This window comes from Betta splendens, chromosome 14 (assembly GCF_900634795.4).
Source record: "Betta splendens chromosome 14, fBetSpl5.4, whole genome shotgun sequence".
In the NCBI taxonomy this organism is placed as follows: domain Eukaryota; kingdom Metazoa; phylum Chordata; class Actinopteri; order Anabantiformes; family Osphronemidae; genus Betta; species Betta splendens.
The window spans coordinates 13376136-13448224 of NC_040894.2; the positions used below are offsets into that span (position 1 = coordinate 13376136).

Sequence of the window (72089 nt, forward strand, 5' to 3'; positions counted from 1 at the left end):
GTGGGCAATTGCTAAACTGTAAAATAATCTAATTAATTAGCTCCAGACCAGCCAGAAATATAAAAATGACTAATGAAGCTAATAAATTGAATTGGCGCTTTAATTTTGAAAGGATATAGAAGAAGCGCATGGGGGTACTTGCTAAAAAGTAAAATAGATAACCAGGGCTCTGGGCATAGGCGAACTAGGCGGTCACCTAGGGTGACACCTGCTTGGGGGGGCGTCGCTCCATGTTTTCAGAAAAAAACATGTAAGCGCGCCCGGAGCAGAGGAAAACGGTGCAAAATCACGATCTTGCTTAGAGCACCAAAACACGTTCGTGAGCCGGCGAGGGGCACAGTCGCAATTGCGAGCCGTGCGGGGGGCGTAATCTGGAGTAGAGGGCGCAAAATCATGATGTTGCCTAGAGCACAAACTTGGCTAGTCAATTACTTATTAAAGCAATTGAAAGCAGAAATATTGCGTTTTTTTAGCTGAAGATGTACATTGGTGCTTCTATTTTGAAAGGTCATGGGGGAAGCATGCTCGTAACAGTAAAATACTCTTATTAACTAGCCATAATAAATGAGTTGAATGCAGAAATATTGCTATTTTAGCTAAATATTTGGATTGGTGCTTTTACTTTGAAAGGATATGGGGAAGCATGTGCAGGTAATTGCTAAACTGTAACATAGTCTCATTACCTAGTCAACATTATGCATTCAAAAGCAAAAATATTGCATGCTAGTGTTAAAGCTAAAAATTTGGATTTGTGCTTTTATTGTGAAAGAATTCACAGGAAGCGTGTGGTTAATTATTAAACAATCAAAAAAAATATGTTCATGGAGTGAAAACTATGGCTGTAGTGACGAGTTAAAAAAGTTCTGGCTTAAAAAATGAGCCCTCGCATTATATCTGTGACATCACGCACTCTAGCTCACACAATACGCACTAATGGAAAAGCTGAAAATTTACCAAAAACCACCCAATATTTAAACTGCTATAGATCAACAACTATTAAAGATATTAGAAAGCTGAACAGAGGATTGATAGTTGATTAGCTGAAGACTGTTTTAAAGTTTGGATGGTGTCTGTAGCTTAAAGTATGCCGAAGTAATTAAAACTGAAAGACAAAACTGAGGAGGATTTGAAAATGGTTTTCCCTTTATTTCAATGGAGAAATTTTGATGAAAAATGAACTTGAAAACTAGAAAAAGTAATTTCACGAGAAATTACTTGGGAGAGCGGTTCTGTTGCCGAAAAGATGCCAAACACTGGTTAAGCAGTTGACGTCAAAAAGATGAGTAGACAAAACAATAAAAACGACAAATTGTTGACAAAGTTAAGTTAAAGGCTAAAATTTGTTATTCAAAAGCAAAAATACCCCATTAAAGCAAAAGATTTAGATTATGCCCTTTCAGAATAAAAGCACCATAATAAGTGTGTGTATGGCTATTTATTGAACTGTAAAATAGTCTTAAATGATTGTTACTTATTCAGTTAGAACCAGAATATTGCAAAAATCTTGCCATTTAAAGTAATATATTGGTGCTTTTATTTTGAAAGGACTTAGAGGAAATGTTTGGGGGGATTACGTAGCTGTCAATTAGACTTTAAATTGTCATAATTAGCCATTCAAAGGCAAAAATGGTGCAGTTAAAGAGCTAATAAATTGCATTGGGGTTTTTATTTTGAAAGGAACTAGGGGAAGCATATGTGGGTAATTACTAAAGTGTAAATTAAACTTTAAATAGTCATAATTACAATTACAATTACATAATTACATAATTGACAAATTTTTCACCTTCTGCGTTTTTTTTCCCAGACGTCGCAGAAATAATCATTAGAGTCTATGGGGGAAATTCAGGATCTCTCTGCACTTTGAGGTCAATAGCGACTAAAGTATAGGTCTGAGGGTATGGCCAGACACATCATTAGAAAGAAGACAAATATGACTACAATTTAGTGAAAAAATACATTGATGGCACTTACACAAATACACTGATACACTCAGCATTCCATGCTTTTATAATATAGCTGAAAGTTGCAGAGCTGAATGTAGCTGAATGTGAACAAAAGCAGTTTGATTTCAATAAAAACTATAAAATGTTTCACACATTAATAAAGAGCTGAATTTTGTTGAAAGACCTGTTCCAGTAAGATTTCGAACTAGGAGTTCTGCATTAGAGTCATGCTCTTTTGCCACTTAGCAAAACTAGCTGCTTAAATCACTGCTCAGAGGAGCTGTATACATCCTACTCGAAAAACTGAAACTTTCTAAAAGTTCTTCATCTATGATATAGATTACTAATATAGTGATACATTAAGCATATAACTCAATTTGTCTGGGAAATACAAATATTTACATTATGATGTGATTATTAGTTAGATTTATTATTAGAAGTATTGTAATAAACTTGACTAAGTCTCCAATTACTCCAACTGCAAATTATTTGCACATTATTTATTAAGTTAGCATTTATCAGGGGAGAAGAGATTCTACTACATACTGCTACGTAATTGTTCTTGCAAATGCAGGCAAAAATCCTTGCTTGTTGCACTGTGCATCCCTGTTTTTAGATTCACCACTAAATGTATGCTCTAAAAGTTATTACATCAGATGGCAAACATCACACGCAACGTGGTTAACTTTATCTTTAGCCACAGATATGGGCATTATTGCAAATCTGTTGTTCCTCACAACTACTTCAATTCAGCAAAATGGGCCCAAATGGGCCTAGCCAAAGTTACGACATTAACCCGTAAATCTGTTTTTGCCACAGATGATCAAATCAATCAATGATCAAAAATGGCATTATGATGCAACACAAAACAAAATTCAGACAATTACAGACAGATATTTGAATTCAAGACAGCTGGAAGTTGGTAAAAGAAGAGTCATTAGAATAAGCACTAAACAAGAAGATTGTGTATTTTTAAACAAAACATTACAATTTATAGGGAAACACGCAGGTATTTCAGTTGCAACATAAGTGGTCTGATGGTACATTTGAAAATATGAGACAGTGTTAGTCTACTTGTTTTTTTTTTCTGCCTGGGGAGGTACTCCAGCATAGTAGGTGGCAGTAATGCACCAGGTACGTTGGATGTCATCCGCCAAATATACAGGAAGAAGAACGTTTGGCAAGCTGGACGTAGGCTCCACCTTGAACGTTCGTCTACGTAGCTAGGAATTCTGTAAATAAGTTAATTTAAAAATCCACAATTGTATTATTCACGTATGCGGGATAAGATGTTAATAACGCTCTGCTACGTCTACATGTGGGTGCGCTTTCACAAGTGCTACTCAACCCTGATTCGTAATAGTTTGTCCAAACTGAAAAAATGTGGCTTAACATTTTGCATTAGCTCTAATTCGGCCACGGCGTCTCCGACTGATCGTCACACACAACCGCATCACGGCCGACTTCCATCTGAAGAGACCATCTTTCTTCAACTGGGAGACAAAGCCGTCTGTGTCACGAAGCCTCAGGTTGGATACTAAGGCTTGTATTTAGACATTGTAGCGTAAACCAAATGCAGTCTTGCATGTCTTAGCTAGCAACGTAGCTCCAGAGCTGTGAAAGCACGAAGTGTAAATGTCCGCGGTCAAGTGAGCTGCCGTTCGTTTGTAGTAAGAATAGTAATGAACAATTGAAATAATATTGGAGATAGATTTACTGTGTATGTCTGGAAAAATTTACGGATGGAATGTATTATAAAAACGCATTTGACCTCTATTCCACAACATAGTTTTCAATTAAAGGACATCCTCAAATTAGTAAATCACCGTTCCTTCACCGTTTTTCTTAGTACATCATAGTCTACTACCACAGCAAATATTTTACATTTGACAAAAGTGGTGTACGTATTGCATTGTCGTACTATCATACTGTTAATTTCGCAATACGTTTCTAATATAATATAACATTGCATGAATTGGGTATTTAAACTACAGGGTACCTGGGGAGCTAGGTACGAAGTGTCTTACTCAAGGGCTCAACATAATAGTAACAGCATATCAAAGAGCCTTGAGTCACAATATATCAAATGTTCACTGGCACCATGTTTTGTCATTCACATATTGTACATGATCTTTACATAATTTGTATAATATCTGAATCTATCTAGAAAAATGTGAAAGTAAAATGTAATTTATCTGCATTAACACAATCAAAATGAGACTGAAAGTTCTAGGTGGACAATACTGTAAAGATGCATTGGGCACTGTCACAACAGTGAAACTACTACTAGAAACTTAGCTTACAATTTTCCATTCAGGACCTTACATTGCTGGTAATTTATAAATGTTTCATTGGGGTTGAAGTTGGCTGAAAGGATTAACTTCATAATTACATTAACATTTTAATAATAAAAAAAATATTTTCATTTTAAGAACACAGCCCTGATAGCGTTGTAGAGCTCCAGAAAATGTATTAGATATAATTGTTAAAATTATCCTTGACTTTGTTGCACAAAACCATTTTTTGAGTAGTTTCATAATCGATACATGGTCTTTTAAAAAATACTATGAACACACTTTCATCCCAAATATCGACAACAGGCTTAACTTAGCTACACCTCCTTATCATGAAATGGCAATCATGCAACAGAATACACTGAGATGAGTTTAGTGGACAAGATAAAGTTGGGATGTTTCACTTACCCTGTAGTGATGTGTCGTTCGTGAACGATTCGTTCAATATGAACTAATCTTTTATATGATTCGGGAGGAACGAATCCTCTCAGTGAACGACTCATTCAGTTCCATGCAGTACCTTCTCCCACCACATGGCAGCAGCTGCTTAAGCTCAGTCAGCAGGACAGGAAATAGAAATGATTTGTTCAGGACTCACTCAACTGAGCGTCTTTACTCAATGAGTCATTCTTATGTCACGTGACAGCCTAGCCGGGCAGGCTCTGTAGCGAGCAGCAGGCGCTCCAGTTCGTTCCTGATTCGTTCCTACGGATCCTTATGGAACATGCGCTTTTTTGTCCCATGACAGCTGTGGCTCAGCTACAGTGCTGTGTGGACTGATAAACAAGTAAAGAAATGAATGATGTCTGATTTCTGACATTTATTTATCTGTCACCTGACAGCCGACATACATTATTAATTCATGGAACCATAATTAATTAGTGGTCTTTGATTCTTGTAGATGTGTGTAGTTTTATTGTGTATATAATGTAAAGTGTGTTTGTACAGTAAATCAGTACTTTCAAACATTATATCAACATGTTGATTTTGCTGTCCTGTATACTCTGCCACAATAATAATAATAATAATAATAATAATAATAATAATAATAATAATAATAATAATAATGTCATGTTTTGGACAAGATGAATGCACCAGGTAAATATTTTAGTATATATTTTTAATTTTAGTATTTTAATATATTGTTACTTTTTGCTATAAAAGTCTCACTAAATGTCAAAATAGGTTTTACTTTCAATTGTTCACTACCAGCCGACATGTAAAAGGCAGCCCAGGCTGCATGGTTTAGTTCATCGTTATCATTCATCGTTCACAGCTCAGCTCTGTGGCGAGCACCAAGTACTACAGCTCTTTTGGGTTTTTTTCATATGGATCATTCGTTCACTTGTCACGTGACTGCCGGCTCTGTAGCGGCAAATGTTCCAGTTTGTTCCTTATTCATTCATTCGGATCTTTACTGATCATTTGTTCTTTCGTTCTTTTACAATGTGTGACCGCTATCAAGCTGACTGTTGCGCTGTTAAACAACAATAGCAGGGACATAAGTCACATTAATGTGGTGTGTTTTTGCTAGGTTTTCTTTCACATGGTTTAAATTGCTTGGGGAATTTTGGGATTAAAAATTGTCCGCTGAATCAAACCATGTTGTCTTCAGTATATAGTGTTTGAAAACCGTGATTATTATTAAAACGCCCACAGCGTCACCTGCTGTAAATGATAGGATCGAATGCCTCGAAATGATTCGTTCACTTTACTGATCGAGAATTAACAGTTGGAGTCCCAGCATTTTTCTTTCCCCGCAGGATTTCCACACTTTAGCCAATTTTGCTAAATGAGCCGTGAACCAACAAATCGCACATAAAGCAAGCAAATATTTAGATAAATAAATATTCACATGATAAATTCACATCTATCATATGTTATGATGATTTATAGTAAAAATTAAATAAATTTCTGGCCAAAATAAGAATTATAAAGAAATCCAGGAAAAGTGAGTGGTCCTCTCATTATTATTATAAGTCAGGTATAATAATAGTTTTCGTTATTGGTTATCCCAGATTGTTATCCCAGATTGTTACATATAACCCCTATCGCCTGCTACCCCCACGCGGGGGGGTTCACGCTGAGTCACTTCAACAAAACCTGTGTTTTCTGTCACAGGCTGTGTTGTGGTGATCCAAACCGCCTCTCATGGAGATATGAAAACACACAGTAACAACATTTCTTACTGTACTGTACAATCTTACTGTTGTTTCAGGATCAGACAGGCGCAGTTGCCTGCTTTGGCCAGAGGCAGTGCAACGAAAACGCTGGATGTATTGCGCTCTGGCGGATTTTCCGAGGTGCTGCTTGCAGACAAATGTTCAGACATTGCTTTAGATTAACCCCATCTCGTTTCATGAAAATCAAGGGCATTTGCGAGATTCAAATAAAAGCTGTTCTTCAACCCTTTAGAGTTTTTTGGGCCCTGTGAATCCAAAAAGTCACAACTCTAGCCTGCTTCAACCTAAAGACGCCTGGGAGGGCTCAAATAAAAGCTTACAGGCCCTACAATGGTATATTAGCGATCACTGTAACCTAAAAGCTTATATGTAACAATCTGGGACAATAATTCATAGGTAGGAAAGAGCAGGCTTCCTGTAAAGTGTTTCTTTAAATGTTGTTTACACCCGCTGGAAATTCTTTTTGCCTAAATATGAATGAAAGTAAACCAAAACTATTCTTATTCCTGACTTAACGTTTATCGGAAATTTGAAATTGAATAAAAGAGGACCATTCACTTTTCCTGGATTTCTTTAAAAGTCTACTTTTGGTCAGAATTTTTTTTTATTTTACGTCATAACATGATAGATGTGAATTTATCATATGATTTATTGGTTATATTTATGTATCTAAATATTTGCTTGTTTTATGTGATTTATTGGTTTAGTTGTGGGAGGTATTTACACTTGTAAAGTGCACAGAGATAATTGTTGTTAATGGCGCTACAGAAGTATAATTGACTTGAATATGCCTCTGGTGACTAGGAGATCAGAAAGTATTGTTTTCTTTTGTGTGTCTATTCAACCCTCTGGTTTTGTTTGTTTTTACTACCCTTTCTGCTTGTTCATGGCCAAAAATGGTCCCAAGGTGATTTATGAGTCATACAGGGCAGTCATACAACATATGCAACAAATTAACATAAAAACATTTTTTTTTATGTATTGTTATTTTTTTGCAGGGAAGGCAAAACACAAAAATCTCCCTCTCAGCTTGTTTGTTAAATGTCTCTGGAGAACTTCCTTATGCACTTGCTTTCTCAATAAGTTGACACTACCGGAGCCGTTTTGTGGTGAATGCAATCCCTGGATTATGTGCAATAGATCAAGAAACCCATACGGATAACGCTGCTGTCTGATTGTTCAAACGGGTTATGCTGGAGAAGGTTTGCTGCTTGCTGCTCAAATCTCGGACTGGATTACAGTGGTAGGCTCCCCGACAGACGCTGACTGATACCGAATATTTTCTTGCTCGTTTGTTTTTAAGCTGAAGTATTATTGCCATGTAGCACTTCGCACCCCTGGTTTGTCCACAAGTTGTGCCTGGTGCCTGCGGTAGCGGACATTTTTCTGTTTTCTCTCCCTGCTCTCTCTGCTTTCTCTGATCTCTCCAAGCTTTCCACCTGCTTCGTCCACCCTGCTCACTCACTTGATAGCTGTTTCCTTTGGCTTGCTTGCTTTTTTCTGTACCCAAGCTCCCACTTGCTCCTCATCCTCTCAGCTGTATTTACAGCGCGGTGACGTCACGTGGCAAAGTTGCCGCACTGTTGCATGCGCTGCAGACAGAGCTGCAAATACCATCCAAATGCCATATAGTACAGTTTTAAGAGTCTTAGTACCGCAGTACCAAATGAATACCGGTATACCATTTAACCCTAGTTTGCACAATGGAGAGCTATTTATCAGTTGTTTCAAGAGTCTTCTGCTATGGCTGCACAGTTCACCCCCTCTCCTCAAATTGCTGCAGGGCTATGGGTCTGTACTGTATCTTAGCAACAATGGCATTAGCAGTTGTTGAACGTGGGGTTCAAGGCCGCCTTGCAATTGTTGGGATCACCAGCATGTGGCCCAGCTTTTCCAGGGACACCAAACGAGACACTACTTTAGACAGTGAAAATTCTGTTTATTTAAAACCATGTTGATTATTTCTCTGTACTAAATATACAGTATACTATAAAGGAAATAATGAGAAAAAAATCCAGAAAATCACATTTTTTAGTTTTAAAGATTTTATTTGCAAATTATGGTGGAAAATAAGTATTTGGTCAATACCAAAGGTGTATCTCAGTTTGTTATATATACCCATTGTTGGAAATCACAGAGACATCTTAAGGCACTTAACAAGATAAGGTTTGAGACCTTACACAACTAAACCCAACAAATCCCACATACAGCAAGCATTTAATTACAATTTGACAGCTACAATGGAGAGGAGAGAGGGATACACAGAGAAAGGCACAGCTACAACAACAAGCAACAACAGAGCACAGGCAGGTTGGTTGGATCCACAGCCGCCTATCACAGACACAGCTCTCAGTCCGTTGATACCTGGTACCTTCTCCTGCATCCTTTCAGCTACAGAAACCATTTCAATATCAAAATATTCAGTGTTTTAAGGAGAAGTGTGCTATTATTTTTCTCATTCATATGTTTCATATTTTTCAAGTTAAGCTTTTTTCAACTTTTTTTTTCCCCATTGAAATGAATGGAAAAAGCGTTTCAAATTCTCTTCAGCTTTGGCTACTTTCAGCTTTAACTACTTCAACACACTTTAAGCTACAGACACCATTTTAACTAAAAAACAATCTTCAACTATTCAACTATTAATGTATTGTTCAGCTTTTTAATATCTTTAACAAATTAGAGTTATAGAGGTTTAAGTATAGGGTGGTTTTTGAGGAATTTTCATCTTTTCCATTAGTGTGTGTCTGATTGAGTGGGTAATGTCACAGCTAGAGTGTGAAGAGGCGCTTTCTTACCCCAGAACGTTTCTCTTTAACTTGTCACTACAGCCACAGTTTTCACTCTATCAACGTATTTTCTTCACTCGTTTGTAGTCATACTTGTCTTCTTTCCAATGATGTGCCTGGCTAAGCCATCAAAACTATACTTTTAGTCTGTATCTGCCTGAAAGCGAACACAGTTCCAAAAATCCTCCCATTCACTCCAATGGAAAATATTCTGACTTCTGGGTAAAATCACAGAGGGACAGGCATTTTTAAATCGCGACTGTGGCCACAATTTTCACTCAAGAATAAAACTCACACCAGTTGCTAATTGAAGCCTTGGGATTCATAAAGTGAAGTTATTTTTGTGATTCCCTTTATGGTTTGGGTGTTATGCTGGGGTGGAAATCAGTCTCACTCTTTGTGCTGATTGGTGGAGCTTTCTGCCTGTGCAGCACCATCTATATGCAGCAGATAAAGGATTGAGCTCGGTAGCACTTTGATTTACAAGTCAAACTCCTAATGCTCAGTGTCCACAGCAGCTCTATGCATATAACTGATAGGTTCATTGCACTATTGAACTACTACTATTAAACTACCTGGTCTTTCATATAGTTAAGGGGGTGTTTTTAACAGGAACTGGTGTTAATAGGAGTGACCATTGCAATGATTAATAAACAATTATTGCATAAGACTCTTCATGTTGACAGAAGAGACTAATCTTTATATTTAATTAATATTTTAAAGTATGTCAATACTATCAAAATTGTATTTAAATTGTTTTTTTTACACATTCGCTTCAGCTTTGTCCTTTTGCTCATACAGTAGAAAAATAATTCATGCATGATTTTGTGTTAAAATCACATAGGTTTGCATTTTCTACATTGTAGCAACAATATATTTGTCTTGTTCACTGCAGGACTTAAAATTAGCAGCTAAACAGACAAGAGAGAGAGACGAAATCAAGCCCCATTTATTTTTCACACACCCAACACATCACTGCTCGCTGAGGGTCACTCCCACACACACTCTCCTCACTCATGGTGTGCCACACAATAAAGAACAAAAACAAAAAGAACATATTACAACCATAAATGAACAAGATGATAAATTCATTTCACCAAAGTTATAAAATATTTTGAAACCTGACCCCTAACTAGTCTTTTAACAAAGTTCAGAAGAAGGATTTGCAAGACTGTAGTCATGTGTGAAACTTATTATATTTTTTATTGAAGCAATCCAATTACTTTTTAGCATGTTTTAAGCTTTCGAATGGATAGTTACTGACACTGTTTTAACTTTACCAGTTGGGCGCACACATCCTCCAAATCTTTTCAGAATTAACGCATAAGTCAAAATTATTAGCTTTCGTAGAAAATCGTTCAACTGCTTCAGCTTTTCTTCATCCACCATTCAGCTACTTCCTCTGCAGCTACCGTCAGCTGTTTTAAATGTTTCGACAACTATTTTTCAATTTTCTCCTCTCCCACTAGAGGAGTCAGTTAGTCCATTTTATTATCCAGTGACCTTATGTTGCTCATAATCAGCGAAGGGAGATGCGGCTTGAATCTTCTGACCTTCTTTCTTTGGTCTTTGCTCCCTCCACAAACGTTTTTGCCTCATCTGCACCCCTTCGTTTTCCTCCTCATTTTCTTTGGGGAAGCTTGACGTTTCTGGCAGAGATAAGTATTTTACGGCTGAGATCAGCTTGTCACGAGTGTACTGAGGGTCACTCCCGCTTGGTGTCGTGTCCGCTCTTGTGCACCACCTTTTATGGATGAGGGAAAGTATAAATCCAAGCGAAAAAAATGACAAAAATCTCTCTCAAACAACATGATCAGAGAGGGTGCACCTTTAATAATATTAAAGACTAATTAAAGAAAATCACAGAAGGTAAAAGGTAAGAAAAAATACAGAAAGCACAAGACGGTAAGACTGAGCGATCGAAGTGTGCTGCAGCAAGCCTTGCGCCTGCGCACTTAGCTTTGTTTATGTGTTCCCTTTTGTTTTTTTGAGTAGTGTATATTTTGTACTGTATTAATCTAATGTCTTCTCTAATGCCTCTGATTGAATGTCATTCTGTGCTTATTAAACCACTCTAACGTCTGTCACTAACTATTTAGCATTGTTTTTTTTCTGTGATATTTTACCAGACCTGTGACGACCTCAGCAAATGGACCGTGCTGTTGGGAACCTCTCTGGTCAACAGTCCAGAAAAAGACAATATATCATTCATCATTGAAGCTACAGGACATAGAGTGGGATACCACACTCCTCACATATCGGCCAAGAAAGTAAGCTGCCAGATTACTTAAGCAGTATTATTCTTTCATCAGTAGTGTCCTCCAAGCATAAGTGTTTAACATTTATTAGTTGTTATACACCATTCTGGTTGTATACTGTTTCAGTCTCGCAAGAAAATCTGTCCTGTTAACTTTAGTTGCTACAGTAGGCTGTACTGCAACTACTTAAAATGCAATACTGCTAGACTAAGCAAAACTGAGGTGCTTAGTTACAGCTGTTATAGTTGAAGATCCAACTGGAAAAATGAATAGTGGTGTGAGAACACATTTTAAAAAGTCACATAAGGTAAATAAATTATTATAGTTTGTAGAATATTATTATTATTATTATTATTATTATTATTATTATTATTATTATTATTATTATTATTATTATTATTATTATTATTATTAATATTTCCTTGTGTCTAGTATAACCCACAACAGCCCAGATCAGTTTCTACTTAGGAAAAGGATACATTTGTGCTATATGAACCAAACAAAATGAACCATGTGTATGGAGTCAAATTAGGGTCAGAATAGATTTGTTTATTTAATAGATTGTGCGTGCATAAAACGATCTATTGCATGCGTCCGTAACCAGATCTGTACGTGCATAATCAAATCTGTACGTGCGTAACCATAACTGTGCGTGCAAAACCATAGCTGTGCGTGCGTAACCAGGTGCGTACGTGATGAAATCTGTGCGTGCGTAAACCAATCTGCGTGCGTGAACCAATCTGTCCATGTGTAAACCGAACTGCGCATGCGTAACCAGATTTGTACCTGTAGATTTAGTGGGGCTGCTTACACAATTTGGGGCTTTATGTAATTAAAGTAATCAGTCACAGCTTGTTGCAGTGTAATACTTGTGGAGATTTCAGGATCTGCTGTAAGGACTGCAACAACTTCCTTGTTCATTAGCCAATCAGAGCGTGGAGGCAAATTAAGGTGACGTTATTTACTTGTAAATTTATCCATTTGTGCTTAATTTTAACATCCCAATTTATAAGTGGAAGCATGGTATAGCCCCACTAAATCTACAGGTACAAATCTGGTTTATTCAGACCTCATCTGAAGGGTCTATGTTTGTTTGCGTAGAAGGAAAATTGTGTCACCTAAACATTGATTTGTGCTATGTGCAGGTGCTGAAGTGGTCTGACTACTGTCTTCCTTTGGCCTGTAGTCCTGACCATCCATTTAGGGCATTGGCTCAGGCAAGTTTAGATAATTTCAGTCGTTTGGGGGTGGCTTTTATTGAAGATCGACTTCAGCTAGACAATGGACTTTTGCCTTCAAAGATAGTCCGTATGTTTTTTTCATTTACATTTCATATTAATCTTCCTTTTAAATTTAGTTTTAATGTTGCAACCTGAAAATCTTAAAGAAATGGCTTGGTTGATGCTCATTTATTTTTGTTTAAAAATATTGATTTAATAATATTTAAATTTTATCTCTGGATTTATTGAGTTTTGAGCTTTGGTTTGGTGTAAAATATTTGATTTCAAATTTAGCAGAAGCTATTCTCTTGCACATACATTACATACATGCGATTTAAGCATGTGAACAAAGACATCACAGTTGTTGCTTGGTCAATGTATTTGAAGTTCAATCAAAAAACAATTCACTTTTGTATGGCACAAAATCAAATTAATAAACACAAAGTTAATTTGTTCATATTTCCATTAAAAAATCAGACCTGAAACAAATCCAACAGACAATCTGTCCAGTACATAAAGAACCTGGATATTACTTTTTAGCCTTGGGAGTTGAATTGACTGATTTTAATTTTTTATGTGCAGGTATGTGAAGTATTTGCTCATAATGAACCGTTGTGTTTCTCATTTTTCTGAATTTCCATAGCCATTGTCCTTCAAGAATCCACTCTCAGTGAGCTTATGGGACAGCAGTGTCCTCAGAGCTCAAACACTGTCAAGTCTCTCTGCTCCAGTCATACTGACAAGTTTGGCTCTGACTTGTTCACTGATATCCAGCACCCACAGTGCAGTAAAACTCTACTTACCTTGGAACAAGTAGCAGAGCTTGGCAGCACAGAGCATCCAGAATGTCCTAAGGATTCAGAGGACCATTTCTTGGAAACCTATCCTCACATGGAGGGCCATGGGCATCACCTACATCTGTCCAGCTGCCATGAATGTTTAGAGATGGAGAACAGCACCATTACATCAGTCAAACACGCCTCTGCAGAAAACATTCCAGACCTTCCTAATGAGAACTCTGTACGACTGAATAGTGGTGATAAGACTTTGGATGAACATGAGGGTTTTTCAGGTGGTGGTTTAAATTTTGATGGCAAACCACCAAATGTTTTGGTGTACACAGGTGGTTCCCAGGAACGTTTTAACACAATTTTTCAGGTTTTGTCAGAGTGCATAAATATGGAAAACAATATAATATATTCCCTTCAGCCACAGGAGGCCCTTAATGATCCATGGTTGGAAAACACCAGGCTTCTGGTACTGGCAGAGGAGGACACTCTGACCCCTCAGCTTCAGACTCGTTTTCTCACCTTCCTGAGTATGGGTGGCAGGGTCCTGGGACTAGCGTCCAAACTGTGTCCTGCAGGCCTTGGTTTAAAAGACAAGGGGAGTCAAAGTGGACAGGTCAGAAGGTTGAGCTTTACCAGGGAAGACAGCACAGAGGTGGAATTTAGTGTATTGGCCAGTGGCAAAGTTTATGTCAGGGACACTCAAGGAGGAGGACAAGTAGAGCTCTGGGGGGAACTCAGAGAGGATCTCTCTGACGAGAGGGGCATGGCTATTGTTCGTGTAACTCACGGAAAGGATGGTGGGGAGGCTGTTCTTTGTCAGGTAATGACATATAATTTTCATTGTTGTAATTTTTTAAGTTATGCAGACGCGCTATAGCTCACAGTCGGTGGTTAAATGTCTAATTAGTTTAAATTACTACTATGCAAGAAAATATTTAACATTATTCTTTTTGCAGGTCCATTTAGAAATTGCCCCACACAAATTGACCTTTGATGATTTTGATGAATTGAAGGCCAGCAATTCGCTGCGTATTGAAGTTTTGACGGAGATTCTCGTCTCCCTCGGCCTCAGTTGTGAATTTGGCCAGACTCCAGACTCCAGCCCAGTTCACTTACTAGCCATCTCTGAGGTTAGTTCCACAATGCTTACTTACCATCCATAACGTGTGTGGGGTGTGTGTGGACACTATGCTGGGCACTTGGTTATGGCGTTCCATGTATGCCCTGTCTACTAGCATCCTGCTGTTATGTCAACTTCTCTGGTATATCTCTTGAGTCGGGTAGCCAGGGCTGAGTCTTTGCTTCACAGTTTTCAAGGCCTCCGGTATGGTCATGTTGCTTTTCCATGGGGGATACTGCACCTTATGACTTGTTAATCTTATAGCCAAGTACCTTAAGGATCACAGTTGCTGTGCTGTATATCAGCTGATTGGTCTGTGATGGTCATAGTTGGTAATGTTTGTAGTGCTTTATTTGCGTCTTCTAGCAGACTTTCAGAAGGTGCTTCACTTATTCTTGGTAACCACTTTTGGGCAAATGCATATCTTAGCCATGATCTTCATTCTTGCTCAGTTGTTATTATTGGGGCTTGGAACCCAATATCTCCATTAACAGAAAGCCAGACCTCAAGCTGCAGGGATTAACCAGCTTTACCGATTTAAATCACGATTGGCTTTTAACTTTAACAGAATGGCTTTTCAATATGCTGTGTAATAAAGTTCAGTAAATCAGCTGGATAAAGGGTTAGGAGGACAGACTTACTGTATAACTGCTATATTTCTTAAAAGAAAAAGAAACCTCTAATATTCTTGTCTTTATCGCCTCCTGTTTTCCACACAGAAAGCCAAGGCTAACCTTCTGAAGTGTCTGAGAACACATGCAGATCAAAAAGGTCTCATCTTATTGTCAAAGTCCTCCTTAAAGATCATGTCCTGCGCTGAACTTCAAGATGGTCCTTGGCTGACTGATGGGCAGCTTGCCCTGGTCACAGACTCTTCAGAGGCACAGAGCTGCCAGTTTAGTATGGAGACCTACAGGAAAAACCTGAAGACCAAATTCCTGGGACATACCCTGCTGTATGCTGACATTGTCACATCCACCATGGACCTGTTACAAGGGTAACGCATTCCTTTGACTTTCATGAATGTATGCTGGCAGCCATATAGAAATACAAAGTAGTGGTTTTTGCTTACATATTAACAAATGAAAATCATTGATTTTAAATTGTGGTTAAATTTGTATTGTGAATTGTACAAGGCATATTAAAAAAAATTGAAATTTCTCTCTCACCAAAGTATGAGTGCCAAAAGACAGACCTATAAAACAGCACAAAATGTAAAAACCATAAAACTGTGTAAAATATAAAAAACATAACCATTTATAGTATATATTACAAAATGGCACATCCTACTTTAAAGAAACTTCAAAGATTACAATAAGCAATGACCAGTAGCACCAATAAATAAAAATAATAGGATTATGGCGAGATAGTGGTTCCATTACCTTTTCTCTTTTGGCAGCAGCCTGTAAAGGGAATGTTAAAGGAGATTGATTATGCAAAATCAAGTTTTTAGACATTCTGGAACATTCATATGATTCTATGTTTCACATTTAGAGCATGGTAGAAGTGCCTTGCCTCCTTTTTTACATTTTGCTATTTTTTTCAATCAGGTCAAAGAAAGTCCTGGGACTTGCACCCTTTGAAACATAATATAGGATCACACCTCTCAGCAAAATCTGAAGCCTCACCACCACGATAAAACTGAACCAAAACTTGACCAACCACCTCATAGTTGTATACATAAAAAAAACTCCCTTCTCACCCTCCGCGGGTGGTCTCATCCACTTTCCAAGCCCGGGTCCTCTACCAGAGGCCAGGAAGCTTGAGGGTTCTGCGCAGTATCCTTGCTGTTCCTAGGACTGCACTTTTCTGGACTGAGATGTCGGATGTTATTCCAGGGATCTGTTGTAGCCATTCCTCCAATTTGGGGGTCACTGCCCCCAGTGCTCCAATCACCACAGGCACCACTGTGGCCTTCACCTTCCAAGCCTTCTCCAGTTCTTCTCTGAGCCCTTGGTATTTCTCTAGTTTCTCATGTTCCTTTTTCCTGATGTTGCCATCGCTTGGTATTGCTACATCCACCACTACGGCTTTCCTCTGTTCTTTGTCCACCACCACAATGTCTGGTTGGTTCGCCATTACCATTCTGTCTGTCTGTATCTGGAAGTCCCACAGGATCTTGGCTCGCTCGTTCTCTACCACCTTGGGAGGTGTTTCCCACTTTGACCTTGGGGTTTCCAGTCCATACTCTGCGCAGATGTTCCTGTATACTATGCCAGCCACTTGGTTATGACGTTCCATGTATGCTTTCCCTGCCAGCATCTTACACCCTGCAGTTATGTGCTGGACCGTCTCAGGGGCCTCTTTGCACAGTCTACACCTTGGGTCTTGTCTGGTGTGGTAGATCTGGGCCTCTATGGCTCTGGTGCTCAGGGCCTGCTCCTGTGCGGCCAGGATGAGTGCCTCTGTGCTGTCCTTCAGCCCAGCCCTTTCAAGCCATTGGTAGGATTTGTTGAGATCAGCCACTTCAGTTATGTTCCGGTGGTACATCCCGTGTAAGGGCTTGTCCTCCCATGATGGTCCCTCTTCCAGCATCTCATCCTTTGTTCTCCACTGCCTGAGACATTCACTCAGCACGTCATCTGTCGGGGCCTTATCCTTGATGTACTTATGGATCTTGGATGTTTCATCCCGGATAGTGGCTCTCACGCTCACTAGTCCTCTGCCTCCTTCCTTGCGGCTAGCGTACAGTCTCAGGGTGCTGGATTTGGGGTGGAACCCTCCATGCATGGTGAGGAGCTTTCGTGTCTTAACATCTGTGGTCTGTATCTCTTCCTTTGGCCACCTTATTATTCCCGCAGGGTATCTGATCACTGGCAGGGCGTAGCTGTTTATTGCCTGGGAATTGTTCTTGCCATTGAGCTGGCTTCTTAGGACTTGCCTTACTCGTTGGAGGTATTTGGCTGTTGCCGCATTCCTTGTTGCCTGTTCAAGGTTGCCGTTTGCCTGTGGTATTCCAAGGTACTTGTAACTGTCCTCAATGTCTGCTATTGTTCCTTCTGGGAGTGAGACCCCTTCTGTGTGGATTACCTTGCCTCTCTTTGTCTCCATCCTCCCACATTTCTCGAGCCCGAATGACATCCCGATGTCCGAGCTGTAGATCCTGGTGGTGTGGATCAGTGAGTCGATGTCTCGCTCACTCTTGGCGTACAGCTTGATGTCATCCATGTAGAGGAGGTGACTTATGGTGGCCCCGTTCCGGAGTCGGTATCCATAGCCAGTCTTGTTTATTATTTGGCTGAGGGGGTTCAGACCTATGCAGAACAGCAGTGGGGACAGTGCATCTCCTTGGTATATGCCACATTTGATGGATACTTGGGCAAGTGGCTTCCCATTGGCTTCAAGGGTGGTTCTCCACAACCTCCTCGAGTTTGCAATGAAGGCCCTTAGAGTTCTGTTGATGTTGTACAGCTCCAAGCATTCAGTGATCCATGTGTGTGGCATTGAGTCATAGGCTTTCTTGTAGTCGATCCAGGCTGTGCACAGGTTGGTGTGTCGCATTCTGCAGTCTTGGGCGACTGTTCTGTCTACCAGGAGTTGGTGTTTGGCTCCTCCGGTATCCTTACTAATGCCCTTCTGTGCTTCGCTCATGTATTGACCCATGTGCCCACTTATCTTAGCTGCGATGATGCCTGACATGAGCTTCCATGTTGTGGAGAGACAGGTTATTGGCCGGTAGTTGGATGGGACTGCACCCTTTGAGGGATCCTTCATTATCAGGATCGTTCGCCCTTCGGTTAGCCATTCAGGGTGGGTCCCATCACTTAGCAGCTGGTTCATTTGTGCTGCCAGGCGCTCGTGGATTGCAGTGAGCTTCTTTAGCCAGTAGGCGTGGATCATGTCAGGGCCAGGTGCTGTCCAGTTTTTCATGCCTGAGACTCTTTGTTGGATGTCTGCCACTGTGATAGTCACTGGGTTCTGTTCAGGGAGGTTACTGTGGTCTTCCCTCAGATCCATCAGCCACTGTGCATTGCTGTTGTGTGACGCCTCCCTTTCCCATATACCTTTCCAGTACTGTTCAGTTTCCAGCCTTGGTAGGTCTGCTCCGCTGTTATTACCCTGCCATTGAGAGTACACTTTTGCAGGTTGTGTTGCGAACAGCCGGTTTATTCGTCTGGCTTCGTTATCATGTATATCTTTATATACGTATATATATATATATATATATATATATATATATATATACACACACACTCTATTCTCACCCTCTGCGGGTGGTCTCATCCACTTTCCAAGCTCGGGTCCTCTACCAGAGGCCAGGGAGCTTGAGGGTTCTGCGCAGTATCCTTGCTGTTCCTAGGACTGCACTTTTCTGGACTAAGATTTCGGATGTTTTTCCAGGGATCTGTCGTAGCCACTCCTCCAGTTTGGGGGTCACAGCCCCTAGTGCTCCGATCACCACAGGCACCACTGTGGCCTTCACCTTCCAAGCCTTCTCCAGTTCTTCTCTGAGCCCTTGGTATTTCTCTAGTTTCTCATGTTCCTTTTTCCTGATGTTGCCATCGCTTGGTATTGCCACATCCACCACTACGGCTTTCCTCTGCTCTTTATCCCCCACCACAATGTCTGGTTGGTTCGCCATTACCATTCTGTCTGTCTGTATCTGGAAGTCCCACAGGATCTTGGCTCGCTCGTTCTCTACCACCTTGGGAGGTGTTTCCCACTTTGACCTTGGGGTTTCCAGTCCATACTCCGCGCAGATGTTCCTGTATACTATGCCAGCCACTTGGTTATGGCGTTCCATGTATGCTTTGCCTGCCAGCATCTTACACCCTGCAGTTATGTGCTGGACCGTCTCTGGGGCCTCTTTGCACAGTCTACACCTTGGGTCTTGTCTGGTGTGGTAGATCTGGGCCTCTATGGCTCTGGTGCTCAGGGCCTGCTCCTGTGCAGCCAGGATGAGTGCCTCTGTGCTGTCCTTCAGCCCAGCCCTTTCAAGCCATTGGTAGGATTTGTTGAGATCAGCCACTTCAGTTATGTTCCGGTGGTACATCCCGTGCAAGGGCTTGTCCTCCCATGATGGTCCCTCTTCCAGCATCTCATCCTCTGTTCTCCACTGCCTGAGACATTCACTCAGCACGTCATCTGTCGGGGCCTTATCCTTGATGTACTTATGGATCTTGGATGTTTCATCCTGGATAGTGGCTCTCACGCTCACTAGTCCTCGGCCTCCTTCCTTGCGGCTAGCGTACAGTCTCAGGGTGCTGGATTTGGGGTGGAACCCTCCATGCATGGTGAGGAGCTTTCGTGTCTTAACATCTGTGGTCTGTATCTCTTCCTTTGGCCACCTTATTATTCCCGCAGGGTATCTGATCACTATATATATATATATATATATATATATATATATATATATATATATATATATATATATATATATATATATATATATATATATACACACGTATAGATATAGAGCAACTGGTGTTAAAACTGTGTTTAAGCACGTAAAACTATATCCACCGTAGCGAGTACTGCTGTAAGTGGTGACATCGCCCGATTCAAAACAGTCTCATGACTCATGCAGTTTTAAGCAGAAACAAACATGTTACTGCAATAACAAATCACTGTAAATCTGCAGAGTTCTCGCGTTATGTCATAGAGTTCAACAGCTACGATTGACTGCTGTAAGGCGTATTCCTATGATTATTACGGTTGTTTATGTAAAATCTAAAACACGTGGTATCACTATGACCACTGCAAAATGTGTATTAGAAAGTTATGGCAGTTTAAAACCAAAATGAGCGGCCATAGTCACAGATGGACTGAGCTGCCATGTGCGCTCAAATATTAAAAGAAGTATTGTGTCAGATGTTATAGCGGACATGAGCACTTGTTATTTAAAACTGAAGAGGATGAAAACAGTTTTGCTGCTGTGACGCAGGTCTCAAACTAGACACAGTGACACTAGACACGCTCTATCCTTGCAGTGATCAGAAAATAGTTGTTAGACATCAACTATGTTTTTCAGATAGTTCAAATTTTTTTTTAAATCTATGACGTCTATGAAGTTATGGCAGTTTAAAACCTAAATAAGGGACCGTAGTTGCAGATTGACTGCACTGTCCATCTTTACTAGGCCATGTGCGCTCAAATTTTATTACTATTAAATATTAACATTATTATTATTTTCAAATTATATATTACACTTTAATTTTGTTGTACAACATACAATGAAAATAAAGAAATATAAAACATGTGAAGTACAAGTATATATATGTATACGATATTCGAGCGGACACGATGCAGTGGGTGTGTACACACGCCTGCTGTTGGATGCATAAAGATGCATAAAAAAGCTGAGGAAAAAGAAAACAATGTTTTGCTACTGTCGCGCAGGTCTGTCTTAAACTAGAGTGATTATAACTTTGCAGTGAACAGAAAATAACTAACACATCAACTATGTTTTTCAGGGGGGAAAAAAATCTGTTGCTTAAGTACTCTTTCTCCTAATTGGATTCACCTGTGTATGGAGGTCAGGGGACACTGAGCTTACCAAGCCAATTTAAGTTCCAATAATACAATATACACTTTTAAAGGTTTTGGAATCAAATTTATGCACCTGCCTAATTTTATTTAAACAATTATTGCACACTTTCTGTAAATCCTATAAACTTCATTTCACTTCTCAAATTTCATAGTGTGTCTCCTATATGACATATTTAACAGATTTCTTTATTGCAACAACTAACGATGTCTTTAGGGAGCAATGCATCGGTGGCGTAGTAGTAACGCACAGTGAAAACGGTGGTCATTTTGAACTGTTACAACTGTGGCATATAAGCCTATGCTAGACAGATTTGTCAACAAAGATCCACTTGCAACTCAAGGGAAAAATTTCTAAAAATAGAAAATAAAGAATATATAATAAAAATAAAATAAATAAATAAAAATATCACACTAGTTGGTCAGTCCTTTTAGGACAAGTTTCATATACTGTAGGTTTTAACATGGATTATCATTTCTGTCTCTTTTTAGGATTATACTACACATACCAAAGGAAGTGGGATTAATAGCCATAGCAGCTAGGCAAACCCAGGGAAAAGGTCAGTTTTCTAAACAGCACTCACAAATGCCTCATATTTTTGTTGCATTTCCATTTCTGTTCTAATATACCGTACAGTATTCATACTGCTGGTATTTACATACTGTATATTAGTTTTTTTTTACATTTTATTATTATACATTTGTGTGAACTATTAGATTCTTTTAAGAATGATGCTTCCTGCATAGGCTTCATTTTTAGGCAGACAGCCATTCAAGTGGCCTAATTTCCTAGTAGTAGTAATAGTAGTAGTATTTAGAACAAAACAATGAACCATCAGAATCAGGAAAGCTTTGTTGCCAGGTCCTGTAGAGCGCACATTACAGGGCCTTTGTCTAGGTGTTGGCAGGTGGTGCATCACAACATCCATACAAATACACATACAAACATGACATAGTAGTACGCGTGATGGATGGATTAATTTAAAATGTTGATATGTACATACTATGTACAGTGAGATGAAGTGAGTGTGCATGTGGTCTGAGGTGGTGTGACCTGTAAGGTGGCAGTGACTGTCCTTGAGTTTCAGTTCAATAGACTGACGGCAGTGGTGAAGAAGCTGTTCTGGTGGCATGAGGTCCTAGTCCTGATGGACCGTAACCTCTTGCCAGAGGGATGGGGCTGAAAGTGTTCATGTCCTATGTTAGAGGAGTTGGCTACAATCCTGGCTGCCCGTTTACTGGTACAGGAGATGTACCCGGAGATAGAACAGGGATGGAACTATAGTGCTGAAGGCAGAGCTGAAGTCTACAAACAGGATCCTGGAGAGTCCAGATGCTGGAGGATGAAGTGGAGGGCCATGTTTACAGCATCGTCTACAGATTTGTTGGCTCTGTAGACAAACTGCAGGGGGTCCAGGAGGGGTCTGTGATGTCATTGAGGTAGGAGAGGACAAGGCGCTCAGAGTTTAAGGTCACTGGTCTGTAGTCATTGAGTCCTGTGATTCTCGTCTTTTTGGGGACAGGGATGAGGACTGAGGATTTGAAGCAGGCTGGCACATGACATGTTTCCTTTGAGGTGTTGAAAGGTTTAGGAACACTGGAGAAAGCTGGTTGGCGCAGTGCTTCAGGGTGGAGGGGAAGACAGAGTCCGGGCCTGCAGCTTTGCGGGGGCTTTGCGGGAGTTTGTTCACATCACCCTCTTTGATGGAGAGAGGTGTGAGGGAGGTGGGGGACACTGAGGTGTGAAGCTGTGTGGGTGGATCAGGTGGGGCCATGGGGGGAGGGTTTTTGCTGGACAATAGCTGTGGGGGGGTGTTGTGATGTTAGGACTGTCTACTGCTTGGTAAAAGCGGCAATTATTGAGGTCGTTGGCCAGAAGCAGATTACTCAGAGTGAGGGGGCAGAGTCGTTGCAGTCATGGCAAACCTGAAAACATCCCAGTTTGTGCCGTCCCGACACTTCTGAAGTTCCCCCACAACTTCAATGATCCACTTCTTCCAGGTCCTCACAACCGGCTTGCACTGGCTTAATTTGTATTTGCCTGTAAGTTGGAATCAGATGCACCATAATTTGTTTAGACAGGCCCAATGCAGTGCGGGGGATGGCACGATAAGAACCGCTGATGGTGGTAAAGCAGTGGTCCAGTACTTTTCCCTATCTGGTTGGACATTTAATGAACTGTTTAGATGACAGATGATGTTGGCTTTATTAAAGTCTCCCAGAACGATAACCAAGGCGACTGTGTTTATTCGTTCTACCCTCAGAATCTCCTCATCCAGCTCTTGCTGGGCAGCGCGCATCTTGCCCTGTGGTGGGATGTAAACGGGGAAGAATGAGGAGAACTAACTGGGAGAGTAAAAGGGCTTACAGTTGATGGTGTTGATGTAGAAACACATTCTGCCTCCTTTTGCTTTGCCGGAAATCTCAGTGCGTTTGTCCGCATGGTGCAGTTGAAATCGTTGTAGCGCAGAATCCGGTATAAGGTCACAAAGCCACGTCTCTGTAAAACACAGGTTGTGGAGAATTCTCTGTTTTTGTTAAGCACCAGGGTTTTGTTGCAAAGTGAGCGCACATGGGAGAGGAGTGAGTTCATCTCTGGAGAAAGAGCATCCAGAACTGTGGCAGGAGACTAAATTAAAACATAAAATAAGACAAAGTAGAGTGCACCAAAACACTGAGGCAGCTGTCCATGGCGCCATCTTGTTAGACCCATGGTTTAGCAAGGCATAATACTGACTAAGGCATTACACTTCAGATTACTGATCTTTTATCTTAATAGACAGGCTGTATTTGTGCTGTGCACACCAAACACAGCAGTTTAATTTCTATCAAACAAATAGAATCCAATGCTGTCTAATATTTGTAAAAGCCATTGCTCTGGTTGTGGCTGCTAATAATAAACACACCCCATCCTCCATTTTTCCACTGCCCTGCTAAATTTTCAAATATTCCTGTCCTAGCTACTACTGATTATCTTGATGAGGTGTGTTCAGTCAATCAGTAGCTAGAAAAAACAATCTCATGATTGGTGGGCAACAAGCAACTCATTAAGTGCACAATAACACAGTCTAAACATACATTTGGTGTTCCTGTACAAGGACCTGCAATAAACATCACTCATACATTACCTGCTTGTTACTTTTGCAGGTCGGGGCAGGAACACCTGGCTTAGTCCTCCAGGTTGTGCAATGTTCACATTAAAGGTCCAAGTGGAGTTGACCTCAAGGCTCGGAAGGAGGATTTCCTTTCTTCAACATCTGGCTGCTCTGGCAGTAGTGGAGGCTGTGTGTTCCCTTCCTGGATACGAGGTGTCAGCATGTGGACTTACTAGTAAAATATGTGTTCATTATTTCCTATAAAACTAAAAGCAAGTGTATTAAATTTCAGTACATTCCTTATTAATGTAAAGCTGCCTAAAATTTCTTTAGGACATAGATTTGAGAGTTAAGTGGCCCAATGACATCTATTACAGCAACTTGATGAAGCTTGGTGGAGTATTGGTTACCTCAACTGTAATAGGGTCAACCTTTCATCTGCTTATAGGTAAAAATGTCCTCTTTATTACAGCATTTGAAACTAGAAAAACTGGAAAGAATTATACCCTGTTGAACTGCATCAGTGCTTCTATGATATTGAAAAAATGATAAAGGTGTAACTAATGAGGAGATGGATGTTCCTATGACCAGTCACTGAGTAGTAATAGTATTAATACAATACATGCGTACACTAATGTCTTTTTTGTTGCTCAAAATAACATTACATTTTGTGCTCTACAGGCTGTGGAGTAAACGTTACAAATAGCAATCCAACAATATGCATCAATGACCTGATTCAGCATTACAACATACAGCATAACTGCAGTCTGCAGCAGCTTAGCTGTGCCCAGCTTATTGCCCGGACAGTGAGCTGGCTGGAGGACTTCATCAGCAGATTTCAACAAGAAGGCCCAGATGCCATTCTTCCCACCTACTACAAGAGGTGGCTTCACAGGTCAGCACTACAGAGATTTACCTTTAGATTGATAAATGTAAGGAATTTAGTTAATGTAAGAAATAATTTCTATTAAAACGTATTTGTTCATTTTGAAAGTTTACAGCAGTAAATTTTATACCTTTGAAATTCCATGCTCTTGAATTACGTAGGTCTAAGCTTAGACCTAAACATTTATTTTAGTGACATGTGTGGCAGTGGCTCTAGAGGTTCTGTTTATTAGTGGTTTTATTCCTGGCTCCCCCAAATCATGTGCCAAAGTGTTCTTGGGCAAAACACTAAACTCCAAGTTGCCCACAGTGTGAGCATGAGCTGCATAGCATAACACTGCCGCTAGTGTGTGAATATGCGTGTGCTTCTGAGTGTGTAATGGTAACCTCCGAGGAAATAATCATTATTGTTGTTGTTGTTGTTAATATTATTGTTGTTGTTATTATTATTGTTATTGTTATTATTATTATTATTATTATAAACCACAGAAAACCAGAGAGTGTGTGTGAATGGGTGATGGAGGTGCAGTAATAAAGAGTACTCATAAGGTGATTCTCTTTGTTTTGGCCTCAGTGGGACACGGGTGCACCTCTGGAGTGAGGATGGACTGGAGGCTGAAGTGGTGGGCTTAGATCACAATGGCTTCCTCCAAGTGTACAGCAAGGAGCACGGTGTGGTCTCAGTTGAGCCTGATGGAAATTCCTTTGACATGTTGAAAAACCTGGTCATTACCAAGCATCATTAGGACCAAATTGAATTCAGTACAAAATCATCAAAAAATTAAAGGTCTGTTATTTAGTGGGTCAAAAAACATGACTTTACATGACATTGTATGTTTTCTAAATAATAATAATTATATATAAAATGTGTAATTAATAAAGTCCTATTCTATCCGATAACCAAATATTGTAAAAGGCTAATAGTGGGTTTGCTTCTACTTCTGTTAGCCTGTAATAACCTTGAATTGATTGATGTATTCGGTAGATGTCCAGTACATTGATAACTGGATTTACAGGCAGCTAACTCAGTGTATAACCTGATTTTGACAGATTAATTAATTCCTTCTCAGTCTACTGTGTTATCTTTAATTACTTTGTATGCATTGTCAGATTAAAATTATGCCAATGTGTGTGTCATAAACAGTTGACGTTATTGCATTCTTCAAAGTAGTTTAAATTTATTATTACTTACTGTTACTATTACTAATATTGAGTACATATTCATGAAATAAAGTGGTCTAATCAAAATATTGTTTTTGCCACAAGAAGGCAGAGGACAATCTTTTTAAACCATACTGTATACTATTCTCTACATATCCTATTGACCAAACTCAAAACGTCTATTCAGTAACCTTTAAGAGTAAAGATCTCTGTAAGCTACTGTTAGTGCCTAGTCCACATTGATAATGTAACTTGCATTATAAAAAAAAGGTTCTGGCAGCTCATTCAGAAGAATTGTCCAGTGGGAAATAAGATGCATTCAAAGCCGAAAAGTTAGGATCAACAGACAATTCAATTTTATTTACATTCCATTACATACATACGCTAAATTACAACATAGTTATCTCACTGCAATTTACAAGGTATGGTTTAAGTCCTTGTACAAGTAAACCCAACAAATATCAGGTAGAGCAAGTCTTTAATTGTAATGGTTGCAATTATATTTGACAGCAAATGTGGAGAGGAAAAACTCTTTCATGAGGAAGAAACCTACAGCAGAACCAGACTTATTGTGGCCATCTGCCTCAACCAGTTGGGGTGAGGGGACCAGGGACTGGACACAGGCAGGATGTCGGATCTACAACTTCCCATCAGAGACACAAAGCTCTGAGTCTGATGATACCTGTAGGGGAGGACAGAGGGAGAAGCACAAATCTAAAGAGTCTTTAGATTTTGTGTTAGAGCATTATTTAGTTTTTTGGGAATGTTTATTCATACGTTTATAATTTAAGATTACTTTTATTTCAAAGACTATTGTGGGATTTTCTTTCGTTATTGAAATTATGAGCTTGTCAGCAGCACCGGTAAGTCTGAACAGAGGAGAGAGTGAAGCACAACTGAAGAGAAAGGGACAGTAGTTGTTAAAGATGGAACAATGATCAGAGGTTATTGGATAGAAGGAAACAGAGGAGTTCAGCAGTCTGTGTCTATTGCAGCTTGACTAGGAGACAGTTCCTGTGACTAAAAATCATTGCCAGTGACCTGAACCATCTCTAACTATAAGCTCTATCAAAAAGGAAGGTTTTAATCCTGATCGTAAAGGTTTAGAGTGTCAGCTTCTCCAACCTGAACAGGGAGATGGTACCACAGGAGAGGAGCTTGGTACAGTAACTAAAGGCCTCTGCATTCCATTCTACATTTAAAGACTGTAGGAACCACAAGTAGCCTAGCGCTCTGAAAATGAAGCGTTCTTTTGGGAGCATAAGGAACTTTGAGGTTTATGTGACGTCTATTTCAGATCACTTATCAAGTCATTTAAAAACAGGGATTTATACAAAAGAAATCTGATATTTAATAAACCCCCCTCTTATTGTTACTTTGTTTTGTAAGAGAAATCATTTTGATGTTTATTGAGTTCTGGTAAGTCACTCCTCTTTGTTTGTGATTTGCAGGTGGTCGTGGGAGCAGGCATAGTCTGTATGCAATAAATAAGACTACAACGGGGTGACAGCTGTAGAGAACATGCAGAGAGGCGTGTAAGATCGTGACTCTCCTGGGCTCCACTCCAATGTGTCACAGTAAAGGGAGGCTAAGCAAGATGGCCATGTTACTAAAGAGCAGAGAGGCTCTGTCCAAAGTGGGATGGACGCTGTCTCTTCTAATTAGCCCAGGTTTCCCCCCAAAACTGTTTCAATTAGCCACAATTAGGCACTGTTCAAGTTTAACTGGTTTCTAGTTTAACTGTTAACCGGCTTCCGAATGCCGCACTGGTTGCTCTTAGTTACGGCAGATGTTTAAAGCAGGGAAAAGCGGGTTAGCTGTCTTTGTCAATGTTTTGTCATCTGTACATGATCTAAACCAGGGATGTCAAACGTACGGCCCGCAGATGGGTTTAATCCGACCCGTGAGATGGCTTTGTAAAGCATTAAAATGAGCTGCAATTTTTCCAATAAAATAAACTGCTGTTCCAATTATGTCCACTGGGTGACGCAGTAGCAATTGTGTTAAGCAAGCAAGCCAGCTGTTTATACCGAGACAGAGCAAGTAGGTAAGGCAACTCTGGACAGTCTGGATGAGACACTTTTTTGTGCCCGCAATACTTACTACGGCTTCTAACGGTAGCTAACGGTATGTGCCTTGGCACCCTCTTTGCCCCAATATGTCTCAAAGAAAAGTGAATGCGGTGTTCCAAGAAAATGGTCATTGTCCTATTTATTCACAGCATGTTGCTGTGCTGAAAGAATATTCGTCGCCACTATGTGAGTCTTCATGCCGACAAATAATGTATGACAACTTTCAACTGTTGGTCTGTGTTTACTCTCAGCCAAGACATCAGTGACACTGCAGTGAGCTAGCTACCTCATTGGTAATGAGATCACAATGATGAAGGCAGCGGAGATTGTGTGCCAACGGAACATGCCACGGGTCTACGGCACATTCCCCGGCATCTATGGCACATGCCACGGGTCTACAGCATATGCCATGGCATCTATGGCACATCTCGCTGTATCTATGGCACATGCCACAGCATCTACTGTACCCGATCATTCATTCCATTTATAACAACAGACATTGTTGTTAAAGCCATAAAGACTTTTATTGTGATAGACTGTTAAGCTTCCGGTAGAGGAACGCATTGTGTTGGGGTATTATGTAAGTATGTAGCTGTGCAATAAACATGATTGGCTTGAGTATGGTTTACTCGGTGTGTGTTCAACAATTAGTGTTAAAACGGCACAACAGAACACCCTCTACCGGCATGCATAATAATAATAATAATAATAATAAATAATAATAATAATAATAATAACTAGATAAAGCATTTCCATAGAAAAATACACATTGAATGCTGCCATGCTGAATGTATACCTGGAGAATTGTTGAAAGTAGCTGAAACACTTAAGACAGCTGAAAATAGCTGAAGAATGTAAAGCAGAAATTAATATATTTGAAGAGAATGAGTTGTTTAATCAGAGCTGAATGTTTACAGAAGAAGCTAAAGCAGTTGAATTTCAAATTGAGGAAAGTTAAAAATGATTTCTGAAATTGAAATGAAAGAACTGCTGAAAATACAGGAAGACACATACGTGTAATAAAACAAAAAATAACAACAAAAACAAAATGTAACAAAAACAGCTAAATCTTATGAATAAATAGTTTTAAGTTCAAGAGATAAACGAATAGCTTAAAGTTATGGAAACATTTAATACCCCCAAAAGTTGGAGCTTTGGAGGAAACGTGTGCAGTTAATTGCTAAACAGTAAAAGAGTCTTAACTCAGGGCCATCCCAGGTCAAGTTAGCGCCTTAGGCAACATCATGATTTTACGCCCCCTCTACTCGTGATTACGCCCCCTCCCCCTGGCATGTGATTACGCGCCCCCTGGCTCACGATCACGACTATGCGCCTCACCAGCTCACAAACGTGTTTCGGTGCTCTAGATCGTAATTTTGCATGTTTTTTTTCTGAAGGCTTGGAGTGGCAACCCCCCCAAGTAGGTGGCGCCCTAGACGACCGCCTAGTTTGCCTGTGCCCAGAGCCGGCCTTGATGGATGTGTGCTTAATAGCTAAACTGTAAAATAGTCTCATTAACTAGTCACAATTACCCATTCAAAAGCAAAAATAGTGCTATTAAAGGTAAAAATTTAGACTGGGGCTTTTATTTTGAAATGATTTAGTGGAAGTGTGTGATTAATTACTTAACAATCAAACAGTGTAATGAAATAATCAGTAATATGCATGGAACTGCTGCACTGAGCAACAGGAGTGTGACCTGTCAGTCAAAGCTGCAACTGCGCCATTGTCACAGAGACAAAAGGCGGGGAAATCAGGCTTATTCTACGTTATGAAAACAGGGTTGCACCCCTGCCATGGCTTTAATGAGCAACTGGAAGTAAATAAAGCTGAAAGAAGGTGAAGGGGATTTGAAAATCTGTTTCCATTCATTTCAATGGGGTTTTTATTACGCTGTAAAATATTTGAATTAACTATTTGTAATTAATCAGTTGAAACATTACTGAAACTACCTGATGAGCTGAATGTATAGCTGATGAGATCTGCAAAGATAAAGTTGCAGCGCTGAATGGGCACAAATAAAACAAAAGCAGCTTGACTGTGTTTGCTTTGCACATGACTACAGTGTTGTAAATCCTTTTTCTGAAGGTAGGTGAAAGACTGGTTCTAGTTAGGTTTCAAACTAGAATCTCCTGCATGAGGGCTTAACCAGGCGGCTCATTATTAGAAAGAAGACAAGTATGACTACATTTAAGTGAAAGAAATATGTTCATAGAGTGAAAAATTGTGGCTGTAATGGTAAGTTAAAGAGAAAAGTTATTTCTTAAAAAAACGTGTGCTCAAACTCCAGCTGTGACATTAAGCACTGAAGCTCATGTAATACACACTAATGGAAAAACTGAGAATTCAGCAAAAACCACCTTGTATTTAAACTGCTATAACTCAAAGTGTTAAAGATATTAAAAAGCTAAACAAGAGATTAATAGTTGAATAGTCGAAGATTATTTTGTAGTTTAAATAGTGTCTGTAGCTTAAAGTGTGTGAAAGTAGTTAAAGCTCAAAGAAGACAAAGCTGAAGAGGATTTGAAAATTTGTTTCCATTCATTTCAATGGGAAAAAATAGTGAAAAAAAAGCTTAATAACTTTAAAAATATGAAACATATGAATGAGAAAAGTAATATCCCGCGTCGTCTTAAAAAGCTGCACGTTTTGATATTTGAATGGTTTCTGTAGCTTAAAGTATGCGGGACTAGTTCGATGCAGACGGAAGAACTATAATAAGGATTAGAAAAACAACTAGAAAAAGTAATTTCTCGAGAAATTACGTGGGAGAGCTGTTCTGTTGTTCTTCTGTTTATGTGTTTAGCTCAAAATGCTGATAAGCTACTCACGTCAAAACGTTGACTACGACAAAACGATGCAAAGGTTAAAAAGATGAACAAGATTGCAAAGTTTACAAATGCTGAAAAGTTGCCTAACAATGAAAAGTTCACCATTAAAAGGTTGACCAACATTGAAAAGTTGACCAACATTAAAAAGTTGACTATGATTACAATGTTTATCAAGAATAAAAAGTTGATCCATGTTGATGTTATAAAGTTGACCACTATTGAAAAGTTGATCAACATTGAAAAGTTTACCAGAGAGCCGTTTCAAGAAGGAGGTTTAACAAACTGTGAGTTTAAACTGAACTCTGAGTTAATTTACACTGAGTTTGCAAACCTGGAGTTTTTGGTTCCAGAACAGCTGATTGTTGGTTTAAGCAATTCAATTCAATTTTATTTATATATAGTTGCAAGTGTCGTGACTTCAACTATTCTTCTTATGGCCTGAAAAGCTCCAAAACGATGATTTAGTGTTTCTGCATTGGTTTCTAACAAAACATCTTATAATAGCCATGTTCTGATGCCAAGGTAGTGTAAGACAACTCAATACACCCTAAAAGCAGAGTTGAAAATGCAGTGTTTTAAACTAGTCTTCTTATGGCCTCAAAAGCTCCAACACGATGTTTTAGTATTTCTGCATTGGTTTCTAACATTACAGTTTATAATGGTCGTGCCGTGGTTTAAACTAGTGTTCTTTTAGCCTGAAAAGCTCCAAAACGATGTTTTAGTGGTTCTGCAATGGTTTCTAACATTACAGCTTATAATAGTCATGTTCTGATGCCAAGCTACCGTAAGACAGGTCAATACACCCTAAAAGCACACTTGCAAGTGCCGTGGTTGAAACTAGTGTTCTTATAGCCTGAAAAGCTCCAAAACGTTGTTTTAGTGTTGCTGAATTGATTTGTAAGTTTACAGCTTATGGAAGTCATGATCTGATGCCAAGCTACTGTAATACAGCTCAATACACCCTAAAAGCAGAGTTGAAAGTGCAGTGTTTTAAACTAGTCTTCTTATGGCCTCAAAAGTTCCAACACGATGTTTTAGTGTTTCTGCATTGGTGTCTAACAAAACATCTTATAATGGTCGTGCCGTGATTTGAACTAGTGTTCTTTTAGCCTGAAAAGCTCCAAAACAATGTTTTAGTGGTTCAGCAATGGTTTCTAACATTACAGCTTATAATAGTCATGTTCTGATGCCAAGCTACTGTAAGACAGCTCAATGCACCTTTAAAGCACAGTTGCAAGGGTCGTGGTTGAAACTAGTGTTCTTATAGCCTGAAAAGCTCCAAAACGTTGTTTTGGTGTTGGTGAATTGATTTCTAAGTTTAGAGCTTTTGAAAATCATGTTCTCATGCCAAGCTACTGTAAGACAGCTCAACACACTTTTAAAGCACAGTTGCAAGGGCCGTGACTTCAACTATTCTTCTTATGGCCTGAAAAGCTCCAAAACGATGATTTAGTGTTTCTGCATCGGTTTCTAACAAAACATCTTATAATAGCCATGTTCTGATGCCAAGGTGGTGTAAGACAACTCAATACACCCTAAAAGCAGAGTTTAAAGTGCAGTGTTTTAAACTAGTCTTCTTATGGCCTTAAAAGCTCCAACACAATGTTTTAGTGTTTCTGCATTGGTTTCTAACATTACAGCTTATAATGGTCGTGCCGTGATTTAAACTAGTGTTGTTTTAGCCTGAAAAGCTCCAAAACAATGTTTTAGTGGTTCTGCAATGGTTTCTAACATTACAGCTTATAATAGTCATGTTCTGATGCCAAGCTACTGTAAGACAGCTCAATACACCTTTGAAGCACAGTTGCAAGGACCGTGGTTTAAACTAGTCTTCTTATGGCTTGAAATAGTTTAAAACAATGTTTTAGTGTTGCTGCATTGGTTTCTAACACTATAGCTTATGAAAGTCATGTTCTGATGCCAAGCCACTGTAAGGCAGGTCAATACACCCTAAAAGCACACTTGCAAGTGCCGTGGTTGAAACCAGTGTTCTTATAGCCTGAAAAGCACCAAAACGTTGTTTTAGTGTTGCTGAATTGATTTCTAAGTTTACAGCTTATGAAAGTCATGTTCTGATGCCAAGCTACTGTAACACAGCTCAATACACCTTTAAAGCACAGTTGCAAGGGCCGTGGATTAAACTAGTGTTCTTATGGCTTGAAAAGGTTTAAAACAATGTTTTAGTGTTGCTGCATTGGTTTCTCACAATACAGCTTATAATGGTCATGCCATGGTTTAACCTAGTCTTCTTATGGCCTGAAAAGCTCCGAAACGATGTTTTAGTGTTTCTGCATTGGTTTCTAACAAAATCTTATAATAGCCATGTTCTGATGCCAAGGTAGTGTAAGACAACTCAATACACCCTAAAAGCAGAGTTGAAAATGCAGTGTTTTAAACTAGTCTTCTTATGGCCTCAAAAGCTCCAACACGATGTTTTAGTATTTCTGCATTGGTTTCTAACATTACAGTTTATAATGGTCGTGCCGTGGTTTAAACTAGTGTTCTTTTAGCCTGAAAAGCTCCAAAACGATGTTTTAGTGGTTCTGCAATGGTTTCTAACATTACAGCTTATAATAGTCATGTTCTGATGCCAAGCTACTGTAAGACAGGTAAATACACCCTAAAAGCACACTTGCAAGTGCCGTGGTTGAAACTAGTGTTCTTATAGCCTGAAAAGCTCCAAAACGTTGTTTTAGTGTTGCCGAATTGATTTGTCAGTTTACAGCTTATGGAAGTCATGATCTGATGCCAAGCTACTGTAATACAGCTCAATACACCCTAAAAGCATAGTTGCAAGTGTCGTGGTTAAAACCAGTGTTCTTATAGCCTGAAAAGCACCAAAACGTTGTTTTAGTGTTGCTGAATTGATTTCTAAGTTTACAGCTTATGAAAGTCATGTTTCGATGCCAAGCCACTGTAAGGCAGGTCAATACACCTTTAAAGCACAGTTGCAAGGGTCGTGGTTGAAACTAGTGTTCTTATAGCCTGAAAAGCTCCAAAACGTTGTTTTAGTGTTGCTGAATTGATTTCTAACACTATAGCTTATGAAAGTCATGTTCTGATGCCAAGCCACTGTAAGGCAGGTCAATACACCCTAAAAGCACACTTGCAAGTGCCGTGGTTGAAACCAGTGTTCTTATAGCCTGAAAAGCCCCAAAACGTTGTTTTAGTGTTGCTGAATTGACTTCTAAGTTTACAGCTTATGAAAGTCATGTTTCGATGCCAAGCCACTGTAAGGCAGGTCAATACACCCTAAAAGCACACTTGCAAGTGCCGTGGTTGAAACCAGTGTTCTTATAGCCTGAAAAGCTCCAAAACGTTGTTTTAGTGTTGCTGAATTGATTTCTAAGTTTACAGCTTATGAAAGTCATGTTCTGATGCCAAGCTACTGTAATACAGCTCAATACACCCTAAAAGCATAGTTGCAAGTGTCGCGATTTCAACTATTCTTCTTGTGGCCTGAAAGCCCAAAAACGTTGTTTTGGTGTTGCTGAATTGATTTCTAAGTTTAGAGCTTATGAAAGTCATGTTCTGATGCCAAGCTACTGTAACACAGCTCAATACACCTTTAAAGCACAGTTGCAAGGGCCGTGGATTAAACTAGTGTTCTTATTGCTTGAAAAAGTTTAAAACAATGTTTTAGTGTTGCTGCATTGGTTTCTAACACTATAGCTTATGAAAGTCATGTTCTGATGCCAAGCTACTGTAAGACAGCTCAATACAGCCTAAAAGCACACTTGCAAGTGCCGTGGTTGAAACTATTGTTCTTATAGCCTGAAAAGCTCCAAAACGTTGTTTTGGTGTTGGTGAATTGATTTCTAAGTTTAGAGCTTTTGAAAATCATGTTCTCATGCCAAGCTACTGTAAGACAGCTCAACACACTTTTAAAGCACAGTTGCAAGGGCCGTGGATCAAACTAGTCCTCTTATGGCTTGAAAAAGTTTAAAACAATGTTTTAGTGTTGCTGCATTGGTTTCTAACACTATAGCTTATGAAAGTCATGTTCTGATGCCAAGCTACTGTAAGACAGCTCAATACACCCTAAAAGCACACTTGCAAGTGCCATGGTTGAAACTATTGTTCTTATAGCCTGAAAAGCTCCAAAACGTTGTTTTAGTGTTGCTAAATTGATTTCTAAGTTTAGAGCTTTTGAAAGTCATGTTCTGATGCCAAGCTACTGTAATACAGCTCAATACACCCTAAAAGCATAGTTGCAAGTGTCGCGATTTCAACTATTCTTCTTATGGCCTGAAAGCCCAAAAACGTTGTTTTGGTGTTGCTGAATTGATTTCTAAGTTTAGAGCCTATGAAAGTCATGTTCTGATGCCAAGCTACTGTAACACAGCTCAATACACCTTTAAAGCACAGTTGCAAGGGCCGTGGATTAAACTAGTGTTCTTATTGCTTGAAAAAGTTTAAAACAATGTTTTAGTGTTGCTGCATTGGTTTCTAACACTGTAGCCTATGAAAGTCATGTTCTGATGCCAAGCCACTGTAAGACAGGTCAATACACCCTAAAAGCACACTTGCAAGTGCCGTGGTTGAAACTAGTGTTCTTATAGCCTGAAAAGCTCCAAAACGTTGTTTTAGTGTTACTGAATTAATTTCTAAGTTTAGAGCTTTTGAAAGTCATGTTCTCATGCCAAGCTACTGTAAGACAGCTCAACACACTTTTAAAGCACAGTTGCAAGGGCCGTGACTTCAACTATTCTTCTTATGGCCTGAAAAGCTCCAAAACGATGATTTAGTGTTTCTGCATTGGTTTCTAACAAAACATCTTATAATAGCCGTGTTCTGATGCCAAGGTGGTGTAAGACAACTCAATACACCCTAAAAGCAGAGTTTAAAGTGCAGTGTTTTAAACTAGTCTTCTTATGGCCTTAAAAGCTCCAACACAATGTTTTAGTGTTTCTGCATTGGTTTCTAACATTACAGCTTATAATGGTCGTGCCGTGATTTAAACTAGTGTTGTTTTAGCCTGAAAAGCTCCAAAACAATGTTTTAGTGGTTCTGCAATGGTTTCTAACATTACAGCTTATAATAGTCATGTTCTGATGCCAAGCTACTGTAAGACAGCTCAATACACCTTTGAAGCACAGTTGCAAGGACCGTGGTTTAAACTAGTCTTCTTATGGCTTGAAATAGTTTAAAACAATGTTTTAGTGTTGCTGCATTGGTTTCTAACACTATAGCTTATGAAAGTCATGCTCTGATGCCAAGCTACTGTAATACAGCTCAATACACCCTAAAAGCATAGTTGCAAGTGTCGTGACTTTAACTATTCTTCTTATGGCCTGAAAAGCTCCAAAACGATGATTTAGTGTTTCTGCATTGGTTTCTATTAAAATATCTTATAATAGCCATGTTCTGATGCCAAGGTGGTGTAAGACAACTCAATACACCCTAAAAGCAGAGTTGAAAGTGCAGTGTTTTAACCTAGTCTTCTTATGGCCTTAAAAGCTCCAACACAATGTTTTAGTGTTTCTGCATTGGTTTCTAACATTACAGCTTATAATGGTCGTGCCGTGATTTAAACTAGTGTTCTTTTAGCCTGAAAAGCTCCAAAACAATGTTTTAGTGGTTCAGCAATGGTTTCTAACATTACAGCTTATAATAATTATGTTCTGATGCCAAGCTACTGTAAGACAGCTCAATACACCTTTAAAGCACAGTTGCAAGGGCCGTGGTTGAAACTAGTGTTCTTATAGCCTGAAAAGCTCCAAAACGTTGTCTTAGTGTTGCTGAATTGATTTCTAAGTTTACAGCTTATGAAAGTCATGTTCTGATGCCAAGCTACTGTAACACAGCTCAATACACCTTTAAAGCAGAGTTGCAAGGGCCGTGGATTAAACTAGTGTTCTTATTGCTTGAAAAAGTTTAAAACAAGGTTTTAGTGTTGCTGCATTGGTTTCTAACACCATAGCTTATGAAAGTCATGTTTCCATGCCAAGCCACTGTTAGACAGGTCAATACACCCTAAAAGCACACTTGCGAGTGCCGTGGTTGAAACTAGTGTTCTTATAGCCTGAAAAGCTCCAAAACGTTGTTTTAGTGTTGCTCAATTGATTTCTAAGTTCACAGCTTATGAAAGTCATGTTCTGATGCCAAGCTACTGTTATATAGCTCAATACACCCTAAAAGCATAGTTGCAAGTGTCGTGACTTCAACTATTCTTCTTATGGTCTGAAAAGCTCCAAAACGATGATTTAGTGTTTCTGCATTGGTTTCTAACAAAACATCTTATAATAGCCACGTTCTAATGCCAAGGTGGTGTAAGACAACTCAATACACCCTAAAAGCACAGTTGCAAATGCTGTGGTTTAAACTTTTGTTCTTATGGCCTGAAAAGGTCCAAAACAATGTTTTAGTGTTTCTGCATTGGTTTCTAACATTACAGCTTATAATGGTCATGCCGTAGTTTAACCTAGTCTTCTCATGGCGTGAAAATTTTCAAAACAATGTTTTAGTGTTTCTGCATTGGTTTCTTACATTACAGGTTATATTGGTCATGTTCTGATGCCAAGCTACTGTAAGACAGCTCATTACACCCTAAAAGTGCAGTTGCAAATGCCGTGGTTTAAACTAGTCTTCTCAAGACCTGAAAAGCTCCAAAACAAGTTTTTAGTGATTCTGCATTGGTTTCTAACATTACAGCTTATAATAGTCATGTTCTGATGCCAAGCTACTGTAAGACAGCTCAATACACCCTAAAAGTACAGTTGCAAATGTTGTGGTTAAAACACAGCTACAAAACGATGTTTTTGTGTTTCTGCATTGGTTTCTTACATTACGGCTTATAATGGTCATGTTCTGATGCCAAGCTACTGTAAGACAGCTCAATACACCCTAAAAGCACAGTTGCAAATGCTGTGGTTTAAACTTTTGTTCTTATGGCCTGAAAAGGTCCAAAACAATCTTTTAGTGTTTCTGCATTGGTTTCTAACATTACAGCTTATAATGGTCATGCCGTAGTTTAACCTAGTCTTCTTATGGCGTGAAAATTTTCAAAACAATGTTTTAGTGTTTCTGCATTGGTTTCTTACATTACAGGTTATATTGGTCATGTTCTGATGCCAAGCTACTGTAAGACAGCTCATTACACCCTAAAAGCGCAGTTGCAAATGCCGTGGTTAAAACCTTTGTTCTTATGGCCTAAAGAGGTCCAAAACAATGTTTTAGTGTTTCTGCATTCGTTTCCAACATTACAGCTTATTATGGTCATGCCGTGGTTTATCCTAGTCTTCTGATGGCCTGAAAAGCTCCAAAACAATGTTTTAGTGGTTCTGCATTGGTTTCTGACCAGTTTATTAGCTCCATGTTCAAAAATGTTATTCCAGAATAGCAGATCAGGGTGCTCAGAAAAAGACAAGACAAGGACACTGCAAGCAAAAGCAGGGTGGGAGCAGAGAGAAAACACGTCTGCACTCCTCAAGAGGCGGAAGTAGAAATGGCTCGTGCCGTGGTTTAAACTAGTCTTTTTATGGCCTGAAAAGCTCCAAAATGATGTTTTAGTGATTCTGCATTGGTTTCTAACATTACAGTCTATAATAGTTATGCAATGGTTTAAACTAGTGTTCTAATGACCTAAAAAGCTCCAAAACGGTGTTTTAGTGGTTCTGCATTGATTTCTAACATTACAGCTTTTAATGGTCGTCCCGTGGTTTAAACTAGTGTTCTTATGGCCTAAAAAGCTACAAATTGATGTTTTTGTGTTTCTGCATTGGTGTCTTACATTACGGCTTATATTGGTCATGTTCTGATGCCAAGCTACTGTAAGACAGCTCAATACACCCTAAAAGCACAGTTGCAAGTGCTGTGGTTTAAACTTTTGTTCTTATGGCCTGAAAAGCTCCAAAACAATGTTTTAGTGTTTCTGCATTGGTTTCTTACATTAGAGGTTATAATTGTCGTTCCGTGGTTGAAAATAGTGTCCTTATGGCCTAAAAAGCTCCAAAACGATGTTTTAGTGTTTCTGCATTGGTTTCTAACATTGCAGCTTATAAAAGTCATGTTCTGAAACCAAGCTACTGTAAGACAGCACAATACACCCTAAAAGCAAAATTGCAAGTGCTGTGGTTTAAACTTTTGTTCTTATGGCCTGAAAAGGTCCAAAACAATGTTTTAGTGTTTCTGCATTGGTTTCTAACATTACAGCTTATAATAGTCATGTTCTGATGCCAAGCTACTGTAAGACAGCTCAATACACCCTAAAAGCACAGTTGCAAATACTGTGGTTTAAACTTTTGTTCTTATGGCCTGAAAAGGTCCAAAACAATGTTTTAGTGTTTCTGCATTGGTTTCTTACATTACGGCTTATAATGGTCATGTTCTGATGCCAAGCTACTGTAAGACAGCTCAGTACACCCTAAAAGCACAGTTGCAAGTGCTGTGGTTTAATCTAGTCTTCTTATGGCCTGAAAAGCTCCAAAACGATGTTTTAGTGGTTTTGCATTGGTTTCTAACATTACAGCTTATAATAGTCATGTTCTGATGCCAAGCTACTGTAAGACAGTGCAATACACCCTAAAAGCACAGTTGCAAATGCTGTGGTTGAAACCTTTGTTCTTATGGCCTGAAGAGGTGCAAACATTGTGTTAGTGTTTCTGCATTGGTTTCTAACATTACAGCTTATAAAAGTCATGTTCTGAAACCAAGCTACTGTAAGGGAGCACAATACACCCTAAAAGCACAGTTGCAAGTGCTGTGGTTTAAACTTTTGTTCTTATGGCCTGAAAAGGTCCAAAACAATGTTTTCGTGTTTCTGCATTGGTTTCCAACATTACAGCTTATTATGGTCATGCCGTGGTTTAACCTAGTATTCTGATGGCTTGAAAAGCTCCAAAACAATGTTTTAGTGGTTCTGCATTGGTTTCTAACATTACAGCTTTTAATGGTCGTCCCGTGGTTTAAACTAGTGTTCTTATGGCCTAAAAAGCTACAAATTGATGTTTTTGTGTTTCTGCATTGGTGTCTTACATTACGGCTTATATTGGTCATGTTCTGATGCCAAGCTACTGTAAGACAGCTCAATACACCCTAAAAGCACAGTTGCAAATGCTGTGGTTTAAACCTTTGTTCCTATGGCCTGAAAAGGTCCAAAACAATGTTTTAGTGTTTCTGCATTGGTTTCTTACATTAGAGGTTATAATTGTCATCCGTGGTTTAAACTAGTGTCCTTATGGCCTAAAAAGCTCCTAAACGATGTTTTGGTGTTTCTGCATTGGTTTCTAACATTACATCTTATAATAGTCATGTTCTGATGCCAAGCTACTGTAAGACAGCTCAATACACCCTAAAAGCACAGTTGCAAATGCTGTGGTTTAAACTTTTGTTCTTATGGCCTGAAAAGGTCCAGAACAATGTTTTAGTGTTTCTGCATTAGTTTCTTACATTACGGCTTATAATGGTCATGTTCTGATGCCAAGCTACTGTAAGAAAGCTCAATACACCCTAAAAGCACAGTTGCAAGTGCTGTGGCTTAAACTAGTCTTCTTATGGCCTGAAAAGCTCCAAAACGATGTTTTAGTGGTTTTGCATTGGTTTCTAACATTACAGCTTATAATAGTCATGTTCTGATGCCAAGCTAATGTAAGACAGCTCAATACACCCTAAAAGCACATGTCGTGTATTCTCTTTTCTTCAATCACGGCAGAGATTTCACACAAACTCAACTTTTAGTTTAAAGTTTCAAGTTTAAATCAATAGCATACAGGTTTATTATATTACAAATTAAAACAAAAAAACAATGTTTTAGTGGTTTTGCATTGGTTTCTAACATTACAGCTTATAATAGTCATGTTCTGATGCCAAGCTACTGTAAGACAGTGCAATACACCCTAAAAGCACAGTTGCAAATGCTGTGGTTGAAACCTTTGTTCTTATGGCCTGAAGAGGTGCAAACATTGTGTTAGTGTTTCTGCATTGGTTTCCAACATTACAGCTTATTATGGTCATGCCGTGGTTTAACCAAGTATTCTGATGGCCTGAAAAGCTCTAAAACAATGTTTTAGTGGTTCTGCATTGGTTTCTAACATTACAGCTTTTAATGGTCGTCCCGTGGTTTAAACTAGTGTTCTTATGGCCTAAAAAGCTACAAATTGATGTTTTTGTGTTTCTGCATTGGTGTCTTACATCTTAATTAAAATTAATCAGATAATGATTACAAAAGAGTAATAGCAAGAGAGGCAGAGACCGAATTCACCTGCTTGTTCCTCTGCAGAGAGAACTGAGAGGTCGGAAAAGGTCCACTGTGTGCTTCCAGCGGACCCTCTGCGAAGCGCTCTGAAAACCCCAGCCCGTGAAGGCCTGCTCATAACCACCACCTAAAGTCTTTCCACATGTCCAAATAAGGACGTGTAGATGTTTTCCTCGGCTACTCAGAAAGTCCTGGCGCTCGGCCGTGTTATCTGTCCAGCTCCCGGATGCATCTGGCCCACCATCAACCTCCCAGTTCCTTTCCCAGGTCGGCGTGACATTTTGAATATTTCCATAGGAACAGCTCAACAGATTCTGCGAACACAGATTCTGCGAACCCAGTTAAAGCAAACTCTTTAACCCCAGTCACTGAGGACACACATAAACCCCTCTACTCTCTGTATTTCTCCCATAAGCAAGGATCAACTTTACTGCTAAAAGTAAATGATATGATATGACAATGATACATAAATATACTACAAATCCCTCCTCATGGGCATTTTAATGCCCATCAATCTTGAAAGCGAGTGGCCAAGAAAGCTCCTATTTGACTCATCATACTGCATTATATTAAATAGACTTCAACAATAAGATGACAACGCAAAGTTAAAGATTCACAAAATCTGTAGTAAATAGAACACCTAAGCTCTTCTTTCAGCTCCAACAGGTGATCCTCCCATGCTGCCTGTAAACAAGTACATTCAGTAACAAACCTCACATTTTCATTCTACATAAGTGTCCTCTTTATCACAACAGATTCTTCACAGACTCCACACCAACCACAATCAATCATGAAGGTCTGTGATCCCACGTCATCCAGCATCTGCAATTCAGCTCATGCACGGGCAAATTCAAACATCAGTGTATATCAACGATGCAGCTAAGGGCGGCGCTCCGCCCACACCCTATAGCCGTGTTGGTCAGCGCAGCCCCACAATATTAGGTGGGTGAGGATTCTTGGTGTAGCTGGAATTGGAATATTGGGCTCTCCATCAGCTCCTTCGACTCCTCCTTCGTCTGTCACGGTTGTACTGGAAGCCGTGGCACTGCACCCTCTGCGTTGACCTCGGCACCTCATCTGATGCCCTGCCTTTCCGCCAGCGACCCAGTTGGCCCAGCTAGCTTTCCCGTAGACCACAGAGTCCCTCATTTCTGGACCGTTCAGGGCCCCAGCACACTTCTGCTGCACCATCCTCTGTCCCCCTCAGACTGGTGCTCCAGCTGTGACCTGAGAGCTGATAGCTAAGAGGCAGAAAGATCTGCACTATAGTGCAGCATAACCATCCTACAGAGCTAGGGTTAGGGTTAAGCTGAATAGAACATATAGTTTGCTTTTTGTTCCAGGTCGTCGCTGTAGAAATCAAAAGATCAGAGAATATAAAAACCCACAGTTGAAGCAGGTCATAAGACACACCCTCCTCTGATACTGAAGTAACCTGTGGATGGAGGTTAAGAGTAGGAGAGAAGTTGGTTAGGAAAGAGGTTAGGAAAGAAAATTGGTTTAAGAGAGATGTTTATGCTGACACAGTTTCTCCACTGCTGCTCTGTGTAACGAGAAGGGTTGAAGTTGTTAATGTGAGCTTCCTGTGTACAACAACACACTGAGATGCAGAATGAAAATGGTTAAACCCTCATTATATAAAATCAACAACAATAAAACATCATCGACACGTGTCATGGTCAGTCTGTAGAGCATACACAGGATCAGTCAGTCATGTCATGAGCTCAGGGTTTTTGTCGTGCACGTGAGCTAAGAGAGAAACCTCTTGCTCTATGAGAACTATAATTTAGAAAGGCTAGCCTGTGACCTTGCTCTGCTAAATGAGTCAGCAGTGTCACTCAGGGCCCATCAGTGATCCGGAGTTTGATCTTCTTTGTCCTCTTCTTTCCTGCAATGGAACAACACAGCTTTCCTGCGTATATTAATCATCTGTTTCACATAGAAACTTGGTTGATGCATTAAACACTATTTTGTCACGCAAAGCTTCATGCAATGTTAGTTTATGCGTTCGGCATATTTTTACAAGCTACACACTGAAATGCAATGTTCACAGTACTTTTTCATCCCTCTATTGTCATTGTCACATTTACACTTTCCTTTTCATTCACTCCTTGACTTCCCTTAAACTCCTTTCCTCCCTCACATACCCTGCTCCTGTCACTTTTCACTCCACATTGAGTCCCGCTGTGAGATCATACTCCTCTGTAGCGTAAGCTATTTACAGTATATACCAAATCAAATTTTGTGCCAACTGGACCACAACCTTTGCCCCATGGATCAAGTTCACCAAAATAAAACACAACAGATGCCACACACACAAGTTCCCCAGTTACTAAGGACCGACATAAAGCAATAATCAAAACAATTTTTTACAATACATTTCCCCCCTCAATAGACAGATAACTGTCCATTGAATTTGAAGCCGATTAAATCACTAAATTAAGATGGATGGATAAAAGAACACCAGCAAAACCCTTAAAAGTAATTTCCTACACCTATTTATCCTACGTATTTATCCTTACCAGGGATCATCATCAATCCCTGAATAAAACTGAGTGAAATTAAGGACGATGTCAATAGAAGGAACAAGAATGTTTAGACCTTAATAACTACAACATAAACACGAACTAATGTCATTATGAACACAGAATCATTGTGTTGTAGGAAACCCTGTTGAATTCAAGAAGCACTGCAGATGCATGCATTAAGTGACTTTATGACAAAATTAACGTAAAGACTAAATAAGCTGAATCCTCACAAACTATCAGAAATGACACATGGACATAACACAACCTAGTTAACTGTTGGAAACGCAAAGCTATACCCTAGAAATACAAACAACCCCACAATTATTGCTACATCTAATTATAATTCCCCTGTGACTGTCAGAGTTTGTAGTGATAACAAAACAGCTGTGGACGATAACTGAAGTATTGTAACCTATTAATGAAAGTCCATATAAACCCACATACAGTCAAACCTCTTGGAGGATAAAGCACCGTCACTGTTGCTACTCAGTCTCTTCCCCAGACCTCCTCCTTCCATGCCGTAAAGAACACCACAGCCCTGTCACACTTGTTTAAGGCCTGCAGACTGATGACATCTATGTTAACTGTTTAGCAAAAGAATGGAAAGAAAAAATGAACTGAGGCCTGGTTTACACATTTGCTAAATGTGTCTTCTGCTCTGTTGGAATATATTAATGATAGTGATGATAAGATCTAAGTGGAACCTCATCAAAACATGTCAAGGTGATCATTAAAACTGCAGCCCCGCTTAAACAGTAGACAGACTGTGCAAATCCTACATGTAGTGTAGTGAACTGTTGCTGCTTGCAGCACCACAATCCATAGCATCACAATACAGTACTATAGAAGGCTAAGCATTGTTGCAACAGTTACACCTTGCGCGTTCTGAATGGTTTGGTTTTTCTATCTATTGGAGAACTGGCACAGTAGCCGTAAAAGGCACACCTGGATTTAGTCACCTTAAAGTTTGATGTTTTCTGTAACAGAGCATGAGAGCATGATGCGTTATACCAGCTTACATACTGTAGGGATCAAACTGCTGTTTACTGTATGAGGGAAACATTTACACTCTCCTCAAATTCCCTTTTTAGCTGATTGACCTTCTCAGATACTTCACTCACTTTATGGTATGTGAGAGGCACTTCCTACAGTGTTGAGGCTTGTCTAGTGAAACTTTCTCACCTCAATAATGTGAATGAGTCTTTACCAATATCATGAGACAACTGTCTACAGTTAGTGTTGGTTGGAGAGATGAAATGAGGCATGTCTCAAAGTCTGGTGCACCCAGTCTCTTCATCCACATACTTCACATTCACATTGTTTTTAACACCACCAACCACTGAGCATCAGATGGAGCATTTGTCAGCAGAGTGATTGAATTGGGAACTTTATCTTGAAATATTCTCTATACCTCTATACCTTTGTCTTTCCCTTGCCTAGTAAAATTGGCATATTTTTAATTTTTTAATCTTTTGGCAGGTTTAAGGACTAAGTCATTCTCCCCAGCCGACTTGTTTATTTTGTTTTCAAATTTTAGATATTTGTCTGAGTCTCAAAGTACTAAAGTGTGCAGCAAGATGAAGTCACAGATTCAGAGGCCTCTGGCTTTTTGGCTTTTGATGGAGCCCATCAACAAAGTTCATGAATCCTGCAGGTGTCTGGTCCTCTCTAGTACCCAGCTGAGTGGCCTCCACATTGATTAGCGGACCCCTTTGGTCTAGGCACTCCTCGTGCGCCTCGTAGCCAAGCAAAGCAATGGCTTCTTACGTGACCAGTCTTCCCCCAGCAGTAGCATCTCACGCTTCCTCTGTGGCTGCCTCCTGTTCCTCTGCCTTTGTCTGCAGGGAACCCTCCTCTCCTCACAGGAGGTCGTCTTGTCCACCCTCCTGGTAGAATGTACATCACCTGAGGTGTGGCTATGCCTGGTGGTGTAGGTGGGGTCTGAGGCACGCTGGCTGGTTGAGCAGAGACCATCCTCGTCTCTCTTTTCTCCCCCTCTTTTCGCTGCTGCTGGCGTGTTGCTTCTTTTACTGCCTCCTTTGCCTGCTTCTGACGCCACTCAACAGCATGAATCACATGCTCAGTTATTTGGTCTAGTGACAAGTTGCACAGTCCCACAGTGTCAGTCAGATCATTCTGTTCCGGTCTTGAAGGCCAGGGCAGATTTTGACACTTTGCCCCTTTGACCAGCAGAGGAAGTCCATTAGACACCTCATTTACTCGTCCGTCACCCACACACACTGATTCCTCATCTGACTCAGCCCACAGTGATCTAGCTGCTCTGTCACGCAGATCACTTTCACTGCAGGAATTTCCAATTGAAATTTTCTCTGTTTTTAAATAAATGTCGGGCAGTTCTAACAACTCATCCCTTTTCACTGCCCTGTCTGTCCCTTCTAGATCAGCTACTAGGTGAACTGGCTTCTTTGTCCGTAATGGTTTTGTTTCTTCTGCATCCATCTGGGACGCATCTGAAAGAGACTTAGTTATAGAGATCTGATTAAATTGATTATCACCACATTAAGTCGTCTTTTTGCCCATCATTTTTGCACAGTTAATAAACAATTGCAACACTGCATTTTCTCTTTCCCGTTTAAGGCCTCACTTTACAGATTTATCTTTTATCTTATAGGTTTTTATAAAACCCTGCATCTCTGCACACTGCCTCAGATCAAATGTCCCCTCTGAAGGCCAGGGCGACGTAGATTCATGTGTCCGCTTGCTCCATTTGTTGAGCATTTATGAATTTCCTTCATCAACACCTCGACTGGAGACATGTTCCCATCCACAGATCTCATTATTGAATATGTACCTTTACTGAAAATATGATTTCAACCCCTAATTACACCTAATTATACTTGTAACTGAACTCAATCAGTGTTTATAACTGAAGTAAGTTCCCTGTCTTTACAATCCATAGTGAAAAGCAACATAAATATTAAACAGTTAAATTGTAATTAGATGCTCTTCCTTTCTGGGTATCTTGGTTTTACCTCTGTTTTAAGCAACTGGCCCGATAATCATTCCTAGTGACTGTTGAGCTGATAAGTTTTGATTTGTTCTGAATAAACGAGTAAGTCTGATGCAAAGATAAACCAAACCACTGCAGAAACACCCACTTCAGAGCAACTGCTAAAGAAAAATTATAAGCGTCTTATTGGAGCTGATCCTGTGCTTTGTTTATGTTACTGGGTTTATACAAAATCAGCGTAAATGAAACCCTTCATTTTAACGTGATAGTGATGTCCCACTATCACGAAAAAATAGAAGCTAAATCCCTGAAATACACACTGACAGAAAGTATAACCAACACGCTGCAGACCACTACTAGTACACTAGCATGTAACAGTAATAATAGTAACAAGACTAAGACACTTAGTCGGCAGACTGCAGTAAAGCCTATGTTTCTCCAATGCACACTCACACACACACCCACACCCGAGCCTACTGCTAGGACTAGTACGACACACACACACACGCTTGAGCTTAATGCTCTGAGCAGTAAAACACACACACACACACACACACACACACGCGCACACACACACACGCACACACGCACACACGCACACACGCACACACACACACACACACACACACACACACACACACACACACACACACACACACACACACACACTCTCTCGGGAGCGTAAACAACAGAAGAGGCCCACAGCTGACGCCTCCACACCCAATTTAGAGCACCTCAACCCCCCCCTTTTTTATTATTTTAATAAACAAAGCAGCCGCGGTCTTCACACACTGTGACCAGCTTGATCACTCCCAACCACAGTGCGGACGCGTCGTCACAAAAAATGCACTAAAATACTCAGATTACGTCAAAATGATTATAAAAGTACAAAGAAAAGTAAAAACGACATAGGACAATAAAATATGTTAAAGTATTAAACTACTACAAAATTAAAACTTTTCGTCGCCACCTGGCACCAAGCCAACGGCTCCCCCCAACTATCTGAAAACACACACGTATGAGGAGCAGGGATCTGTCTCTAGTCTCACACACACACACTCACTCCCCCGCCCTCCTGCTCTCTTTTCCGCTCTCCCTCACACACACACACTCCCTCTGCACCAGAGTAGTAGAGGAGCCGCTGTCAACCCAGCCTTCTCAAATTTAAATCAGCAACAAGCAACTATTACGCCGTTTAACTTCACATACGTATATACGCAAATACACACTTGATTAAACTTCATACACTATTGCCAGCACACTTCATCTTCATATGCATATCACAGAAAGCGCTTTTACCGGTTTCCCTATGTATAATTAATCTCTCAGGCCTCACACACTTGGAATCTACACTTGGATTGATCAGTCCCAAGCTTAATGTAGGTCTCCTCATCCACACATAAACCTACAGTGCCTAAAACCAAAATTTGATTGAATGTGTAGCACAAGGTCACACTCTATTTCCTAATGCACTGAGGCCGCACCGTAATCACGCTTGTTACGCACCCCCCCCCTGTAAATTTGGTGTACGCTTTTGAAATGGCATAATATAGCTCCTACCCTATGAAAGGGTAAATAGAGAGTGTCCAGTCCAGTGAAAAAATGTGCATATATTTTGCCACTTCAGCGTTGTTGGGCCAAAGCCATCGGCATCAGTTATGGTACTTACACAGCCTTTATATATACTTTAACCAAATACAGACTTCAAAGCCCTTAATATTAGAGTGTCCAATCCGCGTCTGCCTTAAGTCAACATTTAAGTCAACGTCTAGAGGACAATAGGTCGTGTAATTTTTTCCCTACAATAAAAGCAAAGCACAGCACACAAATAAAGCAGTTGGTTAGTTATATTTATATACAGTAAATTATACAAGCAAATTCTCCACTGCCTCCCTCTGCTAATTCCCACACAGATAGTTTCCTAGAAACAGCCGAATCAGAATTTAGAAATTTCTAATATAACCAACATCTGCCCACACTGCCCCAAACACAGAGAATCGTCATGTAAGAGCTTAAGCGCATCTCACCTGTGGCCACCAGTGACGAGTCGTCTCGGGCTGAGTGCAGTCGGGCACCTGTCGGCTCCAGACCCGGCTATTTCCTGCCTGCTTGGAGTGACGCGAATTTCTGTCGTGTATTCTCTTTTCTTCAATCACGGCAGAGATTTCACACAAACTCAACTTTGAAGTTTAAATCAATAGCATACAGGTTTATTATATGACAAATTAAAACAATCAGATAATGATTACAAAAGAGTAATAGCAAGAGAGGCAGAGACCAAATTCACCTGCTGTTTCTCTGCAGAGAGAACTGAGAGGTCGGAAAAGGTCCGCTGTGTGCTTCCAGCGGACCCTCTGCGAAGCGCTCTGAAAACCCCAGCCTGTGAAGGCCTGCTTATAACCACCACTTAAAGTCTTTCCACATGTCCAAATAAGGACGTGTAGATGTTTTCCTCGGCTACTCGGAAAGTCCTGGCGCTGGGCCGTGTTATCTGTCCAACTCCCGGATGCATCTGGCCCACCATCAACCTCCCAGTTCCTTTCCCAGGTCGTCGTGACATTTTGAATATTTCCATAGGAACAGCTCAACAAATTCTGCGAACACAGATTCTGCGAACCCAGTTTGAGCAAACTCTTTACGCCCAGTCACTGAGGACACACATGAACCCCTCTACTCTCTATTTATTCTATTTCTCCCATAAGCAAGGATCAACTTTACTGCTAGAAGTAAATGTAAATGATATGATATGACAATGATACATAAATATACTACACACAGTTTACAGCTTATGAAAGTCATGTTCTGATGCCAAGCCACTGTAAGGCAGGTCAATACACCCTAAAAGCACAGTTGCAAATGCTGTGGTTTAAACTTTTGTTCTTATGGCCTGAAAAGGTCCAAAACAATGTTTTAGTGTTTCTGCATTGGTTTCTAACATTACAGCTTATAATGGTCATGCCGTGGTTTAAACAAGTCTTCTTATGCCCTGCAAAGCTCCAAAACGTTGTTTTAGTTTTTCTGCATTGGTTTCTAACATTACAACTTATATTAGTCATGTTCTGATGCCAAGCTACTGTAAGACAGCTCAATACACCCTAAAAGCACAGTTGCAAATGCTGTGGTTAAAACCTTTGTTCTTATGGCCTAAAAACGTCCAAAACAAAGTTTTAGTGTTTCTGCTTTGGTTTCCAACAGTACAGCCTATTAACCTAGTCTTCTTATGGCCTGAAAAGCTCCAAAACGATGTTTTGGTGGTTCTGCATTGGTTTCTAACTTTACAGCTTATAATGGTCATGCCGTGATTTAAACTAGTCTTCTTATGGCCTGAAAAGCTCCAAAACAATGTTTTAGTGATTCTGCATTGGTTTCTTAACATTACAGGTTATTATAGTCAAATATCAATAATACTTACAGTTGGATTTGGAAAGTGTCCCACTACAAGGTTAGTAAGGCTGTAGCCTAATATTATTCACCCAAAGGGTGAGGCAGACGTTGGTGCATGAACAATGCCACTTGTGGAAGCCAGGGTGATGTGAGGGGCTTATAATGGTCATGTTCTGATGCTGTGACACCTGGTGTCACCACCCATTGCTGGGAGGTGCTAATGTGTAGCAGGTGTTCGTTATGTGGGGTAATCAGGCGTCTGCCATTTAATCAACGACGGAGGCGCGCTCCAGTCGCTGGTGTGTTACTCCATGAGCGGAAGCCAAATCACTGCACTCGTGTCCATGAGAAGCAAAGTATGGTGTCCAAGTCGACCCTGGTCTGACGTACGTTTTGTAAGTTGCCTTTTGAACCTGCTGCCACCCTTCGTGTGCCTCTTGTTTTTTGTTTATAGACTACTGGTTTAAGAGGAACTGGCTCTATTGTATTTCCAGTTGCTTGGTTTTTTTACCGTGCCCTGGCACGCTCATTTTATTGGTCGCAATTTGTTAAGTACCTTGCCATTGCAAGCCGTTTTGTGTTACACTCCCTTGTTTTATTAAATACTGTGGACATACTCATTGTTCTGCCTGCTTTTCTGCAATTAGGTACCAGTTCTGCACAGCTTTGTAACAGAACACACCAGCCACTATGGACCCAGCAGAGCGGGGTAATTTAGTTTCGGCTGTTCGTACACAAGGAGCTACCCTTGGGCGAGCCATGCAGCAGCTTGATGAAACGTCGAAGTCTCTGCTTGCTGTTAACACGTTAGCTCAAGAAGCCCACCGTTTAGCTTCCACCCATCCCTCCGTGAGCTTAGCGGCTCCGGAGAGGTTTTTTGGCAAAGCTGATCGCCTAGACGGCTTCTTAAACCACATCAGTCTCATATTTGAAACTGAACCAACTAGGTTTTTAACAGAAAGGGATAAAGTTTCTTTTTGTTTGTCTTGTATGGGAGGGGATGCTTTTGTGTGGGGCATGGCAGAGTTCAAGAGTCAGGCTGACTGTTGCTCCACATTTGAGAAGTTTTCGGAGGAGCTTGTGTTAATGTTTAATCCGGCTGCTTTATAGTAGCAGCTAGAATGTTCCGCTTGTCCCAAGGCTCCAGGGCGGTTTCCGATTACATCCTGGAGTTTCGTACTCTGGCTGCCAGATTGAACTACGCGGAGGGTGTCCAGTGCGATAAGTTTTATGAAGGACTCTCTGAGAACATCAAGGATGCACTGGTTAGCCAGAAGCTCCCCTCTAGACTCTGCGAGTTAATGGAGCTGGCTTCAGGACTCGGCCAGAGACTTAAAGTACGGGCATCGGAATGCTCGTCTCAGAGACCCTCTTCCCCGTGGTAGGGTTTTGGACCCAGGGAGGGCCACGTTTCGGGGTCACCTCAGCGCGTTGCGAACAGCGGGATTCCGGAGGGACCTCGTACTCTAGCAGCAGCGTCAGGGGTTCAGCGGACGGGGCCGATCCCGGAGCCTGCTCCACCCCAGAGTTCCGCTGAGCCCATGGAACTGGGGCAGCAACGTATCAGCCAGGAGAAGAGGCAGCGACGTTGGCGTGAGGGGCTCTGTTTCTATTGCGGCCAGAAGGGCCACCGCAGAACGAACTGTCCGTTAAACCTCAGGGCTCGGCGGTGGGAGGAGAGACGCAGCCGAGCAGAAGGTCCACCATTCTCTCTCTGAACCAGCCCGTCCTGGAGGCGACGGTATTGGCACCTGGAGCTGTGCGCCCGGTATTGGCTTTCATTGACTCTGGTTCGCAGGGGAACTTTATGGACATGGGGTTTGCACAGGAGTTAGGACTGGACCTGCCTATGCTTGAGGACCCTGTTACCGTTCAGGCACTGGACAATCAGGTTCTTCATCAAATTATCCAGCGCACGAGAACTGTGGACCTGCTGGTGTCAGGTAATCATAGGGAGTCACTTGTGTTTAATGTTTATCACTGTCCTGATGTGCCGGTGTTATTGGGTTTGCCATGGCTTCGCTTGCATGACCCACGGCTAAGTTGGGCGGAGATGAAGGTTCTGGAGTGGAGTCCGTACTGCCTACAGAACTGTCTACGGAGCGCAGGAGGAGACCTGGTCGGTGAGACGGAGAGGCAGGTGGACGACACAGAGCTGGGGAAGGTGCCAAACACGCATGACCTTCGCGAAGTCTTAAAGGCAAAGGCTACTGCATTACTTCCACACTGCCCTTATGATTGCGCCATCGACCTCATCTCCGGGGCAGCGCCATCCAGTGGGCGGATCTTCTCTATGTCCCAGCCGGAGAGGGAAGCGATGGAGAAATACATCGCAGAATCCCTCCACGTGGGTGTCATTCGACCGGCCTCGTCCCCTGCGGGGGCCGGGTTTTTTTGTGACCAAGAAGGACGGAGGCCTTAGGCCTTGTATTGATTACAGAGGGCTCAATAGCGTTACCATTTGCAATAAGTATCCTTTACCACTAATGTCCTCTGCTTTTGAGTTGTTGAAGGGCGCGACCATCTTCACCAGGCTGGACCTCAGAAATGCGTATCACCTGGTGCGCATAAAAGAGGGGGGCAAATGGAAGACGGCATTTAATACTCCCACTGGACATTACGAATACCTGGTAATGCCATTCGGCCTCACTAACGCCCCAGCTGTATTCCAGGCCATGGTGAATGATGTACTGAGGGACATGGTAAACCGTTTTGTGTTTGTCTATCTGGACGACATTCTAATATTCTCCAGAGACATGCGGGAGAATGTTAGCCACATCCGCGCCGTGCTACAAAGACTTCTGGAAAATAAACTGTTTGTCAAAGTTGAGAAATGCGAGTTTCACACCGTTAAGACCTCATTCCTAGGGTTCCTGTTGCAGCCGGGATGCCTCGCTATGGACACAGCCAAGGTCGCAACAGTGGCCGAATGGCCCGAACCCAAGGACCGAAAGCAGCTCCAACGGTTCCTGGGGTTCGCAAATTTTTATAGGAGGTTCATTCGGGGGTTCAGCAAGGTGGCGGCGCCACTACACGCACTCACGTCTACCAAGACCCGGTACCAGTGGACGGAAAAGGCGCGGTCAGCCTTCACTGGACTGAGAGTACTGTTCACCACTGCCCCCATCCTGCGTCTGCCTGACCCCCACAGACAGTTTATCGTAGAGGTAGACGCATCTAGTGCGGGAGCAGGTGCGGTTTTGTCCCAGCGGCAGAGCGGCGATGGGAAGATTCACCCTTGCGCCTTTTTCTCCCGGCGGTTTTCGCCGGCAAAGAGAAATTATGATGTGGGCAACCGAGAACTGTTAGCTGTAAAGTTGGCGCTTGAAGAATGGCGTCACTGGTTGGAAGGGGCGCATCAGCCTTTTGTAGTTTGGACTGACCATCGGAATTTGGAATATGTCAGGACCGCTTGCCGACTGAATGCTCGACAGTCCCGCTGGGCCTTGTTTTTTGCCCGTTTTAACTTTACTTTGTCCTACAGACCCGGAGCTCATAATGGTAAGCCGGGCGCACTTTCCTGGCAATTCCAAGACCCAGCAGAACCTGATCCGGGTCCCACTGATGACACCATTTTACCTTGAATGGTGGTCGGAGCCGTGCGGTGGGATCTAGAGGAGCGTGTATGGACGTATCGCCACTCCTGTCCGGGACCTACTGGCGTGTCTTTTTGTGCCAGTATGTCTCCGTCGGCAGGTGCTACAGTGGGGACACGACTCTCGTCTGGCGTGTCACCCTGGCATTTCGTGGGCTCTGGCGTTCATCGCGCAACGGTACTGGTGGCCTTCTATGCGGGGGGACGTCGAGAGGTATGTCAAGGCCTGCAGGATTTCTGCGCGGAGCAAGACCCCACACAGGCCACCGGCCGGCCTGCTGCGCTCTCTACCTGTGCCTTCGCGGCCATGGTCGCACATAGCCCTGGACATTATAACGGGACTACCAGTATCTAAGGGCATGACGACCATCCTGACTATTGTTGACCGTTTTTCTAAAATGATTCATGTAATTCCCCTTGCTAAGTTGCCTACTGCAAAGGAGACGGCCTTGTTATTGGTAGACCATGTATTTAAACTGCACGGGTTCCCTGAGGACGTTCTCTCTGATCGGGGTCCCAAGTTTGTGTCAGCAGTATGGGCAGAGTTTTGTCCTGCTTTCGGGTGCTCTGTGTCTCTCTCTTCAGGGTTCCACCCACAGACAAATGGCCAAACGGAGCGCATGAATCAGGAGGTCGAGTCCATGCTACGCTGTATGGCTTCGGCAGATCCTTCCACGTGGGCTCAGCAGCTGCCCCGGGTGGAGTATGCCCATTACTCCCTGCCCTCTTTCGCTCTGGGATGCTCACAGTTCGAGGCTGCCTATGGGTACCAACCTCCGCTGTTCCAGGAGCAACGAGAGAAAGCTTCCGTCTCGTCCATACGGGGGTTGGTTGCCAGATGTCGCAGTACTTGGCGATGCGTGCGTGCTTCCCTGCTGCGAGGACAGGAGCGTGCATCCCGGTATGCCAACCGTAAGAGGTCCGTGGCTCCGAAGTATGAGGTGGGAGATAAGTTTTGGTTGTCTACAGCCAATTTGAAGCTGAAGGACGTTAACAGGAAGATGTTTCCCCGTTTCGTTGGTCCTTCCGAGGTCAACCGGACAATTAACCCTGTAGCTGTGCGGCTCACCTTACCTGTCTCCATGAAGGTTCACCCCGTGTTCCACGTCTCTCAGCTGAAGCCAGCGCTGGAGGCCGATGGAGATTCATCGGACGGCCCACCCCCTCCCCGAATCATCGACGGCGCCCCGGCCTACACAGTCCGTCGCATCCTGCGCATCCAGGGGTACGGACCGGAGGATCGCAGCTGGGTGGCGTCCCGGCTGATTCTGGATAAGTCACTCATCCGGGACTTCCACCGCGCTCATCCGGAGGATCCTTCCTAGGTCGCCTGGAGGCGACGTAGAGGGGGGGCTCTGTGACACCTGGTGTCACCCCCCATTGCTGGGAGGTGCTAATGTGTAGCAGGTGTTCCTTATGTGGGGTAATCAGGGGTCTGCCATTTAATCCACGACGGAGGCGCACTCCAGTCGCTGGTGTGTTACTCCATGAGCGGAAGCCAAATCACTGCACTCGTGTCCATGAGAAGCAAAGTATGGTGTCCAAGTCGACCCTGGTCTGACGTACGTTTTGTAACTTGCCTTTCGAACCTGCTGCCATGCTTCATGTGCCTCTTGTTTTTTGTTTATAGACTACTGGTTTAAGAGGAACTGGCTCTATTGTATTTCCAGTTGCTTGGTTTTTTTTACCGTGCCCTGGCACGCTCATTTTGTTGGTTGCAATTTGTTAAGTACCTTGCCATTGCAAGCCGTTTTGTGTTACACTCCCTTGTTTTATTAAATACTGTGGACATACTTATTGATCTGCCTGCTTTTCTGCAATCGGGTACCAGTTCTGCACAGCTTTGTAACAGATGCCAAGCTACTGTAAGACAGATCAATACACCCTAAAAGAACAGTTGCAAATGCTGCGGTTTAAACTTTTGTTCTTATGGCCTGAAAAGCTCCAAAACAATGTTTTAGTGTTTCTGCATTGGTTTCTTACATTACAGGTTATAATGGTCATGCCGTGGTTTAACCTAGTCTTCTTATGGCCTTAAAAGCTCCAAAACAATGTTTTAGTGTTTCTGCATTGGTTTATAACATTACAGCTTATAATAGAATGCCTTTATTAGTCCCACAGCGGGGAAATTCCCATCAGCAGTCAGGTTACCCGGCGCTAGTCCGACAGTGGAAGCAATTGCAGTACAAACAATAAAAAACACGCACATACAGTGGCACACAGTACAAGTGGAAACCTTGCTGGAATTTTTTCTTGGGTTCATCCGGACAGATAGATAAGGTCGGAGAGCAGACAGTGAGACTGTAAGGTGGGGAGGGGGGGGGGTGTATCTGAATCAGTGTAGTGAAGTGTTGTTTATAGAAGTATGACCGAGGCCGACCAAGGTGTTTACAGGTCAGTCCAACAGTTGTCCTTGAAGGGAGTCACAACAGGGGAAGAGGATAGATAGAGGCACAGCTGGTGAGCTAGATTGGACCCGAGAAGGGAGGGGTGAGGGAGAAGGGACAGAGTAATACACAGCCAAATTTAATACATTTTAACAATCCATGACTAATTTGTCTAGATCAATATTCCAATCGGTCAGAACTCAGGGCTTCATCGCCTCTTGTGGGACCATGGGTCACCCGTGACATCTCCTCAAGCCTGTCAGACAAGGCTGTCACCATAGTAACCAAGTGTTCAGTCTGTCTGCAGATGTTATCCCTCAGTCTCTTGTCTTCCTCCGAATGGGCTGAGATCTTATTAGCCAGTCCTGCAATCCGGGCATCCGAACGAGCTGAGATGTTACTGATCAGTCCCTCAATCCGGGTCATCCTCTGATGCAAATCATCCGAACGACCTGAGATGTTAATTATCAGTATTTCAATCCGGGCCATCCTTTGGTGTAATTCCGTCAGCCGAGTAACCATGGCCCCCGTTGGCGTTTGTAGCTCCACGGCCGGTGGACACGCCAATGAGCCAGCCGCAGATTTTCCAATCTTTCCAATCTTTCGATAAAGCAGGGCACCACCAAAGCCAATCATGAGTAGCCCTGTTATCAAAGTCCAAAATATGAATAGATCCTCTGCATCCTCGATGGACAGAGGCTCCAGACACACGGGGCACCAGGAATCCCACGCGTCCCGCACGTAGCCGGAGACAAGTCCCCAAGTCCCCAAGGGGCAGTGGTTCTCCCGGAGATTCTTTCCTTTGTGAAAACATTTTGTCCAATGCGCTGGGTGACCAGTTTATTAGCTCCATGTTCAAAAATGTTATTCCAGAATAGGAGATCAGGGTGCTCAGAAAAAGACAAGACAAGGACACTGCAAGCAAAAGCAGAGTGGGAGCAGAGAGAAAACACGTCTGCACTCCTCAAGAGGCGGAAGTAGAAATGGCTCGTGCCGTGGTTTAAACTAGTCTTTTTATGGCCTGAAAAGCTCCAAAACGATGTTTTAGTGATTCTGCATTGGTTTCTAACATTACAGCCTATAATAGTTATGCAATGGTTTAAACTAGTGTTCTAATGACCTAAAAAGCTCCAAAACGGTGTTTTAGTGGTTCTGCATTGATTTCTAACATTACAGCTTGTAATGGTCGTGCCATGGTTTAAACTAGTGTTCTGATGACCTAAAAAGCTCCAAAACAATGTTTTAGTGTTTCTGCATTGGTTTCTAACATTACAGCTTATAATAGTCATGTTCTGATGCCAAGTTACTGTAAGACAGCTCAATACACCCTAAAAGCACAGTTGCAAATGCTGTGGTTGAAAGCTTTGCTCTTATGGCCTGAAAAGGTCCAAAACAATGTTTTAGTGTTTCTGCATTGGTTTCTAACATTACAGCTTTTAATTGTCGTTCCGTGGTTCAAACTAGTGTCCTTATGGCCTAAAAAGCTCCAAAACAATGTTTTAGTGTTTCTGCATTGGTTACATTTACATTACGGCTTAGGATGGTGTGGTGGAAATTTTCCATAAAGAAGCAGATGAGAGAGTTGTCCTTTTGTGCGATTTATTGAAATAATAAAGAAAATAAAAATAATGGGGAAAGCAAATCAAAAAGCCAGCTGGGGAGATCAGTTTACACACCACGAAGGTGTGATGCAAAGAGCCCACGGTCCTCAAGTTGCTTCTGCCTTTCAACCTTTCTCCCGGGACCTGGTGGAATCTCCTTATCACACTGTGGGTGAAGATGTTTACATTGCACAGGGAATACACAAGGTTACAGCCTTGGGTCTGGTGAGGCATCAGACAGAAAGGAGCCAGAGCCCAGGGATAAAAGGCAGACACAGGCCATAAACAATCGGTCACCTTGAGAGGGAGATAGATTGTCTGTCTGAGAATGTTCAGTTCTGGGTCTAATCAACAAGTACAGAATGCATGGTTGCTATACAGAGTCAGAAATGAACACAGAAACATAAAAGTACAATTTTTTCCATTACACTTCCCCCCTTTTGATTACACATTAATCAAACATTAAAAGAATAAAAATTGTCAATCGTGGCATTCATTTTGTAGTAATAAAGGATTCTTTAAAATGATTCGTTAAATGTATTGCTTATGAAAATGTAAATGGCGTAGGGATAAAAGATTGTGAGCTGTTTTTGTGGGTAGTTATACTAGAATAACCCTTGTGTATGAGCTTTGGAAAGACAGGGACATAAGCCTATAATCAATCTGATCATGTTCAGTCAAGCAAAAATGGGAAGAGGGTTATATGTTGACAATCATTTTTATCGTGTTTCGTCTGGTGAATGTCATTTTGTGTTAGTGGAAGATAAAAATTTGTGTGAAAGTGTGAATCAAGTGGAAAACAACTCTAGATATGCTTGTCGTAAAATGTTTTGTTCAAAAATAGTGGATAAAAATCACAGAGAGGTATACATGTAAATCAACCACACAATTTAGAGCAAATATTAAAGTAACATACAATGAAGATCAAAACAACAGGGTCACAATCAATGTCTTCTTCTTCCTGTTGAATAGTAGCGTTAGATTGTTTCCAACCTGTTTGTTGACACCTTGACAGTTCTTTGGGGTTCTTCAGGTTGTGATCAGCTGATACCAGAGACACTTGGGATTCGTTATCACCGCCAGGTTTCCTCCCAATGTCGTCTGAGTCACTGTCACTCCCCATGATGTGAAGAGTCTACACGTTGTCCAGCGTCGGCAACTCAAGGCTGCTCATGTGTGTGTTTTCTCAGGAACGTTTGTGTAGATGTATGGTCTGATAGTATGATTCACACTTTTAGCTGAACGGTCAACGCAGCCTCGCCTCAGTGCGTGTGTGAGCACAGCGAGGGTCGTCCTTCTTAGTTCTTTTCGTCAGTGGTGGTTTTCTCCGTGTCGTGTACTGTAGATGGAGGGTCGTGTGTTGGATCCGTGACCTTCCTGCAGTGGCTGGAGTGGATCCAAGTCACTCTTTCTGCGATCTTCACAGCTGTGTTGGTCGTCAGAAGGACTTGGAAGGAACCTTGCCATCGCTTTGAGTTCCAGGGCTTCCTGCGAAGCTCCTTAATGATCACCCAGTCTCCTGGTTGAATGATGTGCAGTGGTTCTGTCGCCTGTTTGGGCAGAGCTGCTTTCACCTGTTTGGAGATTTGACACATAACAGAGGATAAGTTCTTACAGTACTGTAGCATTGCGTCTTCGCACATTTCAGTAGGTGGTAAAATCCTAGTCTCAGTCTCAGGGTGGAGTCCCATCATAGGAGGTCTACCAAATAGGATCTCATACGGGCTGAGGTTTGTTCTCATCCTTCTTCTCATTCTCGTGTATGAGAGCACAATGGGAAGAGCCTGAGTCCACTTGAGACCAGTCTCTGAGCAGCATTTAGCCAGTTTGTTTTTCAAAGTGCCATTCTCTCTCTCTACCGCCCCTCCGCTTTGAGGGTGGTAAGAGCAGTGCTTTCTGATGTCAATGTTCAGAAACATTCCCACTTCCTCTAGGGCTTGGTTTGCAAAGTGTGAGCCGTTGTCACTGCTGATTTTAGATGGAATCCCCCATATGGGAATTATTTCTGTCAGCAAGGCTTTGGTAACTGCATGGCTGTTAGCATGTTTAGCTGGGAAGGCCTCCACCCATTTTGACCACATATCAACAATCACTAAACAATACTTTTTACCTTCTGCTGGCGTTAGTTCGATGAAGTCCAACATTAAATGGTCAAACACCTGTTCCGGTGGTGGGTGAGCTGCCAGTGGTTTGGCAACCGTCTTACCTGGGTTGTGTTGGGCGCATCTCATACATGCTTCACAGTATTTTTGCGTATAGATTGAAAATCCCTTAGTGTACCAATGTTTTGTAAGAGCATCTAACATTCCCCCCTTTGATACATGGTCTAATCCATGTGTCAACTTCGCGAAATGAGGGAAAAAGTGTTTAGGTAGGCAAGGTTTGCCGTCGGGCCCATACCAAACGCCATGGCTACTGGTGGCGCCATTCGTCAGCCAGAGCTTGCGTTCCTGTGGGGTAGAGAATGTCTGAAGGTCAGGGAGAGCAGAGGGAGGAGAGGGAGGTTGGGTAGAGGTGGAGGATAAGATGCAGGGAACAAAGGGAAGGGGAAGTCGGGCAGCTGTCTTTGCAGCGGCATCAGCGCGCGCATTTCCAGCAGAGATGGGATCAGTGCCCCCAGTGTGTGCGGGGCACTTACATACAGTAATTGCAGCTGGTAACAGAATTGCATCGAGCAGATCAGCAACCTTATAATGATGCAAGATAGGTTTGCCATCAGATTTCAAAAACTTTCTGTGTTTCCACAGAGCACCAAAGTCATGTGTAACACCAAAAGCGTATCTGGAGTCTGTGTAGATAGTAGCAGACTTCCCTTCAGCCAATTTACAGGCTTCGGTCAGTGTGATCAATTCCGCAGCCTGAGCAGAGTAATGTCCTGGCAAAGCGCCAGACTGTAAAACAGTATGAGAGGTGCAGACTGCATATCCAACCTGACAGTGGCCCGAAGCAGGGTCTCTAGAGGCGGAGCCATCAACAAAGAGAACAAGGTCACAGTTAGGAATTGGCACCTCATATAGATCTGGGCGTGGAGTGCAGACCTGGTTCAAGACCGAAACACAGTTGTGAGGCTCGCCATCGTCAAACAAAGTGGCTGGGTTAAGCACATTGCACCTTTTGACAGTAATGTTTGGCATTTCCAGTAAGATAGTGTTGTATCTAAGCCATCGGGCTGTAGAAAGATGTGATGTTTTTTGCTCCAAAAGGATCAAAGACACGGCATGAGGAACCAGCAAGGTGACATCAGAATAGCCAACAATGTCACGTGACGCCAGCACGGCTTCCTCTGCCGCAGCCACTGCTCGGAGGCATCGTGGGAGCCCCGCAGCGACTGGGTCAAGCTTAGCAGAGAAATAAGCTAAAGGGCGTGGACGCCCTCCGTGATCCTGTAGAAGGACAGAGATCATACAACCTGATTTCTCATCCACTGTTTGGGTGAAAGGTCGCGTAGGGTCAGGCAGACCCAAAGCAGGAGCCGGCTGAAGAACAAGGTTGAGGTCAGTGTTAGGGAAATTGTTAGTTCCCTTAGTAAATCTTAAACAAAGCAGACACAATCAAAGACCTTCTTCAGGATTTTACTTCCAAGGAGTGAGCAGTTTACAGCAAAGGCAACTTCCTCTCACTGAAGAGAAGACAAGGATTCAGCTCATAATATGTATTGCATTCTGGGAGGTGCATAGTCACACAGTACGTGGGAAATATTTCCTGCACAAAGCAAGCATTGGGCTCATCAGATAAGGATGCTACACACAGGTACTCCCTATTTCTTGCAGAGCAGAAGGGAGAAAACTTCAAGGCTATAGCACAGCTAACGAGGCTTCCGCAAAATATGATTCAATGATTAAATGCAGTATTTTTCCAACATTTCCCTCCTGTTTAACATTGAAACAATCATTAAACAATCATGCATACATCAGAACAGCACAACGTCTTTTGATTTTTAGTGCAGTCTTCATAAAACATGGAATAAATGTTACAACATCGTAGGCAGGGTCAAAAGCACAGAAGCACAATATTTACAGCTTAGCGTCCATTTCCGTCAACATCGTAGAGGTTTTCTTCAGTTATCAAGCTTTAAAGGTGTATAGTGTATTTGTCGAGAGTGCATGACTGCGCACACCCTGAGAAGGCCTTGATTCACCAGCCTGATGATCATGGCCCTCAAACAAGGAATTACGTACAACACAATCAGCATCAGAACCAGGAGAATCACAAGAACCGGTCCAAAGATCTTCAGGATGTCAGTCCTTGTGCCAGACATAAACCAATCAAACCAGGATTTGTCCTTCATTACGTCAGCCGCCTGCACATTGGATATGTGATGTAGGTCACGGATTGCCTGTTGAGTCATTCAGTAATTTATGGTTTCAGCTCTTAGCATGTTTGTTCCTACCCCTAACCTTGGAAATAGGGATAGTGCCACTTTCTGACCTGTAGTCCAGAGCTTTTTGTCCATGGGAACGTCTGATCCCCAGATCCGATCACTTTCCTTCAGGTCGATCTCTCGCTTCCGTAGCCGTCCCTTGGAAGTCGTCTGCTGTGGTGTTATCACGTAGGAGCCATCTGAAACATAAACAGGGGCACAGCGTCCTACCCAATTGGGTGGAAGATGCACATAGATTGTGTGCCTACAAACATAGTTGATATCAGACTGTGGGAGGGTCTCTATGAAATCAGGACCATCATAATAAGTGACACACTGAACCAGTAAAGTTAACAGTGCTCTGTCTTCATTTAACAATACCACAAATTAGTGTGATACTGGTCAGTAGGTCTCTCCTCATCCTCATTGAGATTTGGGAGTGGCTTAGCATCAATCAACAGTACAAGGGCAGTTAGTACAACTCCCGTGGCTGGACAGTGTCCCCTCATAGTATCTCCTTATGAGAATGTCCCCCTAAGTGAGAGAAGGTACTGCTGGTTTCTTCACTGCCATTGAGACGACCAGTGCTCTAAATGCTGCTGACCCCCTTTGTAGGCAGACTTTTCCCCTCCCTCGGTTGGGTTTTTTTCTCACGGACAATACTACTCGGTTGCCTGTACCTGTTGTCTTTTGCAGTTTGTGTTGTGTATCCACCTAGAGATGCCTTCGACTTTGCAGGCTGTAGGCGTTATCAGCGTCACTCTGTGTGGGCCTCCCATCGGGGTGAGGTCCAGTTCTTGCGCTTTATGACTTTGATGCACACCCATCTGCAGTGGTCCCTCCTGTGGGCAAGGCACATCTTGAAAAGCATTTTCAGAAAAATATTTCTTGTGATATTTTAACACTTTTGACATATGGAAAGAATTTGAAGGGTTGTATAAATTTAAATATTGTACTGATTTGCACAAATGTTGCACAGAGGAGATTATTACATAAACCACTGATGCAGTAGGTGAATTAATGTAGCAATAGGAAGTTAACAGTTCTGGTTATATAGTCTGATAGCAGCAGGTAGGAAAAATCGGTGTGGTCTGTTTTCATTACAAATTCAATCTAGTATCCCAAATCTATCCATTTGGAAAAAAAGGTTAATAATTGTCAAACACTACTTTTTACATTGACAGCTAGTTAATTTACAAAAATCCAATATGCAAATAATGAAATGGATATTCTGCTATAGGGAATGTTCTTCTTGTTTGTCGAATATTTCCTTGAGGGTTATATTAGAGCATGTGATGCATCGGGAACAACATTTTTTAGAATAATTTGTAAATCCATAAGCATTATAAGATTTGTTTTTTATCCGTACCATCCTCCCCGTTGAGACACGGCAAGGCCCACATCTCAATATTGCTGCTCCTTTATAGAGTGATGTTGGTAGGACAGGTTCCCCTCGTCAAACATAATAATAACTTTATTTACAGTTTGTCCTTTGATTGCATTTTTTTTCACTTTTGAGAGTGCACTGCATCAAATGGCTATTTTTGCTGGTAGTTGTACTGCTTTTAACAAATTTTTCATTAAATCACCTGCATTATTGTCTTTCCCGTAGATGTCATCATGCCTGTATTTTCCCATTGACTGGTAAATATTTCCCATTGATCTGGCCAGACATGGACCCAGCCAGCGTAGAGACCCTCCGTGCTGCGCTGCTCGCTCAGGGACAGCGACTCAGTGAGCAGGAGGAGAAGACCCATGACGCGCTGCAGAAGCTGGCGGACTGCGCTCTACGGCAAGAGGCAGCGATGACCAACCTGGCGGAGGCGGTGAGTCGGCTGGCTCAGAACACAGCTGGCGAGGAGACGCCGATTCGGGTTCCTGTGGCCGCCGCCCTCGGGCGAGACTGGAGATTGCAGAGCGTTCATCACTCAGTGCGAGATCCATTTCGAGCTGCACTCACCTGCTTTCCCCACGGAGAGAGCCCGCGTAGCTTACGCCATTTCCCACCTGACAGGAGAGGCTGAGGCGTGGGCGACAGCTGAGTGGCAGAATAATTCTCCCTGTGTGGCCACATTCTCCGCCTTTTCGGGGGCTTTAAAGCAGATCTTTCAAGAGATCATCCCGGGCCGCGAGGCGGCCCAGAGACTGGTGAACATCCGAAAGGGGAAGAGAACGACGGCTAAATACGCCATTGAGTTCCGGACCCTGGCGGCGGAGGCCGGCTGGGGCGCTACAGCTCTAGGAGACGTTTTCATCCGCGGATTATCTCGCAGGGTTAAAGACTGTTTGGCGAGCCGTGATTTACCCAGCGGTTTGGATGAGCTCATCGCGCTGGCCATCCGCATCGATCGTCGGCTGGCTAACAGTGAACGTGAGCACCACAACGAGGAGAGGGCGAGGGGATCGCCTCATTACCGGGTCCAGAGTCCGAGGAGACCGCCGCGGGAGATGGTTGACCAGCCGGTCCAGAGGAGCACGGGAGCACCTCCAAGCCCGAAGGAGCTGATGCAGATCGGTCGCACGCGGCTCACTGAGGAGGAGAAACGCAGACGCCGCACCCAACAGCTCTGCATGTATTGTGGACAGGCAGGGCATTTTGCTGCGAGGTGTCCGCTAAAAGACCAGGCTCATCGCTAGCATGGAGGATAGCGATGAGCCGAACCAGGGTACGGATGGAGGAGAGGAGGCTGACCTTAATGGCGTTCCGGAGTGCTACCATGACCTTCGCATGGTCTTCAGTAAGGTCAGAGCCACATCCCTTCCACCGCACTGGAAGCATGACTGTGCGATCAATCTGAGACCAGGTACAGCACCACCCAAGGGCAGGCTTTTCCACCTGTCACCAAAGGAGCGGACGGCCATGAAAGAGTACTTGGATTCAGCACTCGCATCCGGGATCATACGGCCGTCCTCGTCACCCGCCGGAGCGGGGTTCTTCTTCGTGAGTAAAAAGGATGGATCATTGAGACCCTGCATTGACTATCGGGGACTGAACGATATTACCATTAGAGGCTCTTATCCGTTAGCCCTCTTGTCATCCGCCTTTCGGCCTTCAACACGCCCAACGGGCACTATGAGTACCTAGTTATGCCGTTTGGACTTACAAACGCACCAGCGGTCTTCCAAGCCTTCGTCAACGAGATACTGGGGCCTATGATCAGCAGCTTCATTTTTGTCTATCTAGATGACATCCTCATTTTCTCTCGGTCCAAGAAGGAGCACATTTCCCACGTACGTCAGGTACTCAAACGGCTGCTCGAGCACAGGCTATTTGTGAAGGCCGAGAAATGCGAGTTCCATGTGGAGACCGTGGCATTTCTCGGCTTCATCGTTTCACAGGGCCGGATCCAGATGGACCCGGCCAAAACGCGGGCGGTGGAGGAATGGCCGGTTCCCCAGTGCCGCAGGGATGTCCAGCGGTTTCTGGGCTTCGCCAATTTTTACCGCAAGTTCATCCGGCGGTTCAGCAGCATCGCGGCGCCACTACATGCCTTAACTTCTGCTAAATCTCCCTTTCAGTGGACGGCGGACGCAGGAGCCGGCTTTCAACGACTGAAGGAGAGCTTCACGTCCGCCCCCATTCTGAACATGCCGGACCCAGGGAAACAGTTCATCGTTGAGGTAGACGCCTCCAACACGGGGGTGGGAGCAGTTCTCTCACAGAGAGACCCGGCCGGAGGTAGGCTCCACCCGTGTGCCTTTATGTCCAGAAAACTGTCACCAGCGGAGAGAAATTATGGCATCTGGGACTGTCGGCAGTCAAGGTGGCGCTCGAGGAGTGGAGGCATTGGTTGGAGGGAGCAGAACAACCATTCATGGTGTATACGGACCACAAAAACCTGGAGTACCTGAGGACCGCCAGACGACTAAATTCACGCCAGGCCAGGTGGGCCCTGTTTTTCAGTCGCTTCAACTTCCATCTCTCTTATAGACCAGGGTCCAAAAACACCAAGCCCGACGCGCTGTCTCGACTTCATGAGGCACCGGAAGAGTCCACGGAACCAGAGACAATTCTGCCGGCAGAGTGCCTACTGGGGGCGGTTTCCTGGCCGGTGGAGCGTCACGTCAGAGAAGCGGTACGGGATCTCCCGGTCCCTCCAGCATGTCCCCCTAATCGTCTGTTCGTTCCACCTGAGCTCAGGGGAGAAGTTATTCAGTGGGCACACGACTCCGCGGTAGGCGGTCATCCAGGTGCTCCCCGGACGACGTTCAGGGTGGGAGAACGGTTCTGGTGGCCCTCCATGAAGCAGGACGTGCTGGAGTACGTCACCGCCTGCCCAACCTGTGCCATGGGCAAGGTCTCTCACCAGCGGCCAGCCGGGTTGTTACATCCTCTGCCAGTCCCAGGTCTGGACGAGGTCGGGGACCAGGTCTGGCTCTCGACCAGGGACCTTAAGCTGCAGGGCCAACCACGTAAGTTGGCACCGAGATTCATTGGTCCTTACACCATCTCCAAAATACTTAACCCCGTATCGGTAAGGTTATCATTACCCAGGTCACTGAAGATCCATCCAACGTTCCATATCAGTCGCCTCAAGCCGTTCCGTTTCTGCCCCATGGTGCCTCCCCATCAACCACCTCCACCACCCCAGGTGGTGGATGGTGCCCCTGCATACACGGTCCGGGAGCTCCTGGACTACAGACGACGTGGCTGGGGGTTCCAGTACCTCGTGGACTGGGAGGGGTACGGTCCTGAGGAACGCTCATGGGTTCCGGCCAGGGACATCCTGGACAAGTCCCTCATCCGGGATTTTCATGCGGCACATCCCATGGTTCCTGCTCCGGGAGGGGCGCCGCAGCTCGGCCAGTCCGCTGCTGGGGTTCCGGTTCCGGTCCCTCCTCCTAAGGCCTTCCTCCACCCGCCCTGGCTAGGGGGGGGGTTTCCGTGGGCGCCGTGGTCGACGCCCTAGGAGGGGGGGTACTGTCACGTCCGAAAGCCACATCCTGTTTTATTGCATAGCAGTTCTGGTTTCCTGTCACTTCTTATTAGCTCCAGCCTTACTTCCGATCCTCCACACCTGTTCAGAATCAGTAATCACTCACCTGTATACTTAAGCGCCACCAGTTCCAGAACCCATTGCCAGATCGTTGTATGCTACTCATCACTTTCCAGCACTTAGTCATCCTGCCCGCGCGTTTCTTGATCCTGTTCTGTTTCCTGACTCTCGCCTGCTCCTGACCTGTACTGTTGCCTGGAAAGCTCTAGAATACCAAACCTGACCGCCCGACTACGAGACAGCTTGCTCCTAAACGGTACTGTAACCTTTGTCCTCCCGTTACTGAAACTCTGCCTGTTCTTGGACCTGAACCAGCCTGCCCCACCTGTGATCTCCTGTGTATGACCTGGACCGTCTGTGATATCGAATACTGAATTAAACCGTTAAACTCTACTATCTGTCTGTGGTCTCTGTGCTGTGCATGTGGGTCCGAGCTCTGCCAAAACCTGACAACAACAAACATTGTTGCTTTTGGTTCATTTCATTGGTTTGTATTCAATATCAGAACATAGACTATTAGTTTCAGACATCACATAAAGTATTTTAACAATAAGGAATTATAACAGAATGGTAATATTTGTGCACCACTTCCACAATGTTCCATCTAATTAATCACTGAGCTTCTTATTTCCTATATTTTAATTGACGCATGCCTTTATATTTATATTTAAGCACATATAGTAATATATATTATTATTATTATTCTATTATAGGTTATTTTTTATAATAATATAAAACAATTATTAAATTATCTCTATTATATAGTTTCTATTATATTTCTATCATTTCATTAATATTTTTTATGTCTTCACTTAATTTATTCCATAGTTTTACACCCCTTTAGTGTTTATTTTTAATTCAAAATCTTGTTGTCCATATAGCATGAATTTTTAACTGGTCCCTTTATTATATTCCCCATCTCTTTCTTTAAACAGTTTCAGTTATCACAGTTATTTTATCCATCAAATGTTTTACACAATTCTACTTTTCCATCAAATCCAAATTTCTTTTTCCACTGTGGTAAGTTATTATAGTCGACTAAGAATGTCTTTTAGACATGTATTTGGAATCACCTTCAAGGTTTTCACCCTTAGTGTTCTTTAATTAGCTTCACTACGAGGATTGAGATCAACGATCAGTCACAGTGTTCACAGAGATCATCGACTGTGCCAAGCTTCTACAGGAACTAGTTTCCTGCGTGCCATATTGTATGGCACTGAAAGACAGTCTGTAGCCCTTGTAGGGCTTTCTGAGTACCCCTGACACAGTCTGGTAAAGGTGTATGACTTTCCATTAAATTCAAAAGCGAACCATAATTGACTGTCTTTGTGGACGGGCACGCTGAAAAAAGCATTGGCCAAATCAATTACTGAAAAAAATTTTGCCTTGGGCGGAACCTGAGAAAGAATGGTGTAGGGGTTCGGTACAGTAGGCGCGCGTGGTTGGACCACCGCATTTACTGCTTGCAAATCCTGGACAAACCTCCATTCTGTTGGCTGTCCTTTGTCTCTGATTTTCTTAACTGGGAAGAGTGGAGTCCTCACTGGAGAGTTGTCACATGGGACGACGACTCCTGCTTTCATCAGAGAGTTAAACACCGGTGTTATTCCTTTAATTGCTTTTCTCTTTAAAGGGTATTGCTGTTTGCATGGTCTGTAGTCAAATTTTGGCGTGATGACCACTGGGTCACACCCTTTGATCAAACCTACATCATATTTGTGTGTGGCCCACAGGGAAGCTGGAACTTCCTGTAAGGCTGGATACTGCGTCAGAGCGTCCTCCGACAAAAACACGTGGTGTGGAGTGTGTGTGGAACGTTGAGGTACCAAGTGCACTGTACGCTGCGCATGAAAGTTAGACTGAAAAAGTTTTTTGTAAGCATGCAAGGTATGTGAATACATCACATTCGGGTCGGAAGTCGTTTGCCAGTCTCCTTCCCGTTGACATCTGTCCACGAAAGGACCCATGTCCTGCCATCTGTCTCCGTCATGTTTTGACAGAAGGACATGTGGATCTGTAGAATAAGCATCAACAAATCTCTCTTGCTCATTAGAGAAAGAAATCGTAAGCGCAGACCTATGTTCATCCCAGAATAGAGAGGTTGAGGTCAGTTTGTCCGCATACGTGCGTAACCATGATTTTTCAAACTTCTCATCAGGACCAGTGGACACATGTGCTGTACAAGACAGGTCAGATGCGTCTCTAAAGGTCGTGGTTTGTTGGGAAACAAGCTGTCGAGCAGCCTGTATGAGGGCCTCAGTTACAGCTATTATTATTATTACTTCTCTCTAATAGTCGTCTTCCCTTTTAATAGTCATTGATAGTCTGTTTTCAGTCGGTTTCAGTCTTCCTATAGTCTGGTTTTGTTTTGGGTTTTTTGGGGTTTTTTTTAACAATTTTTTCGATTACAGATGGTTATGTTCTAAGCTACTGTAAGACAGCTCAACACACCCTAAAAGCACAGTTGCAAGTGCTGTGGTTTAAACTAGACTTCCAAAAAAGCTCCAAAACGATGTTTTAGTGTTGATGCATTGGTTTCTAACATTACAGCCTATAATGGTCATGCCGTGGTTTAACCTAGTCTTCTTATGGCCTGAAAAACTCCAAAACGATGTTTAAGTTCAACTAGCTCCTCTCGATGTGGAGGAGCAGCGACTCTACTCCGAGCTCCTCCGGGGTGACAGAGCTCCTCACCCTATCTCTAAGGGAGCGCCCAGCCACCCTGCGGAGGAAGCTCATTTCAGCCGCTTGTATCCATGACCTTGCCCTTTCGGTCATGACCCAAAGCTCATGACCATAGGTGAGGGTAGGAACGTAGATTGACCGGTAAATTGAGAGCTTTGCCTTTCGGCTCAGCTCCCTCTTCACCACGACGGACCGATACACCGACCGCATTACTGCAGCCGCCGCACCGATCCATCTGTCAAACTCACGCTCCTTCCTTCCCTCACTCGTGAACAAGACCCCAAGATACTTAAACTCCTCCACTTGGGGCAGGAACTCTTCTCCAACCTGGAGAGAGCGAACCACCTTTTTCCGGTCGAGAACCATGGCCTCAGATTTGGAGGAACTGATTCTCATCCCAGCCGCTTCACACTCAGCTGCAAACCGCACCAGCGCATGCTGGAGGTCCTGGCCTGATGAAGCCAACAGGACAACATCATCTGCAAAAAGCAGAGATGCTATCCTGTGGTCCCCAAACCAGACCCCCTCCGGCCGCTGGCTGCGCATAGAAATTCTGTCCATAAAAATAATGAACAGAACCGGTGACAAAGGGCAGCCCTGCCGAAGTCCAACATGCACCGAGAACAGGTCTGATTTATTGCTGGCAATGCGAACCAAGGTCCTGCTCCGGTTGATGGTGAATGTCAGCTTCAGTGTTGCCAAGGCAACACTTAAAAAAAAGACGTGTTGTCGTTAGGCTATTAACTTTTATAATAGGTTAATAGCCTAAAAAGCACAGTTGCAATTGCCGTGGTTTAAACTATTGTTGTTATGGCCTCAAAAGCTGCAAAACAATGTTTTAGTGTTTCTGCATTGGTTCCTACCATTACAGCTTAGAATGATAGTGTTCTGATGCCAGGCTACTGTAAAACAGTTAAATACACCCTAAAAGCACACTTGCAATAGCTGTGGTTTAAACTAGTATTCTTATGGCCTGAAAACCTCCAAAACAATGTTTTAGTGTTTATGCATTGGTTTTTAACTCAACAGCTTATAATGGTCATGTTCTGATGCCAAGCTAGTGTAAAACAGCTCATTACACCATAAAAGCACAGTTGCAATTGCAGTGGTTTAAACTAGTGTCCTTATGGCCTGAAAAGCTCCAAACAGTGTTTTAATGTTTCTGCATTGGTTTCTAAAATTACAGCTTTTAATGGTCATGTTCTGATACCAGGCTAGTGTAAAACAGCTCAATACACCCTAAAAGCACAGTTGCAATTGCCGTGGTTTAAACTAGTGTTCTTATGGCCTGAAAACCTCCAAAACAATGTTTTATTGTTTATGCATTGGTTTTTAACACAACAGCTTATAATTGTCATGTTCTGATGTCAAGCTACTCTAAAACAGCTCAATACACCGTAAAAGCACAGTTGCAATTGCCATTGTTTGAACTAGTGTTCTTATGGCATGAAAAGCTCCAAAACATGGTTTTAGTGTTTCTGCATTGGTTTCTAACATTACAGCTTATAATGGTCCTGGTCTGATACCAAGCTACTCTAAAACAGCTCAATACTTCCTAAAAGCACAGTTGCAATTGCCGTGGTTTAAACTAGTGTTGTTATGGCCTGAAAAGTTGCAAAACGATGTTTTAGTGTTTCTGCATTGGTTCCTACCAGTACAGCTTAGAATGATAGTGTTCTGATGCCAGGCTGCTCTAAAACAGTTCAATACACCCTAAAAGCACACTTGCAATAGCCGTGGTTTAAACTAGTGTTCTTATGGCCTGACAACCTCCAAAACTATGTTTTAGTGTTTCTGCATTGGTTTTTAACATTACATCTTTTAATGGTCATGTTCTGATGCCAGGCTATTTTAAAAAAGCTCAATACACCCTAAAGGCACAGTTGCAATTGCCGTGGCTTAAACTAGTGTTCTTATGACCTAAAAAGCTCTAAAACAATGATTTAGTGTTTCTGCATTGGTTTCTAACATTACAGCTTATAATGTTCATGTTCTGATGCCAGGCTAGTGTAAAGCAGCTCAATAAACCCTAAAAGCACACTTGCAATTGTCGATGTTTAAATTAGTTTACTTATGGCCTTAAAAACTCCAAAACAATGTTTTAGTGTTTCTGCATTGGTTTTTAACATTACAGCTTATAATGGTCATGTTCTGATACCAGGCTAGTGTAAAACAGCTCAATACACCCTTAAAGCACAGTTGCAATTGCCGTGGTTTAAACTAGTGTTCTTAAGGCCTAAAAACCTCCAAAACGATGTTTT

General features: G+C 42.3%; 1 protein-coding gene across 7 annotated transcripts; it reads left to right on the forward strand.

Annotated features, from left to right (window-relative positions):
* The first annotated feature begins 2951 nt into the window (after positions 1-2951).
* Positions 2952-26202, forward strand: hlcs (holocarboxylase synthetase (biotin-(proprionyl-CoA-carboxylase (ATP-hydrolysing)) ligase)). Of its 7 annotated transcripts, none has more exons than XM_029173394.3 (11): positions 2952-3077; positions 11336-11476; positions 12610-12772; positions 13328-14295; positions 14432-14605; positions 15315-15592; positions 21574-21641; positions 24229-24389; positions 24510-24624; positions 24858-25071; positions 25636-26202. In XM_029173394.3, the coding sequence occupies exons 1-11, from the start codon at positions 3069-3071 to the stop codon at positions 25805-25807; spliced, it is 2463 nt and encodes an 820-aa protein (XP_029029227.1). In that variant the 5' UTR covers positions 2952-3068; the 3' UTR covers positions 25808-26202. The 7 variants fall into 7 exon arrangements, 6 of the variants coding, with proteins under 6 accessions (XP_029029227.1, XP_055370678.1, XP_029029228.1 ...); XM_029173392.3 differs by lacking the exon at positions 2952-3077 and adding an exon at positions 3104-3472; XR_003788135.3 differs by lacking the exons at positions 2952-3077; positions 25636-26202 and adding an exon at positions 3102-3472 and having other exon boundaries at positions 24229-24411; positions 24858-24936.
* The last annotated feature ends 45887 nt before the right edge of the window (positions 26203-72089 follow it).

Bases quoted from the DNA above. Each gene is read 5' to 3' on its own strand.
- hlcs (XM_029173392.3), top strand. From the start codon at position 3,221: ATGCGGGATAAGATGTTAATAACGCTCTGCTACGTCTACATGTGGGTG. The intron at 12,773-13,327 runs GTATGTTTTTTT...GAATTTCCATAG, and splicing joins TTTGCCTTCAAAGATAGTCC to CCATTGTCCTTCAAGAATCC. The intron at 15,593-21,573 runs GTAACGCATTCC...GTCTCTTTTTAG, and splicing joins ACCATGGACCTGTTACAAGG to GATTATACTACACATACCAA.